Source organism: Nerophis lumbriciformis, linkage group LG17, assembly GCF_033978685.3.
Source record: "Nerophis lumbriciformis linkage group LG17, RoL_Nlum_v2.1, whole genome shotgun sequence".
Classification (NCBI taxonomy): Eukaryota; Metazoa; Chordata; class Actinopteri; order Syngnathiformes; family Syngnathidae; genus Nerophis; species Nerophis lumbriciformis.
The window spans coordinates 11,270,001-11,324,118 of record NC_084564.2 but is presented as its reverse complement, the minus strand read 5'-3'; the positions used below and the strand labels follow the sequence as shown (position 1 = coordinate 11,324,118).

At 39.3% G+C, this 54,118-nt stretch overlaps 4 protein-coding genes across 12 annotated transcripts in view; 2 read left to right on the top strand and 2 right to left on the bottom strand.

The window, feature by feature from the left end:
* Nucleotides 1–1,385: 1,385 nt before the first annotated feature.
* Nucleotides 1,386–10,796, bottom strand: clrn1 (clarin 1). Its single transcript, XM_061972465.1, has 3 exons — nt 10,391–10,796; nt 1,974–2,153; nt 1,386–1,801 (listed from the first exon to the last, which is right to left on the bottom strand). The coding sequence occupies exons 1-3, from the start codon at nt 10,779–10,781 to the stop codon at nt 1,536–1,538; spliced, it is 837 nt and encodes a 278-aa protein (XP_061828449.1). The 5' UTR covers nt 10,782–10,796; the 3' UTR covers nt 1,386–1,535.
* On the top strand, nt 10,638–25,105 carry masp1 (MBL associated serine protease 1). The gene is made up of 13 exons (XM_061972464.1): nt 10,638–10,850; nt 10,916–11,132; nt 14,271–14,448; nt 17,354–17,485; nt 17,915–18,111; nt 18,177–18,324; nt 18,406–18,530; nt 21,262–21,340; nt 21,428–21,562; nt 21,668–21,742; nt 21,808–22,055; nt 22,113–22,301; nt 24,169–25,105. Exons 1-13 carry the CDS (start codon nt 10,834–10,836, stop codon nt 24,583–24,585), a joined length of 2,157 nt encoding a protein of 718 aa, XP_061828448.1. The 5' UTR covers nt 10,638–10,833; the 3' UTR covers nt 24,586–25,105.
* Nucleotides 25,106–26,085: 980 nt separating this feature from the next.
* LOC133614189 (coagulation factor IX) lies at nt 26,086–42,997 on the bottom strand. Of its 4 annotated transcripts, none has more exons than XM_061972022.1 (11): nt 42,958–42,997; nt 42,721–42,786; nt 42,487–42,659; nt 33,932–33,956; nt 33,750–33,863; nt 33,548–33,682; nt 33,217–33,485; nt 33,039–33,153; nt 30,495–30,691; nt 26,550–26,675; nt 26,086–26,414 (listed from the first exon to the last, which is right to left on the bottom strand). In XM_061972022.1, the coding sequence occupies exons 2-11, from the start codon at nt 42,782–42,784 to the stop codon at nt 26,172–26,174; spliced, it is 1,461 nt and encodes a 486-aa protein (XP_061828006.1). In that variant the 5' UTR covers nt 42,785–42,786; nt 42,958–42,997; the 3' UTR covers nt 26,086–26,171. The 4 variants fall into 4 exon arrangements, 3 of the variants coding, with proteins under 3 accessions (XP_061828006.1, XP_061828007.1, XP_061828008.1); XR_009816541.2 differs by having other exon boundaries at nt 26,241–26,386; nt 26,449–26,675; XM_061972023.2 differs by having other exon boundaries at nt 26,278–26,414; nt 26,485–26,675.
* Nucleotides 42,998–48,209: 5,212 nt separating this feature from the next.
* wdr62 (WD repeat domain 62) overlaps nt 48,210–54,118 on the top strand; it is a 49,536-nt gene continuing 43,627 nt past the window's right edge. For 3 of the 6 annotated variants that reach the window (XM_072914988.1, XM_061972459.1, XM_061972458.1), the window contains exons 1-4: nt 48,211–48,448; nt 53,073–53,164; nt 53,231–53,293; nt 53,390–53,447. In XM_072914988.1, the coding sequence (XP_072771089.1) occupies nt 48,347–48,448; nt 53,073–53,164; nt 53,231–53,293; nt 53,390–53,447 (315 nt within the window). In that variant the 5' untranslated portion in view covers nt 48,211–48,346. Of the gene's footprint in view, nt 48,449–53,072; nt 53,165–53,230; nt 53,294–53,389; nt 53,448–54,118 lie in introns of all 6 variants that reach the window. The other 3 variants (XM_072914990.1, XM_061972457.1, XM_072914989.1) reach the window with 3 other exon arrangements.

Here is a 54,118-nt window from a genome sequence, read left to right as displayed (position 1 = left end):
TGTTGCAATATTGACACTAATAACTTTTTACTTTAAAACCGTCATCAAACAACAACTTACAATCAACTGATTGATTTAAGCGTTCAAAATAAAACTAATATTTATTTATTATTATTTTTAACACTATTTTTATAAATAGTTATTAGTGTCAAAAAAGTTATTAGTGTCAATATTGCAACATTTTATAGTTACATTGCACCTCTTTTATTCCGTTTTTTTAACACTATTTTTATAAATAGTATTAAAAAACGGAATAAAAGAGGTGCAATGTAACTATAAAATGTTGCAATATCGACACTAATAACTTTTTACTTTAAAACTGTAATCAAACAACAACTTACAATTAACGGATTGATTTAAGTGTTCAAAATAAAACTAATATTTATTTATTTATTATTATTTTTAACACTGTTATTAAAAATAGTATTAAAAAACGTAATAAAAGAGCTGCAATGTAACTTTAAAATGTTGCAATATTGACACTAATAACTTTTTACTTTAAAACTGTCATCAAACAGCAACTTACAATCAACGGATTGATTTAAGCTTTCAAAATAAAATTAATATTTATTTATTTATTATTATTTTTAACACTATTTTTAAAAATACTATTAAAAAACAGAATAAAAAAGATGCAATGTAACTATAAAATGTTGCAATATTGACACTAATAACTTTTTACCTTAAAACTGTCATCAAAAAACAACTTACAATCAACGGATTGATTTAAGTGTTCAAAATAAAACTAATATTTATTTATTATTATTTATAACACTATTTTTAAAAATACGGAATAAAAGAGGTGCAATGTAACTATAAAATGTTGCAATATTGACACTAATAACTTTTTACTTTAAAACTGTCATCAAAAAACAACAACTTACAATCAACGGAGTGATTTAAGCGTTCAAAATAAAACTACCGGTAATATTTATTTATTTATTATTATTTTTAACACTTATGAGTGGGGGGCTGTCAGTCTTTTTCTTTTAAACTCATTGCTCAAAAAACAACTTACAAATTCAAAATAAAAACAATTTTATATTTATTAATTATTATTTTTAACACTTGTATGAGTAGGGGCCTTAAGTCTTTTTTTCAACTAAAAAAATAATGAATCAAAATTAATGTTGTCATGAATTATTGACCTATTTAAGGCTCCAATTACATCACATCAAATATTCTACTTTGAACATTTTTTTGAGGAAAATATCGCATATTTTGTGTTTTTCCTATTTAAAAAAACAGGGGTTTTGCTGACAAAAAAAAGGAAAAAATTAAAACTATGTCAACGGATAGATCTCAATATTTTAGTTTTGACCCCGAACGGGACAAGCGGTAGCAAATGGATGGATGAAAGTAAAAAACAAAAAACTACATATGACTTGTTTTTAACACTTTAATGACCTAGACCATTTGGGTCCCCGGGACCTTTAACGTTCACCAAAATTGAGTGGGAGCACTAATGGTTACAATAAATATTGTATTGGTTCGGAAACGGTGAAAAATCAAAATGGCCCCCGTTTTCTGTTACATTAGTACATGAGGTCGGCCGCGCCCCCGTTCAGGTCCACGTCTTTGGTTCCCTGGAAGGGAAACTGCATGCCGGCCAGTCGGACCAGTGCCACGTTGACTCCTTGGAGGAGGAAGACCAGGAGGAAAAGCCAGAAGGAAACGTCGTAGCGCTCGCCGTACGTCTGGAAGACGAAGGCCACTTCGTTAAAGTTGGCGATGCGCTCGGACAGACGGTGGACTTTCACCTCGGACACAAACAGGATCAGGACCAGGAAGCTGCAAAGACCTGCGGGACATCAGAACTTGTTGACGTCACTGAGAAATGAAAAGTACAACAGAAAGGCGTGTGTCATTTGCATGCCAGGCCACTAGTTGGCGACTTCAAATGTGGCTTTTATGGGACAAAAAGTGGTGGATGTCAGATTAATCCCAAACTAGTGGCGGTGCGAGACGCTTACAGCACACGGACGTCCACAAGTAAAGTCCCGTAGGGCCGTGCAGCGTCTCGTAAGGACGTCCAAAGGCGTTGAAGAAGAAGAAGCCGCTGGACACGGATGAGAAGACCACCAGGGCGCCGCAGAAAAAGATGATGGTTACATGAAGACCTGCTGGGACGGCGTCCAATAGTTCTGAAAAGACTGCCACACAAAAGACGACACTTAACAACTAAAGTCAATCCTTTTAAATGATAATAAAGATGAATATTGAATTTTTTGGGCGAATGTGTACATTTATTATGTAGACTTTTGATGGGTCTGCTATCTGTGCTCTGAAAGTTTGTTATAATGGTAGCGGTTAGTATTCTTGCAAGATGGAGGCCTGTCTCAAAAGCCATTTATTTTACGTGTAAATGATCAAAATGAGTTAAAATGCTTGCATAAAACGCTAGCATATGAATGTTAGCATGATAACAGGAATAGGCAATATACTAAGATGGCACATTGTCAAAAGCCATGATATTTCGGTTCAAATTAACAAAAATTACAGTAAAATATACAGTGTACAACATATTACTGCCGTTTTTTTTTTTACCTTAATCTGCGGTTGTTTTTACGGTTTTACTGTAAATGTAAAAACGGTATTGCAGGTTTTTTTGTTTTTTTTATAATAATTTAATTTGCCAGTATTACGGAGCCCCTAAAGGGACATAGGGAAAATATTTTTTTAGGGGCTCCGTACAGAATAAAAGAAACAATGATACTGTTCTTCCATCTACAGTAATACTGTATGTTGTAAAAACCACCATCATTTTTTACAGTAAAATTCTGGTCCACTAAGCTGCCAATAATTTACTGTAAAAAATGTACTATATTGTAAAAAAAATAAAAAATAGGTAACTGAGTAAATTAGAGTACAAAATTACAGTAAAATTTACAGTGTTTTTTATAACATAATACTGCCCTTTTTTACCGTAAAATCTGCGATTGTTGTTTTTACGGTTTATTACTGTAAATGTAAAAACGGTATCGCAGTTTTTTTTAAATAGTAATCTCATTTGCCAGAATAAAAAAAAACAGTGATGCTGTTTTTCCATCTACAGTAATATGTTGTAAAAACCACCGTCAATTTTTACAGTAAAATTCTGGTCCACTAAGCCACCAGTAATGTATTGTAAAAAGAAACGTATTATATTGTAAAAAACAATTACAGTAAAATATAAAGTGTTTTTTACAACATAATACTGCCATGTTTTTTTCCTTAAAATCTGCAGTTGTTTTTATGTTTTTTTACTGTAAATGTAAAAACGGTATTGCAGGTTTGTTTGTTTTTTTATATTAATCTCATTTGCCAGTATTACGGAGCCCCTAAAGGGACATAGGGAAAATATTTTTTTAGGGGCTCCGTACAGAATAAAAGAAACAGTGATACTGTTCTTCCATCTACAGTAATATGTTGTAAAAACCACCGTCAATTTTTACGTACAATTCTGGTCCACTAAGCTGCCAATAATTTACTGTAAAAAATGTACTATATTGTAAAAAATAAAAAATAAAATAGGTAACTGAGTAAAATTGGACTACACAATTACAGTAAAATTTACAGTGTTTTTTATAACATATTACTGCCCTTTTTTACCGTAAAATCTGCGATTGTTGTTTTTACGGTTGATTACTGTAAATGTAAAAACGGTATCGCAGTTTTTTTTTAATAGTAATCTCATTTGCCAGAATAAAAAAAAACAGTGATGCTGTTTTTCCATCTACAGTAATATGTTGTAAAAACCACCGTCAATTTTTACAGTAAAATTCTGGTCCACTAAGCCACCAGTAATGTATTGTAAAAAGAAACGTATTATATTGTAAAAATAAATTTAAAAGAATTGGTAACAGAGTAAAATTACAGTAAAATGTACAGTGTTTTTTACAACATAATACTGCCAGGTTTTTTTACCTTAAAATCTGCGGTTGTTTTTATGGTTTATTACTGTAAATGTAAAAACGGTATTGCAGGTTTTTTGTTTTTTTATATTAATCTCATTTGCCCGTATTACGGAGCCCCTAAAGGGACATAAGGAAAATATTTTTTAGGGGCTCCGTACAGAATAAAAGAAACAGTTATACTGTTCTTCCATCTACAGTAATATGTTGTAAAAACCACCGTAATTTTTTACAGTAAAATTCTGGTCCACTAAGCCGCCAGTAAAAATTTTACTATATTGAAAAAAAAAAAAAAATAGGTAACTGAGTAAAATTAGAGTACAAAATTACAGTAAAATTTGCAGTGTTTTTTATAACATATTACTGCCCTTTTTTACCGTAAAATCTGTGATTGTTGTTTTTACAGTTTATTACTGTAAATGTAAAAACGGTATCGCAGTTTTAAAAAAAAAATAGTAATCTCATTTGCCAGAATAAAAAAAACAGTGATACTGTTTTTCCATCTACAGTAATATGTTGTAAAAACCACCGTCAATTTTTACAGTAAAATTCTGGTCCACTAAGCCGCCAGTAATTTATCGTTTAAATGTTTTATTATATTGTAAAAAAATTGGTAACTGAGTAAAATTGCAGTAAGAAATTACAGTAAAATGTACAGTGTTTTTTACAACATATTACTGCCGGTTTGTTTGTTTTTTTATACCATAAAATCTGCGGTTGTTGTTTTTAGGGTTTATCAACAATGATACTGGTTTTCCATCTACAGTAATATGTTGTAAAAAAAAAAACTGCCAATTTTTACAGTAAAATTCTGGTCCACTAAGCTGCCAGTAATTTACCGTATGTTTTTTAAATTATATTTTACAAAAAAAAAAAATTGGTAACTGAATAAAATTAGGGTAAAACATTACAGTAAAATTGACAGTGGTTTTTTTTTTACAACATATTACTGACGATTTTCTTTACTGTAAAATCTGCGGTTGTTGTTTTGACGGTTTATTACTGTAAATGTAAAAACGGTACAGCAGTTCTTTTTTATAGAAAGCTCATTTGCCAGAAAAAAATAAAACAGTGATGCTGTTTTTCCATCTACAGTAATATGTTGTAAAAAAATAAAAAGTCAATTTTTACAGTAAAATTCTGGTCCACTAAGCTGCCAGTAATTTACAGTAAAAAAAAGTATTATATTAAAAAAGAAAGGGTTAATAAGTAAAATTACAGTAAAAAATTATGGTAAAATTTACAATGTTTTCTACAACATATTACTGCCGTTTTTTAAAAGTTTTTTTTACCTTAAAATCTGCGGTTGTTTTTATGGTTTATTACTGTAAATGTAAAAACGGTATTGCAGGTTTTTTGTTTTTTTATATTAATCTCATTTGCCCGTATTACGGAGCCCCTAAAGGGACATAAGGAAAATATTTTTTAGGGGCTCCGTACAGAATAAAAGAAACAGTTATACTGTTCTTCCATCTACAGTAATATGTTGTAAAAACCACCGTAATTTTTTACAGTAAAATTCTGGTCCACTATGCCGCCAGTAAAAAATTTACTATATTGTAAAAAAAATAAAAATAAAATAGGTAACTGAGTAAAATTAGAGTACAAAATTACAGTAAAATTTGCAGTGTTTTTTATAACATATTACTGCCCTTTTTTACCGTAAAATCTGTGATTGTTGTTTTTACAGTTTATTACTGTAAATGTAAAAACGGTATCGCAGTTTTTAAAAAAAAATAGTAATCTCATTTGCCAGAATAAAAAAAACAGTGATACTGTTTTTCCATCTACAGTAATATGTTGTAAAAACCACCGTCAATTTTTACAGTAAAATTCTGGTCCACTAAGCCGCCAGTAATTTATCGTTTAAATGTTTTATTATATTGTAAAAAAATTGGTAACTGAGTAAAATTGCAGTAAGAAATTACAGTAAAATGTACAGTGTTTTTTACAACATATTACTGCCGGTTTGTTTGTTTTTTTATACCATAAAATCTGCGGTTGTTGTTTTTAGGGTTTATCAACAATGATACTGGTTTTCCATCTACAGTAATATGTTGTAAAAAAAAAAACTGCCAATTTTTACAGTAAAATTCTGGTCCACTAAGCTGCCAGTAATTTACCGTATGTTTTTTAAATTATATTTTACAAAAAAAAAAAATTGGTAACTGAATAAAATTAGGGTAAAACATTACAGTAAAATTGACAGTGTTTTTTTTTTTACAACATATTACTGACGATTTTCTTTACTGTAAAATCTGCGGTTGTTGTTTTGACGGTTTATTACTGTAAATGTAAAAACGGTACAGAAGTTCTTTTTTATAGAAAGCTCATTTGCCAGAAAAAAATAAAACAGTGATGCTGTTTTTCCATCTACAGTAATATGTTGTAAAAAAATAAAAAGTCAATTTTTACAGTAAAATTCTGGTCCACTAAGCTGCCAGTAATTTACAGTAAAAAAAAGTATTATATTAAAAAAGAAAGGGTTAATAAGTAAAATTACAGTAAAAAATTATGGTAAAATTTACAATGTTTTCTACAACATATTACTGCCGTTTTTTAAAAGTTTTTTTTACCTTAAAATCTGCGGTTGTTTTTATGGTTTATTACTGTAAATGTAAAAACGGTATTGCAGGTTTTTTGTTTTTTTATATTAATCTCATTTGCCCGTATTACGGAGCCCCTAAAGGGACATAAGGAAAATATTTTTTAGGGGCTCCGTACAGAATAAAAGAAACAGTTATACTGTTCTTCCATCTACAGTAATATGTTGTAAAAACCACTGTAATTTTTTACAGTAAAATTCTGGTCCACTAAGCCGCCAGTAAAAAATGTACTATATTGTAAAAAAAATAAAAATAAAATAGGTAACTGAGTAAAATTAGAGTACAAAATTACAGTAAAATTTGCAGTGTTTTTTATAACATATTACTGCCCTTTTTTACCGTAAAATCTGTGATTGTTGTTTTTACAGTTTATTACTGTAAATGTAAAAACGGTATCGCAGTTTTTAAAAAAAAAATAGTAATCTCATTTGCCAGAATAAAAAAAACAGTGATACTGTTTTTCCATCTACAGTAATATGTTGTAAAAACCACCGTCAATTTTTACAGTAAAATTCTGGTCCACTAAGCCGCCAGTAATTTATCGTTTAAATGTTTTATTTTATTGTAAAAAAATTGGTAACTGAGTAAAATTGCAGTAAGAAATTACAGTAAAATGTACAGTGTTTTTTACAACATATTACTGCCGGTTTTTTTTTTTTTTTTACCATAAAATCTGCGGTTGTTGTTTTTAGGGTTTATCAACAATGATACTGGTTTTCCATCTACAGTAATATGTTGTAAAAAAAAAAAAAAAGCCAATTTTTACAGTAAAATTCTGGTCCACTAAGCTGCCAGTAATTTACCGTATGTTTTTTAAATTATATTTTACAAAAAAAATAAATTGGTAACTGAATAAAATTAGGGTAAAAAATTACAGTAAAATTGACAGTGGTTTTTTTTTACAACATATTACTGACGATTTTCTTTACTGTAAAATCTGCGGTTGTTGTTTTGACGGTTTATTACTGTAAATGTAAAAACGGTACAGCAGTTCTTTTTTATAGAAAGCTCATTTGCCAGAAAAAAATAAAACAGTGATGCTGTTTTTCCATCTACAGTAATATGTTGTAAAAAAATAAAAAGTCAATTTTTACAGTAAAATTCTGGTCCACTAAGCCGCCAGTAATTTACAGTAAAAAAAAAGTATTATATTAAAAAAGAAAGGGTTAATAAGTAAAATTACAGTAAAAAATTATGGTAAAATTTACAATGTTTTCTACAACATATTACTGCCGTTTTTTTAAAGTTTTTTTTTACCGTAAAATCTGTGGTTGTTGTTTTTACGGTTTATTACTGTAAATGTAAAAACGGTACTGCAGTTATTGTTTTTTATAGTAAGCTCATTTGCCAGAATAAAACAAACAAACAGTGATACTGTTTTTCCATCTACAGCAGGAGTCCCCAAACTACGGCCCGCGGGCTGGATCCGGCCCCCCAGCATCAAAAATCCGGCCCACAGGAAGTCCCAAGTTAAAAAAAAAGTTTTATTTTTAATTTTTATTTTTTTAAATCTTTCCTTTCTAATCCATTTTCTACCGCTTGTTACTCTTGGTGTCTCCTCGCCGCTCAGGCAAATCATATTGTCTAAAAGTGAATTTTCCCATCGATAACGTGACAATGTTAAATGTTGATGAACATCAATGTCAATTGATGTTAAATGACAAAACAGATTATAAAGACAATGTATATACATATATATATATATATATATATATATATATATATATATATACACATGTTAATATATATATATACCGTATTTTTCGGACTATAAGTCGCAGTTTTTTTTCATAGTTTGGCCGGGGGTGCGACTTATACTCAGGAGCGACTTATGTGTGAAATGATGAACACATTAACGTAAAATATCAAATAATATTATTTAGCTCATTCACGTAAGAGACTAGACGTATAAGATTTCATGGGATTTAGCGATTAGGAGTGACAGATTGTTTGGTAAACGTATAGCATGTTCTATATGTTATAGTTATTTGAATGACTCTTACCATAATATGTTACGTTAACTTACCAGTTGGTTATTTATGCCTCATATAACGTACACTTATTCAGCCTGTTGTTCACTATTCTTTATTTATTTTAAATTGCCTTTCAAATGTCTATTCTTGGTGTTGGCTTTTATCAAATACATTTCCCCAAAAAATGCGACTTATACTCCAGTGCGACTCTTATATGTTTTTTTTTTCCTTCTTTATTATGCATTTTCGGCCGGTGCGACTTATACTCCGGAGCGACTTATACTCCGAAAAATACGGTATACATGGAGATGTTCGATTATCGGCCGATAAATGCGTTAAAATGTAATATCGGAAATTATCGGTATCGTTTTTTTATTATCGGTATCGTTTTTTTTTTTTTTTTTTTTTATTAAATCAACATAAAAAACACAAGATACACTTACAATTAGTGCACTAACCCTAAAAACCTTCCTCCCCCATTTACACTCATTCACACAAAAGGGTTGTTTCTTTCTGTTATTAATATTGTGGTTCCTACAATATATATCAATACAGTCTGCAAGGGATACAGTCCGTAAGCACACATGATTGTGCGTGCTGCTGGTCCACTAATAGTACTGACCATTAACACTTAATTTTACTCATTTTCATTAATTACTAGTTTCTATGTAACTGTTTTTATATTGTTTTACTTTCTTTTTTATTCAAGAAAATGTTTTTAATTTATTTATCTTATTTTATTTTATAATTATTTTTTTTTAAAGTACCTTATCTTCACCATACCTGGTTGTCCAAATTAGGCATAATAATGTGTTAATTCAATGACTGTATATATCGGTTGATATCGGTATCGGTAATTAAAGAGTTGGACAATTTCGGATATCGGCAAAAAGCCATTATCGGACATCCCGAGGTATATATATATATATATATACATATATATATATCCATCCATCCATTTTCTACCGCTTATTCCCTTCGGGGTCGCGGGGGGCGCTGGAGCCTATCTCAGCTACAATCGGGCGGAAGGCGGGGTACACCCTGGACAAGTCGCCAGCTCATCGCAGGGCCAACACAGATAGACAGACAACATTCACACTCACATTCACACACTAGGGCCAATTTAGTGTTGCCAATCAACCTATCCCCAGGTGCATGTCTTTTGCAAAAAGCCATTATCGGACATCCCGAGGTATATATATATATATATATATATATATATATATATATATATATATATATAGCCTGGCCCCCGGCTAAATTTTTTTAACCCAATGCGGCCCCCGAGTCAAAAAGTTTGGGGACCCCTGATCTCCAATAATATGACCGGCAATTTATACAGTAAAATTCTGGTCGACTAAGCCGCCAGTAATTTACCGTAAAAAAAACGTATTATATTGTAAAAAATAAAAAATAAAATTCGTAACTGAGTAAGATTGCAGTAAAAAAAAAATTACAGCAAAATTTAAAGTGTTTTTTACAACATATTTCTGCCGGTTTTTTTTTTTTTACCGTAATATCTGCGGTTGTTGTTTTTACGGTTTATTACTGTAAATAAAAACGGTACGGCAGATCACGTGGTGTAAATGATTACGTAAGTCATTTGTGTGAGGGACAAAGCATAATTAATCAGGCAGAAGGCTTGTTAGTGATGGGCCGCTGCTCTTTACTGCCCTAGAAGATCAGTAAACATTCTGCTTCTGCTTCTGCTTCTGGTCTGCAGACCACAAAAACAACAATCGTGTAACGTAGGTTTAAAAAAAAAAAAAAGAAAAAAAGTTACGTGTTGAGTGGTTGTGAATAATTAAACACTTGATTTATTATTCATGAGATGAAACTTTAGTCCCGTTCGTTATTCTCGCCTTAACTGTTGTTGTTTTTGACGATAAATGAGAAGTGAATTGACAATTTGGCTCACCTGAGAAGCGGGAGGTTCTCCCTCCCAGGCCGCACGTCTTCACCCTCTCCCCGTGGAAGAGTCCGTACGCCAGGCGGCCCACGAACTTGTCCAGCTCGGCCCCGGTAGCGTTGACCAGCTCGGCCCCGGTCCGGCAAAGCACGGTTCCGTCGACCCAGAGCGGTAGCCCGGTGGCCACGGCGGCCGCCAGGGCGCAGCAGAGGCCGAGCGAGCCTCCGCAGGCCAGCAGCAGCCGCTTGTGTCGCCTCGCCATCATGGCGGCGCGGAAAGCAGCCTGCGCGCGGAACGGTCTCCAGGGCAACGGGGTGTGGGCGTGGCGACCCCGTGACGTCACTGCGAGGCTTCGCCCGGTACCGCCCGGCACCGCCCGCTGGAGGCTGGACGTAAACATTCCAGCACGTGCCTGGTACGGAACGCATTAACGAGCAGAGACCGGAGCTGGCATGGCGGCCATCGTCGGGTGAGACATGTTCATTCCTGACCGGGCTTGGGGGTCAAAGTTCAGCAAGGTGTGCTTGTGCGCAGGTGCGTGTGTTTGTGCGCCTCCCTGGCGCTGATGGATGCTCAGCTGATGGAGACACAAACCTTTGGCACCTTTCGCTCTCCGAACTTCCCCGCGCCCTATCCTCCTGAGGCCAGCAGACACTGGAACATCAGCGTCCCTCAAGGCTTCAGGGTCCGACTCTACTTCAGCCATTTTGACCTGGAGCCCTCCTACCTGTGCGAGTACGACTACGTAAAGGTGAGGCCCCGCCCTCCCAACACACACACACACACACACACACACACAAACACATACATGTCTTGCCTACTTTGTGTGGACCCACGTTTGGTCAGTAGGTTGTGAGGGCCCCCCTTTCCACTATAGCTAGAATGATGAAAACAATATATATCTAGCACTAGATGGGAGTAGAGAGTTGCAACCTCACTTCAGAATACAAAACGCACAAAGTAAAAAAAAATATTTTACTTCTGTAGTTGTGAGGCCCTACCGCTGTTGCTAGGTAGATTTGACCATACACACACATAGTAATAAGTTCTGTGAGTTGGTCATTTTGAAGGACAGCAAAGTACTCAATGAAGGTAACACATCTAAATTGAAAATACATCATATCTTGCTCATTTCTCAACCTTGTGCGCGTATCGGCAGAGCAACTCACACAGGACAGTTGAGCTCGTCACACACACACACACACACACACACACACACACACACACATACACACACACACACACACACACACACACACACACACACACACACACACACACACACACACACACACGCACACATTCCTGTATTTCTTACCTTCTTGAGACCTGAGAAAAAAGCCTACCTCTTTAGGACCACCCTTTCTAGATACTGTATATAAAGATGTGTATTTACAACATTAATAATATATACATACTATGCAAATATGAAAAAGCTTGTTGTGAAAAATGAGTTGGAATTTCACAAGAAAAAGGTCACAATTTCACAAGAAAAACTCAGAATTTTGGCAGTATTATAATAAAAGTCGTCATTTTACTCAGAATTTGACAAGAAAAACTGAACATTTGTGCAATATTATGATAAAAGTTGGAATTTTACTCAATAATAGTCGCAATTTTGCAAGAAACGCTGAACATTTTGGCAATTGTTTGAAAAGAGTCGTAGTTTTAATCGACAAAAGTCACAATTTTATAAGAAAACTCTAAAATGTTGGCAATGTTACAATAATAATCTGAATTTTACTTGGCAAAATGGTGACAAAAGTCATCATTTTACTCAAAATATGTCACTGTTTTACAGGAACAACAACAAAAAATGGCAATATTGTGATAAAAGTCAGAATTTTATATGACAAATGTCACCATTTTGCATTGAAAAGTAATGATATTACATAAAAAAGTTATAATTTTACGAGAAAATATTGCATTATTACAGAACTGTGTAAACAGAGCGATGTCCCCATTAAGTAAGCATTGCCAGAAAACACACACGCGCACACACACGCACACATTCCTGTATTTCTTACCTTCTTGAGACCTGAGAAAAAAGCCTACCTCTTTAGGACCACCCTTTCTAGATATATAAAGATGTGTATTTACAACATTAATAATATATACATACTATGCAAATGTGAAAAAGCTTGTTGTGAAAAATGAGTTGGAATTTCACAAGAAAAAGGTCACAATTTCACAAGAAAAACTCAGAATTTTGGCAGTATTATAATAAAAGTCATCATTTTTCTCAAAATTTGACAAGAAAAACTGAACATTTGTGCAATATTATGATAAAAGTTGGAATTTTACTCAATAACAGTCGCAATTTTGCAAGAAACGCTGAACATTTTGGCAATTGTATGAAAAGAGTCGTAGTTTTACTCGACAAAAGTCACAATTTTATAAGAAAACTCTAAAATGTTGGCAATGTTATAACAACAATCAGAATTTTACTTGGCAAATGGTTACAAAAGTCATAATTTTACTCAAATTATGTCACTGTTTTACAAGAACAACAAAAAAAATTGGCAAAATTGTGATAAAAGTCAGAATTTTATATGACAAATGTCACCATTTTGCATTAAAAAGTAATGATATTACATAAAAAAGTTATAATTTTACGAGAAAATATTGCATTATTACAGAACTGTGTAAACATAGCGATGTCCCCATTAAGCAAGCATTGCCAGAACACACACACACACGCACACGCACACACACGCACCCGCACACATTCCTGTATTTCTCACCTTCTTGAGACCTGAGAAAAAAGCCTACCTCTTTAGCACCACCCTTTCTAGATATATAAAGATGTGTATTTACAACATTAATAATATATACATACTATGCAAATATAAAAAAGCTTGTTGTTAAAAAGGACTTGGAATTTCACAAGAAAAAGGTCACAATTTCACAAGAAAAACTCAGAATTTTGGCAGTATTATAATAAAAGTCGTCATTTTACTCAAAATTTGACAAGAAAAACTGAACATTTGTGCAATATTATGATAAAAGTTGGAATTTTACTCAATAACAGTCGCAATTTTGCAAGACACGCTGAACATTTTGGCAATTGTATGAAAAGAGTCGTAGTTTTACTCGACAAAAGTCACAATTTTATAAGCAAAACTCTAAAATGTTGGCAATGTTATAACAACAATCGGAATTTTACTTGGCAAAATGGTGACAAAAGTCATCATTTTACTCAAAATATGTCACTGTTTTACAAGAACAACAAAAAAAATTGGCAAAATTGTGATAAAAGTCAGAATTTTATATGACAAATGTCACCATTTTTCATTAAAAAGTAATAATATTACATAAAAAAAGTAATAATTTTACGAGAAAATATTGCATTATTACAGAAACAGAAGAATATTCCCAATTTTATAAGTTAAAAGTCAACACATTGTGAGAAAAAGACTGCTTTTAGTTAGTTTTTTTTATACTTTTGTTTTTGCTTGTAATTGGTTTTTAATCTTCATTATTTACTTCAAGTTATTACAGTATGTCTATATACATATTGATTACATTTTTCTTAATTAATTTTGGCCAAAGGGGACGCATTTCAATTCCTTACACACACTTATTATTACATATGTTGTCCAGAGGGGGAGCACTTCCAATTTTTACACACGCTTGTTATTTCATATGTTGGCCAGTCGATTTGAAAAATCCCTCCTTCTTGGGACCACCCTCATTTTGATAGATGTCACCAGCAGGGGTGCAAATGAGACATTCTCTATTAGATGCAATGTTATTGGGCACCATGATTTATGTCATCACTTGTTCACACCTCCTCATATGGAAGCTACTTTTCCTTGTTGGTGTCTCAAGAAGGGTAGAAATACAAGAACACACACACACACCAGGTGGTCTCAATGCATGCATGCAGGTGGAGGCGGAGGGGGAGATGCTGGCGCTGTTCTGTGGTCGGGAGGACTCGGACACGGAGGCGGTGCCGGGTCAAAAGGTCATCACCTCCCCAAAGAACACACTCAGCGTGGACTTCTCCTCGGACTTCTCCAATGAGGAAAACTTCTCAGGATTTAACGCTCACTACAGCGCTGTGGGTAAGACTCTGATTGGTCGACTTGTTTTGTTGTCTCTCTTGACTTGTTGTTTGGTAGGCTTGTGGTTTTGATGTTTTAATGACTTGTTGGCTTATTGTCTCGTTGACTTGTTAATTTGTCTTTTCTTGTTGACTTATCTTGTTTTGTTGTCTTGTTTTGTTGACTTGTTGTTAAATAGACTTGTGGTTTTGGTGTTTTATTGACTAGTTGGCTTATTGTCTCGTTGACTTGTTGATTTGTCGTTTCTGGTTGACTTATATTGTTTTGTTGAGTTGTTTTTGTTGACTTGTTATTTTGTTATCTTGTTAACTTGTTTTGTTGTCTCTCTTGACTTGTCCTATTTTGTTGACTTCTTTTCTTGTTTGGGCTCGTTGTTTTGTCGACTTGTTGTCTTGTTTTATTGCCTTGTTTTGTTGACTTTGTTTGGTAAACTTGTTGTTTTGGTGTTTTATTGACTTGTTGTCTTGTTGGCTTATTGTCTCGTTGACTTGTTGATTTGTCTTTTGTTGTTGACTTGTTTTGTTGTCTAGTTGAATTGTTGTTTTGTCGTCTTGTTTGGTTGACTAGTTTTGTAGACAAAATGTATTGTTTTCCTGTTGGCTTGATGTTCTGTTGAGTTGTTTTTTGTTGATTTGTTGTCCTGTAAACTTGTTTTGTAGAGTTGTTTTTTGTCAACTTGTTATTGTGTTGTCTTGGTAACTTGTTGTTTTGTTTAATTGTTGTTTTGTTGACAAGTTGTCTTGTTTACCTATTATTTTGTTGAGTTAATTTTTTGGTGATTTGTTGTCTTGTTAACTTGTCATTTTGTTCTGTTAACTACTTTTTTGTTGAGTTGTCTGATTGACTTGTTGTCTTGTCTTGTTGGCTTATTGTCTCGTTTACTTGTTGATTTGTCTTTTGTTGTTGACTTGTCTTGTTTTGTCTTATTTGGTTGACGGGTTTTGTAACTTGTTTTTTGTTGTCTTGTTAACTTGTTTTGTTGAATTTTTGTTTTGTTCACATGTTTACCGTTGTGTTGTTTTTGTTGATGTGTTGTGTTGTCTTGTTATCTTGTTTTGTTGTCTTGTTGATGTGTTTATTGTCCTGTTTACTTGCTGTTTTGTCGACTTGTTTTATTTTCTTTTAACTACTTTTCTGTTAAGTTTTTTGGTTGACTTCTTGTCTTTTATTGTTGGCTTAATTTCACATTCACTTGTTGATTTTTCTTTTGTTGTTGACTTGTCTTGTGTTTTCTTGTTATGTTGTTTTAAATTATTGTTTTGTTGTCTTGTTTGGTTGACTAGTTTTGTTGACTCGTAGTCGTGTCGTCTTGTTAATTTGTCGTTTTTGTCTTGTTACCTTGTTGTTTTGTTGAGTTGTCATTTTGTTTTCTTGTTTACCTGTTGTTTTTTTGAGTTGTTGTTTGGTTGCCTAGTTTTGTTGACTTGTTATTTTGTTGTCCTGTTATTTTGTAATGTTGTTGTTCTGTTAACTTGTTTTTTGTCTTGTTAATGTGTTGTTTTGTTGATTTTTTTTTTTTAACTTGTCTTGTCGACTTGGCAGATGTAGACGAGTGTTTAGACGGTGTTGTTAATTTGTTTTTTTGAATTGTTGTTTTGTTGACTTGTTCTCTTGTCTAGTAAACCTTTTCTTTGGTTGAGTTGTTGTTTGGTTGTATTGTTGTCTTGTCTTGTTGGCTTATTTTCACATTTACTTGTTGATTTTATTTTGTTGTTGTCTTGTTTTGTTGTCTTGTTATCTTGTTTTAAATTTTTGTTTTGTCGTCTTGTTTCGTTGACTAGTTTTGTTGACTCGTAGTTGTGTTGTTCTGTTAATTTGTTGTTTTTGTCTTGTTAACTTGTTTTGTTGAGTTGTCGTTTTATTGTCTTGTTTACCTGTTGTTTTGTTGAGTTGTTTTTTGTTGACTTGTTGTTTTGTTGTCCTGTTAACTTGTTTTATTTTAGTTGTTGTTTGGTTGACAAGTTTTGTTGACTTGTTATTTTGTTGTTCTTTTATTTAGTAATTTAGTTTTTCTGTTAACTTGTTTTGTTGAGTTGTCGTTTTGTTGAGACATTGTTTTGTCGTCTTGTTAACGTGTTGTTTTGTTGAATAATTTTTTTGACTTGTTTTGTTGACTTGGCAGACGTAGATGAGTGTTTGGACGTTGTTGTCCTGTTGACTTTTTTTTGTCCTGTTAACTTGTTGTTTTGTTGAATTGTTGTTGTGTTGACTTGTCCTCTTGTCTTGTTAACTACTTTTTAGTTTGATTGACTTGTTGTCTTATATCTTGTTTACTTGTTGATTTGTCTTTTGTTGTTGACTTGTCTTGTTTAGTTGTCTTGTAAAATTGTTGTTGTTTTGTCAACTTGTTTGGTTGACTGGTTTTGTAGAATTGTTTTTTTTGTTGTCCTGTTAACTTGTTTTGTTGAATTATTGTTGTGTTGACCTGTTCTCTTGTCTCGTTAACTTTTTTTGGGGTTGAGTTGTTGTTTGGTTGACTTGTTGTCTTGTCTTGTCTTGTTGGCTTATTTTCATGTTTACTTGTTGATTTGTCTTTTGTTGTCGACATATCTTGTTTTGTTGTCTCGTTTTGAAATATTGTTTTGTTTGGTTGACGAGTTTTGTTGACTTGAAGTTGTGTTGTCCTGTTAAGTTGTTGTTTTTTGTCTTGTTAAATTGTTGTTTTGTTGAGTTGTTTTTTTGTTGACTTGTTGTATTGTCAACTTGTTTTGTTGTCCTGTTGATTTGTTTTATTTCCTGTTAACTTGTTCTTTTGTCAAAACTTTGTTTTGTTAACTTGTTTTCTTGTCTTGTTAACAACGTTTTTTGTAGTTGTTGTTTGGTTGACTAGTTTTGTTGTTTTGTTGTCTTGTCAACGTGTTGTTTTGTTGAGTAACTTTTTGGACTTGTGTTGTTGGCTCGGCAGACGTGGACGAGTGTATGGACGGCGTGGACGAGGACATGCAGTGTGACCACCTGTGTCACAACTACTTGGGGGGGTTCTACTGCTCGTGTCGTCATGGTTACTTGCTGCACACGGACAAGCGCACATGTACAGGTGACATTACGTTGATGAACACGCACACACACACACACACACACACACACACACACACACACACACACACATACATACACACACACAGAGCAAATGTTATGTTGCTTCAAATGTGACTTTTTGGAATGTTGTATCGCCCTGAGAACTTTAAGACCTTTAAGACCCTTAAGTCCCTTTACCAGAACAGTGTGTGTGTGTGTGTGTGTGTGTGTGTGTGTGTGTGTGTGTGTGTGTGTGTGTGTGTGTGTAAGCTCTGATAGTGGTTGCTGATTGGTGGTAAATATTTACATGTACTGCAGACAGTGTTTGATTGATGAAGTGTGAGACTCACCACTGACATCTGCAATCTTTGTGTGTGTGTGTGTGTGTGTGTGTGTGTGTGTGTGTGTGTGTGTGTGTGTGTGTGTGTGTGTGTGTGTGTGTGGGCAGTGGAGTGCGGTGGCCACGTGTTTAGAAACCGTTCTGGGGTGGTGAGCAGCGTGGACTTCCCTGCTCCGTATCCAAAGAGTTCCGAGTGTTTGTACGTGATCGAGGTGGCGGCGGGCCTCAAGCTCCGCCTCCATTTTGAGCACACCTTCGACGTGGAGGACCACCCCGAGGTGGTGTGTCCGTACGACTACGTCAGGGTAGGACGCGCACACGTACACGCACACACACACAGAGCGGAGCGACTGCAGGCGTGTCGTTCCAGATCCGAGCGGGCGCCAGAGACTTGGGGACGTTCTGCGGCCGCCAGTCTCCCGGAGTCATCGAGACCGACAGTAACGTGGCGGCCATCCTGTTCCACAGCGACAACTCCGGGGAGAACCTCGGCTGGAGGCTGACGTACACGTCTGTAGGTCCGTGAGGTGCGCGCGCACAAACACACGCAAATGCATGACTTGATGAACCCGCTTTCCTTCGGTGCTTTTATTTTGTAGAGGCAGGAAGTCAGTGTCCGATTCCAGAGCGGCCTCCAAACAGCATACTGAGCCCGGTCCAGTCCGAGTACTCCATCGGAGATCATGTCGAGGTCACATGCGCTACTGGGTTCCGATTGGTCAAGGTGACCCGTGTGACTTTGACATCTTGTTTCCATCATACTTGCCAACCCTGCAGATTTTCCCGGAAAACTCCTGAATTTCTCCCGATTTCCACTCGGACAACAATATTGGGGGCGTGCCTTAAAGGCACTGCCTGTAGCGTCCTCTACAACCTGTCGTCACGTCCGCTTTTCCTCCATACAAACAGCGTGTCGGCCCAGTCACATAATATATGCGGCTTTTACAAACCCCGTTTCCATATGAGTTGGGAAATTGTTTTAGATGTAAATATAAACGGAATACAATGATTTGCAAATCATTTTCAACCCATATTCAGTTGAATATGCTACAAAGACAACATATTTGATGTTCAAACTCATACACATTTTTTTTTTTTTTGCAAATAATCATTAACTTTAGAATTTGATGCCAGCAACACGTGACAAAGAAGTTGGGAAAGGTGGCAATAAATACTGATAAAGTTGAGGAATGCTCATCAAACACTTATTTGGAACATCCCACAGGTGAGCAGGCAAATTGGGAACAGGTGGGTGCCATGATTGGGTATAAAAGTAGATTCCATGAAATGCTCAGTCATTCACAAACAAGGATGGGGCGAGGGTCACCACTTTGTCAACAAATGCGTGAGCAAATTGTTGAACAGTTTAAGAAAAACCTTTCTCAACCAGCTATTGCAAGGAATTTAGGGATTTCACCATCTAAGGTCCGTAATATCATCAAAGGGTTCAGAGAATCTGGAGAAATCACTGCACGTAAGCAGCTAAGCCCGTGACCTTCGATCCCTCAGGCTGTACTGCATCAACAAGCGACATCAGTGTGTAAAGGATATCACCACATGGGCTCAGGAACACTTCAGAAACCCACTGTCAGTAACTACAGTTGGTCGCTACATCTGTAAGTGCAAGTTAAAACTCTCCTATGCAAGGCGAAAACCGTTTATCAACAACACCCAGAAACGCCGTCGGCTTCGCTGGGCCTGAGCTCATCTAAGATGGACTGATACAAAGTGGAAAAGTGTTCTGTGGTCTGACGAGTCCCCATTTCAAGTTGTTTTTGGAAACTCTGGACGTTGTGTCCTCCGGACCAAAGAGAAAAAGAACCACCCGGATTGTTTTCGGCGCAAAGTGTAAAAGCCAGCATCTGTGATGGTATGGGGGTGTATTAGTGCCCAAGACATGGGTAACTTACACATCTGTGAAGGCACCATTATTGCTGAAAGGTACATACAGGTTTTGGAGCAACATATGTTGCCATCCAAGCAACGTTACCATGGACGCCCTTGCTTATTTCAGCAAGACAATGCCAAGCCACGTGTTACATCAACGTGGCTTCATAGAAAAAGAGTGCAGGTACTAGACTGGCCTGCCTGTAGTCCAGACCTGTCTCCCATTGAAAATGTGTGGCGCATTATGAAGCCTAGAATAGCACAACGGAGACCCCCGGACTGTTGAACAACTTACGCTGTACATCAAGCAAGAATGGGAAAGAATTCCACCTGAGAAGCTTCAAAAATGTGTCTCCTCAGTTCCCAAACGTTTACTGAGTGTTGTTAAAAGGAAAGGCCATGTAACACAGTGGTGAACATGCCCTTTCCCAACTACTTTGTCATGTGTTGCAGCCATGAAATTCTAAGTTAATTATTATTTGCAAAAAAAAATAGTTTATGAGTTTGAACATCAAATATGTTGTCTTTGTAGCATATTCAACTGAATATGGGTTGAAAAGGATTTGCAAATCATTGTATTCCGTTTATATTTACATCTAACACAATTTCCCAACTCATATGGAAACGGGGTTTGTACACACACATAAGTGAATGCAATGCATACTTGGTCAACAGCCATACAGGTCACGCTGAGGGTGGCCGTATCTCTTATGTGTGACTGCCATCATATTGCAGTCTACATGTATCTCTTATGTTTGACTGCCATCTACTCGTCACACTTATCATTACACCATGTACCAAATAAAATAGCTTCAAGGTCGGTAAGCACAACCAAAAATGATTCCGTACATTAGGCGCACCGGGTTATAAGGCGCACTGTCGAGTTTTGAGAAAATGAAAGGATTTTAAGTAGAGATGTCCGATAATATCGGACTGCCGATATTATCGGCCGATAAATGCTTTAAAATGTAATATCGGTTTCAAAAAGTAAAATGTATGACTTTTTAAAACGCCGCTGTACAGAGTGGTACACGGACGTAGGGAGACGTACAGAGCGCCAATAAACCTTAAAGGCACTTCCTTTGCGTGCCGGCCCAATCACATAATATCTACGGCTTTTCACACACACAAGTGATTGCAATGTATACTTGGTCAACAGCCATACAGGTCACACTGAGGGTGGCCGTATAAACAACTTTAACACTGTTACAAATACGTGCCACACTGTGAACCCACACCAAACAAGAATGACAAACACATTTTGGGAGAACATCCGCACCGTAACACAACAGAACAAATACCCAGAACCCCTTGCAGCACTAACTCTTCCGGGACGCTACAATATACACCCCCGCTACCACCAAACCCCGCCCTCCCAACCCCTCCCACCTCAAACCCCGAATTCAGAGGTCTCAAGGTTGGCAAATATGGTTGCCATGACAACCCCACATCGTTTTACTTTACCGCTGCACAACATTAGCGTTGATGCGACTCATTTCATATTTATTTATGAAGTAAAACAGGAAGTGGCGGATGTCACCGTAACTTTTTCACCGCTTCTGGCGCAGGACGGTCAGCGCGTGGACGAGTACAACGTGGAGTGTGGGGCTGACAGGAAGTGGAACGGCAGCCTTCCTGTGTGTCAAAGTAAGAGGTCTTCTCTTTTACGTCTTGAAAGTGGGGAGGAAGGCGGAGCTACTCGTCACGCCTATGTTGCATCGCTCTGTGTCACAGCGGTGGACTGTGGCGTTCCCGAGGGTGTGGACCGGGCTGACGTGGTGTTTGGTAACCGTGGCAACAGCACACTGTTTGGAGCCACCGTCCGCTACCGGTGCGGAGACGACGCCTTTGAGATCCACCCTAACGACAGTAACTCACCAATTGATCTGTAACGTACTCGACTTTGGACTCACTGACGTGTGTGTGTGTGTGTGTGTGTGTGTGTGTGTGTGTGTGTGTGTGTGTGTGTGTCAGGTCAGTATCACTGCGGGCCAAACGGGCTTTGGGTCCACGCTGATTTAGGGGTGGAGCTTCCTTCCTGTGTGCCAGGTGAGTGTCGCAAAGCTGGCGTGCGTTTTTCACGTGCGTGGAGACGTCATGTGATCTCCCGACAGCGTGTGGCCGTCCCGCCAGGTCCTTCCCCCGGCAGGTGAAGCGCATAGTGGGCGGGCACGGCGCCGAGCCCGGCCTCTTCCCCTGGCAGGTCCTGCTGAGCGTGGAGGATCCGTCCCGCGTCCCAGAGGACCGCTGGTTCGGCTCCGGCGCCTTGCTGTCCGACACGTGGGTCCTGACCGCGGCCCACGTGCTCCGGACCCGGCGGCGGGACGCCCGCGTGGTCCCCGTGGACCCCGAGCACATCAAGGTGAGTCTCTGGCGAAGGAAACCAATCCCAAGATGATAGAGTTGTGTCGCGTGCCAGGTCTTCGTGGGACTCGTGGACAAGCGGGACCAGCACTCGGCGCCCGGTCACTCGGTGGACGAGGTCGTCCTCCATCCGGACTTCCGGCCGAGTGACTACAGCGACGACATCGCCATGGTGAGGCTGAGCACCCGGGTGGAGCTGAACGCCGCCGCCCGTCCCGTCTGCCTACCCCCGCCGCAGCTCCAGGTGCGTCACCTTGTCTTGTTTAGTTGTCTTGTAAAATTGTTGTTGTTTTGTCAACTTGTTTGGTTGACTGGTTTTGTAGACTTGTTTTTTGGTTGTCCTGTTAACTTGTTGTTTTGTTGACTTGTTGTTGTGTTGTCTTGTTAACTTGTTTTGTTGTCTTGTTGACTTGCTTATTGTCCTGTTAACTTGTTGTTGTTTTTTTTACTTGTTTTCTTGTCTTGTAACTACTTTTTTGTTTAGTTGTTTGGTTGACTTGTTGTCCTGTCTTGTTGGCTTATTTTCACGTTCACTTGTTCATTTGTCTTTTGTTGCGGACTTGTCTTGTTTTGTTTTCTTGTTATCTTGTTTTAAATTATTGTTTTGTTTGGTTGACCCGTTTTGGTGACTTGTAGTTGTGTCGTCCTGTTAATTTGTAGATTTTTTTTCTTGTTAACTTGTTGTTTTGTTGACTTGGTTTTTGTTGACTTGTTGTTTTGTTGTCCTGTTAACTTGTTTTTTTGAGTTGTTGTTTGGTTGACTCGTTTTGTTGACTTGTTATTTTGTTGTCCTTTTGTTTTGTAATTTTGTTGTTCTGTTAACTTGTTTTTTTGTCTTGTTAACGTGTTGTTTTGTTGAATAATTTTTTTTAACTTGTCTTGTCGACTTGGCAGATGTAGACGAGTGTTTGGACGGTGTTGTCCTGTTGGCTTGTTTTTTGTCCTGTTAACCTGTTTTGTTGAATTATTGTTGTGTTGACCTGTTCTCTTGTCTCGTTAACTTTTTTGGGGGGTTGAGTTGTTGTTTGGTTGACTTTTGTTGTCTTGTCTTGTTGGCTTATTTTCATGTTTACTTGTTGATTTGTCTTTTGTTGTTGACATGTCTTGTTTTGTTGTCTGGTTCTGAAATATTTGTTTGTCGTTTTGTTGACTTGAAGTTGTGTTGTCCTGTTAAGTTTTTTTTTTTTGTCTTGTTAACTTGTTGTTTTGTTGACTTGTTGTTTTGTTGTATTGTCAACTTGTTTTGTTGTCCTGTTGATTTGTTTTGTTGAATTGTTGTTGTGTTGACCTGTTCTCTTGTCTCGTCAACTTTTTTGGGGGGTTGAGTTGTTGTTTGGTTGACTTTTGTTGTCTTGTCTTGTTGGCTTATTTTCATGTTTACTTGTTGATTTGTCTTTTGTTGTTGACATGTCTTGTTTTGTTGTCTGGTTTTGAAATATTTTTTTGTCGTTTTGTTGACTTGAAGTTGTGTTGTCCTGTTAAGTTGTTGTTTTTTGTCTTGTTAACTTGTTGTTTTGTTGACTTGTTGTTTTGTTGTATTGTCAACTTGTTTTGTTGTCCTGTTGATTTGTTTTGTTGAATTGTTGTTGTGTTGACCTGTTCTCTTGTCTCGTCAACTTTTTTTGGGGGATGAGTTGTTGTTTGGTTGACTTTTGTTGTCTTGTCTTGTTGGCTTATTTTCATGTTTACTTGTTGATTTGTCTTTTGTTGTTGACATGTCTTGTTTTGTTGTCTGGTTTTGAAATATTTTTTTGTCGTTTTGTTGACTTGAAGTTGTGTTGTCCTGTTAAGTTGTTGTTTTTTGTCTTGTTAACTTGTTGTTTTGTTGACTTGTTGTTTTGTAGTATTGTCAACTTGTTTTGTTGTCCTGTTGATTTGTTTTATTTCCTGTTAACTTGTTCTTTTGTTAAAACTTTGTTTTGTTAACTTGTTTTCTTGTCTTGTTAACTAAACTTTTTTTAGTTGTTGTTTGGTTGACTAGTTTTGTTGTTTTGTTGTCTTGTCAACGTGTTGTTTTGTTGAATAACTTTTTGGACTTGTGTTGTTGGCTCACCTGCGCGTCACGTGACCCCTCCTCTCCCTCTGTCACCTTTGACAACTATGTCTCGCAGGACTCCGACCCGGCCCCCCTAACCAACTCCGTGGGCGTCGTCGCCGGCTGGGGCGTCTCGGACCCTTCCTCTGACGCCACGGGAGCGACCTCGGACCTCCTGCAGTACGTCAAGCTGCCGGTGGTGTCCGAGGACGAGTGTCGCGCCAGCTACGCCTCGCGCGGCTACAACGTCAGCGACGGCATGTTCTGCGCCGGCTTCTACGAGGGGGGGCGGGACACCTGCCTGGGGGACAGCGGGGGCGCCTTCGTCATGGAAGAGCCGCTCGGCCGCAGGTGGGCGGTCTTTGGGCTGGTGTCGTGGGGTGGCCCCGAGGCGTGCGGCACTCGCCGGGTGTACGGCGTCTACACGCGCGTGATCAAATATGTGGAGTGGATACAGAACCGCACTAGCAGCGCCCCCTGGTGGAAGCACTAAGGAGGTGCAAGTTTTCACTCATTCTTTATTGTCCGTCCTCGGGTCAACGGTCACACGGTCACATAGCAACTGGCGCTGTGGCATACTTGCCAACCCTCCCGAATTTTCCGGGAGTCTCCCGAATTTCAGTGCCTCTCCCGAAAATCTCCCGGGACAACCATTCTCCCGAATTTCTTCCGATATCCAGCCGGACTTAAGGCACGCCCCCTCACGTCCGCTTGGCCAACCAAAAAATAACCACAGAACACTATACCGTATAGTGTTCTGTGGCTACTTTTTGGTTGGCCAACAGTTTACGTTGTATTGCGCACCCTGACGGCAAGTGTGGGAGTCGGTTCTGAATTATGAAGTAAAGAGACGTAACTTCGTCACCTCGCCTGGTTATTGACTCCAACCCAAAATATTACACTGCCCATACCTATGCTCCTTCAAAGGCTGTGCTACTGGCTGCAAAGCGTTGCACTTTCAAATACAACAATGAGTAGAGAGGAGTGTTATGTGTAAATAAATGAACACTGAAATTCAAGTATTTATTTTATTTATGTGTGTATATATATATATATATATATATATATATATATATATATATATATATATATATATATATATATATATATATATATATATATATATATATATATATATAATAAAATACACACACATATATATATATATAGCTAGAATTAACTGAAAGTCAAGTATTTCTTATATATATATAGCTAGAATTAACTGAAAGTCAAGTATTTCTTATATATATATATATATATATATATATATAATCAAGTATTTCTTATATATATATATATATATATATATAAGAAATACTTGAATATTATATATATATATATATATATATACAAGAAATACTTGACTTTCAGTTAATTCTAGCTATATATATATATATATATATATAACTAGAATTAACTGAAAGTCAAGTATTTCTTATATATATATATATATATATATATATATATATATATATAATCAAGTATTTCTTATATATATATATATATATATAAGAAATACTTGAATATTATATATATATATATATATATATATAATATTCAAGTATTTCTTATATATATATATATATATATATATATATAATATTCAAGTATTTCTTATATATATATATATATATATATAAGAAATACTTGATTATATATATATATATATATATAAGAAATACTTGACTTTCAGTTAATTCTAGCTATATATATATATATATAAGAAATACTTGAATTTCAGTGAATTCTAGCTATAAATATACTCTTCCCCCTTAATCCCCCCATCCCCCGCCCACCTCAAGCCCCCTCCCCCAATCTCCCGAATTTGGAGGTCTCAAGGTTGGCAAGTATGCGATGTGGTCAAAGTTGGACTCGCCACAAAACGCATTAAGATATTCAACACCCCAAATCTGTCACGTTTCACGTGTCAGGTAAACCGCGTCGAATGGGGCCTTCCTCTTGTACTCTTGTTTTGTACAATAAATTGTTAAACTTCCTCATCATCCTTTTTATTTGAACTTTCATTCTTAGGACACGCCCACTTCGTTAATCGCCATGAAAAACAAAACAAAATGTATTTTAGCTCTGCGTGGCGTTCAAGTCCACCCTGGCCATGGTGGTTGTGATCCAGGGCAGGAAGTTCCCCAAGCGGGTGTAGACGCCATATTTGCCGGTGGCGGCGCACTCTTCGCCCCAGCTGATGATGCCGGTCAGGAACCACGTGCCCCTGTAGTGGACCACGAAGGGGCCGCCGCTGTCGCCGCTGCAGGCGTCGATGCTGGCCTTCAGGTATCCTGCACAGAACATGTTGTCTGTGATCACCTGCAGGGGGGCACGCAACATGGATGCTCTTCACCTTTTTTGAAAACACCCTTCTTCTGCTTTTGCTCACCAGCAAACTGACAACACTCTGCTAGCGCCGTGCTAGCGTGACGCTAACACAGTGGCTGCTATCACCTGCTCGCTAGACAGGCTGCAGGACCGGTGACTGACCACCGGGAGCGCCACCTTCCTGAGGAATCGCGAGGGCCTGCCCAGGTACTTTGTGGTCCCCCATCCTGTCACCACACCCCTGTTGTCCTCCTGAACACACACACACACACACACACACACACACACACGTCCGTATAAAACGTTTACCCTTAAGGGCCACACTGAAAAATCCAAACATGCGGGGGCCATTTTGAAATGTTTCATTTTCAAAACCAATATAAATACATAGATTTTTTTTTTAACCTTTAGTGCTCCCCTCAAGTTTGGTCGGGTCTCAGTCATAACAATGTTAAAAATAAGTCTTAATTTTATTGTATTTTTATACAAGGCTTTTAAATCCCTGGATAAACTTCAGGTCTGCCTGTCGATATAAAGTTGTTGTTCTTTTAATGTTTTATGCCCTTTTTGTCAAAAGCCTGTTTTCTGTTGCAAAAATAAAATTCACCCAAAAATGTTTTTAAAGTGGACTATTTGATGTGAAGTAATTGGAACTTTAAATAGGTAAATAATTCATAACGACATTGGTTTTAATTGAGGCCCGAGCAGTGGAGCAAACACAGCAGGCCTATTGATATTGCTCTGTTTATTATTATTATTATTATTATTATTATTATTATTATTATTATTATTATGATGGTTTGGACACCTTTTTGAGACCTTAACATGCACAAAAAGTGCCCTTTTTGTCAAAACCCTGTTTTTTATTTATTTATTGCAAAAACACAAAATATGAAAACATTTCCCCCAAGAAATGTATATTTATATATATATGTATCCATCCATCCATCCATCTTCTTCCGCTTATCCGAGGTCGGGTCGCGGGGGCAGCAGCCTAAGCAGGGAAGCCCAGACTTCCCTCTCCCCAGCCACTTCGTCCAGCTCCTCCCGGTGGATCCCGAGGCGTTCCCAGGCCAGCCGGGAGACATAGTCTTCCCAACGTGTCCTGGGTCTTCCCCGTGGCCTCCTACCGGTCGGACGTGCCCGAAACACCTCCCGAGGGAGGCGTTCGGGTGGCATCCTGACCAGATGCCCGAACCACCTCATCTGGCTCCTCTCGATATGGAGGAGCAGCGGCTTTACTTTGAGCTCCCCCCGGATGGCAGAGCTTCTCACCCTATCTCTAAGGGAGAGCCCCGCCACCCGGCGGAGGAAACTCATTTCGGCTGCTTGTACCCGTGATCTTGTCCTTTCGGTCATGACCCAAAGCTCATGACCATAGGTGAGGATGGGAACGTAGATCGACCGGTAAATCGAGAGCTTTGCCTTCTGGCTCAGCTCCTTCTTTACCACAACGGATCGATACAGCGTCCGCATTACTGAAGATGCCGCACCGATCCGCCTGTCGATCTCACGATCCACTCTTCCCTCACTCGTGAACAAGACTCCGAGGTACTTGAACTCCTCCACTTGGGGCAAGATCTCCTCCCCAACCCGGAGATGGCACTCCACCCTTTTCCGGGCGAGAACCATGGACTCGGATTTGGAGGTGCTGATTCTCATCCCAGTCGCTTCACACTCGGCTGCGAACCGATCCAGTGAGAGCTGAAGATCTTGGCCAGATGAAGCCATCAGGACCACATCATCTGCAAAAAGCAGAGACCTAATCCTGCAGCCACCAAACCAGATACCCTCAACGCCCTGACTGCGCCTAGAAATTCTGTCCATAAAGGTTATGAACAGAATCGGTGACAAAGGGCAGCCCTGGCGGAGTCCAACCCTCACTGGAAACGTGTCCGACTTACTGCCGGCAATGCGGACCAAGCTCTGACACCGATTATACAGGGAGCGAACCGCCACAATAAGACAGTCCGTTACCCCATACTCTCTGAGCACTCCCCACAGGACTTCCCGGGGTACACGGTCGAATGCCTTCTCCAAGTCCACAAAGCACATGTAGACTGGTTGGGCAAACTCCCATGCACCCTCAAGGACCCTGCCGAGAGTATAGAGCTGGTCCACAGTTCCACGACCAGGACGAAAACCACACTGTTCCTCCTGAATCCGAGGTTCGACTATCCGGCGTAGCCTCCTCTCCAGTACACCTGAATAGACCTTACCGGGAAGGCTGAGGAGTGTGATCCCACGATAGTTGGAACACACCCTCCGGTTCCCCTTCTTAAAGAGAGGAACCACCACCCCGGTCTGCCAATCCAGAGGTACCGCCCCCGATGTCCACGCGATGTTGCAGAGTCTTGTCAACCAAGACAGCCCCACAACATCCAGAGCCTTAAGGAACTCCGGGCGGATCTCATCCACCCCCGGGGCCTTGCCACCGAGGAGCTTTTTAACTACCTCGGCAACCTCAGCCCCAGAAATAGGAGAGCCCACCACAGATTCCCCAGGCCCTGCTTCCTCATAGGAAGACGTGCTGGTAGGATTGAGGAGGTCTTCGAAGTATTCTCTCCACCGATCCACAACATCCGCAGTCGAGGTCAACAGAGCACCATCCCCACCATACACGGTGTTGACACTGCACTGCTTCCCCTTCCTGAGGCGGCGGATGGTGGTCCAGAATTGCTTCGAAGCCGTCCGGAAGTCTTTTTCCATGGCCTCACCGAACTCCTCCCATGTCCGAGTTTTTGCGTATAATTATGTATATTTGATGTGAAGTAATTGGATTCCTAAATAGGTCAACAATTCATAAAAACATTGATTGTTATTTTATGAGAAATGACAGTAAAAAAAAAAAAACACTAAAATTATTGGGGACCCAAAAGGGCCCCACTCATAAAAGTGTTAAAAATAAGTCAGATACTATTTTTTTTAATTTAACGCTTAAATCTCTCACTCGATAAACTTCATGTCTTTCTGTTGTTATAGTTTGTTTTTTAAAGGTTTTATGCCCTTTTTGTCTAAAACTCAGTTTTTATGTCAAAAACAAAAAATATGCAATATTTTCCACCAAAATAGATCAAAGTGGAATATTTGATGTGAAATAATTGAAACCCTAAATAGGTCAATAATTTATACTATTGATTTTAATTCATTGTTATTTTTTGAGCAATGACAGTTAAACAAAAACATTTCCATTAACATTCTTGGGGACCCAAAAGGGCCCCACTCATAAAAGTGTTAAAAAATATGTCATATTTTGATTAGATTTTTGTAGACTGAAATCTCTGGATCAACTTCAGGTCTATCTGTCGATATAAAGGTTTTTTTTAATGTTTTTATGCCCTTTTTGTCAAAAGCCTGTTTTCTATTGCAAAAACACAAAAATATGCAAAATATTCCCCCCAAAAAATGTTTAAAGTGTTATATTTGATGTAAAGTTATTGGAACTTTAAATAGGTCAATCAATAACAACATTGATTTTAATTGGGGCCTAAGCAGCGGAGAAAACACTGCACCCTATTGAAATTTGCTCTGTTTATTATTATTATTATTATTCTGCTGGGTTGGACACCTTTTTGAGGCCCTAAAATGCACAAAAAGTCCCCAAATTTTGCAAGCATTTCAGGTATGGCACATTTGTATTTTGGGGGTCTCGAAAACAAAAGTTCAAAATTGGCCCTTTATGATGTGAAGTAATTGGTTAACAAAATAACAACATTGATTTTGAACCATTATTATTTTTTGAGCAATGACAGTTTAAAAAAAAAAGCCTCCATTGCAGCTTTGTGTTATTAGAGTCAACCGCGCAACTTTTTTTCTCGTTACATTTCACCTGTTTGCTTTTTTTATTACATGTATTTATATATATATATATATACCGTATATATATATATATATATCGTATATATATATATATATATATATATATATATATATATATATATATATATATATATATATATATATATATATATATATATATATATATGATAAGCGGTAGAAAATGGATGGATATATATGTATGTATTTATTTAATTTTTAAATAGTGGATTTAGTGATGTGACGTCCTCTCACCTTGAGCAGGTACTTGGACAGGTGGGGGTCGGGCAGGCAGGCGGGGATGGCGGTGGGCCCTCTTATGATAGGCTGGGCCAGGTAGAGCAGAGCGATGTCGCTGTCCAGAGTGAACGCGTGGAAGTGAGGATGGATCAGCACCTGCTGCACCTTGATTGTCTGCTCACCTGGATCGCGACGCTGCTTGTCATAATCACCTGCACGCACAACAAAACCGTCACACCTGGAAGACGTGCACTATGTAGGCTCTAAGAACGTTTCCATTTTTTAAAATTGTAGTACCAGGAAAGGTCATACTGCGAGAATGCAGTCCAAATAAGCTAATGTGTGGCTAATGTAGCCATCACAAAGCTAACCTGTGGCTAACGCAGACAAAATTAACTAACGTAGACTAAATAACGCTAACTTGTGGCTAATGTAAACAAAATTAAACAAACTTGGTTAACGTAGACGAATAAAGCTAACCGGCAAAATGTAGCCATTATAAAACTAACCTGGGCTATCGGCTACCTCCGAGGACAAAGCTACGAACAATGTGAGACCGGGCTTCCTGCTCCGCCGCTCCAAGTCTGTGGAACGCTCTCCCTGACCACCTGAGGGCACCACAGACCGTGGATGCTTTTAAAAAAGGCTAAAAAACCCTTCTTTTTAAAGAAGCCTTTTTCTAAAATATATGCATACTAGTTTTAGCTATTTGGCTGTTCTAGTTTTTATTTATTTTATTTTTTTTATTATCTTTTTATTTTAATACACTGTAGCACTTTGAGGTTGTTTACTCAATAGTGGCAATAGTCAACCACAATATTGCTAGCCTGTGACTAACTTGGACAAAATAAAGTACCCTTGGGCTAACATAGACAAAATACAAACCCCGTTTCCATATGAGTTGGGAAATTGTGTTAGATGTAAATATAAACGGAATACAATGATCTGCAAATCCTTTTCAACCCATATTCAATTGAATGCACTACAAAGACAACATATTTGATGTTCAAACTCATAAACTTTATTTTTTTTTTGCAAATAATAATTAACTTAGAATTTCATGGCTGCAACACGTGCCAAAGTAGTTGGGAAAGGGCATGTTCACCACTGTGTTACATGGCCTTTCCTTTTAACAACACTCAGTAAACGTTTGGGAACTGAGGAGACACATTTTTTAAGCTTCTCGGGTGGAATTCTTTCCAATTCTTGCTTGATGTACAGCTTAAGTTGTTCAACAGTCCGGGGGTCTCCGTTGTGGTATTTTAGGCTTCGTAATGCGCCACACATTTTCGATGGGAGACAGGTCTGGACTACAGGCAGGCCAGTCTAGTACCCGCAATCTTTTACTATGAAGCCACATTGACGTAACACGTGGCTTGGCATTGTCTTGCTGAAATAAGCAGGGGCGTCCATGGTAACATTGCTTGGATGGCAACATATGTTGCTCCAAAACCTGTATGTACCATTCAGCATTAGTAGCGCCTTCACAGATGTGTAAGTTACCCATGTCTTGGGCACTAATACACCCCATACCATCACAGATGCTGGCTTTTCAACTTTGCGCCTATAACAATCCGGATGGTTCTTTTCCTCTTTGGTCCGGAGGACACGACATCCACAGTTTCCAAAAACAATTTGAAATGTGGACTCGTCAGACCACAGAACACTTTTCCACTTTGTATCAGTCCATCTTAGATGAGCTCAGGCCCAGCGAAGCCAACGGCGTTTCTGGGTGTTGTTGATAAACGGTTTTCGCCTTGCATAGGAGAGTTTTAACTTGCACTTACAGATGTAGCGACCAACTGTAGTTACTGACAGTGGGTTTCTGAAGTGTTCCTGAGCCCATGTGGTGATATCCTTTACACACTGATGTCGCTTGTTGATGCAGTACAGCCTGAGGGATCGAAGGTCACGGGCTTAGCTGCTTACGTGCAGTGATTTCCCCAGATTCTCTGAACCCTTTGATGATATTACGGACCGTAGATGGTGAAATCCCTAAATTCCTTGCAATAGCTGGTTGAGAAAGGTTTTTCTTAAACTGTTCAACAATTTGCTCACGCATTTGTTGACAAAGTGGTGACCCTCGCCCCGTCCTTGTTTGTGAATGACTGAGCATTTCATGGAATCTACTTTTATACCCAATCATGGCACCCACCTGTTCCCAATTAGCCTGTTCACCTGTGGGATGTTCCAAAAAAGTGTTTGATGAGCATTCCTCAACTTTATCAGTATTTATTGCCACCTTTCCCAACTTCTTTGTCACGTGTTGTTGGCATCAAATTCTAAAGTTAATGATTAGTTGCAAAAAAAACAAAAGTTTATCAGTTTGAACATCAAATATGTTGTCTTTGTAGCATATTCAACTGAATATGGGTTGAAAATGATTTGCAAATCATTGTATTCCGTTTATATTTACATCTAAGACAGTTTCCCAACTCATATGGAAATGGGGTTTGTAGATTGTGGCTAGCACACAACTAGTAGTGCGCTATCACTAGACTTCAATGCTAACATTAGCTGGCTAGCGTATGGAGAAGACAGGTGAAAGTGTCATGTGACCTATGGTAACATGGTGCGCCTTCTGCTGGAAGCAATGAGCGGCAGAGAGCACCCAGCGGTCAGACACCAGCGTTCCTCCGCAGAAGCCGTAACCATCGGACCTTCGGATCAGAACCTGAACACATCACAAGGGTCAAGTCGGTAGCCGTCCGACAAGGCGGTCCGGGTGTCTCCACACCTGCCAAGGACTCCCGCCGGGCTTCTCCAAAGCTCCTCCCACAATGCGAGGACTCAGCATTTCATCCAGCCCACTGGCTCCGCCCACTTCCTGCAGCTGAGACGCGTTGACCGGCGCCTGGTCGCCATGGCGCGTCCAGTTGAACCGACCGTTGTCGTTGTCCTCCCATGTGACGTTGCCGTCCGCGGTGACGTTGACCCGGTCGACCAGATCCCACAGGGAGCGACCTCGCAGCAGCAACACCTGCTGGCTGCCGCAGGGAAACGGCACTGCGGGAATGGAATCGCACACGTCACGGTGGGAAGTGGTACAGTCCGCCGGTTTGATGTACCTGTCTTGGAGCAGCTGCGTCCGTCCGAGTCCAGCTTGAAGCCGTCAGCGCAGCCGCACTGGACACCGGCGTCCTCCGGCTGGTCCGTGCAGTACTGCCGGCAGCCTCCGTTCCTATAGCGACACAGCGACACCTCTACGCGCACGCGCAGGTGTTAGCGGGCGGAGGCGGGCGGCTGACGGCGGCAGGTTGCCGTGGTTACCTGAGTGACAGGTCTGGCCGTGGAAGCGAGGAGGACAGAGGCACAGGAAGTGTCCTCGCTCCAGAGTGCATATGCCTCCATTGAGACAAGGGTTGGTCCTACATGGATTCAGGTCTAGGGCACACGCACAGCACGTCTGTCATGTGACATGTCAGCAGGGGGAGGGTGGGTCTGTCACTCACTTGTGTATCGGAACCAGAACTCCAGCTGTGGAACATGAGTCAGTATTATTATCATCAGTACTTCACCCGCAGGTTACGGAAATCAGCAAAGGTTGAACAAGGAACCTGGACTCGGATTTTCTTAACCATGTCGACATTTTTGGCCTCATTTTGGGTTTGTTAGCACATTTGGATTGATTGATTGATTGAGACTTTTATTAGTAGATTGCGCAGTACAGTACATATTCCGTACAATTGACCACTAAATGGTAACACCTGTCGGAGGCAGATATTTACATATATCCGAATTTAAGTGTTACTTCTTTTATTTCATAATCATATTACAAAACAGCTAGTGTTTTTCTTCCAATTGTGGTCTTTTGGTTGTCTGCTTAACCTTGAGTGAGGAATGTTAGAAAGAGAGATAATGGGCATGTGTTTTGGCTGGAGAGACATGACTGCCAGGGTGGGAAGAAGAGAGACTTAATAATAATAATAACAATAACTGGGATTTATATAGCGCTTTTCTAAGTACCCAAAGTCGCTTTACATGTAGAACCCATCATTCACACCTGGTGGTGGTAAGCTACTTTCATAGCCACAGCTGCCCTGGGGTAGACTGACGGAAGCGTGGCTGCAATTTGCGCCAACGGCCCCTCCGACCACCACCTATCATTCATCATTCATCATTCAATTCACCGGTGTGAGTGGCACCAGGGGCAAAGGGTGAAGTGTCCTGCCCAAGGACACAACGGCAGCGATTTTTGGATGGTAAGAGGCGGGGAGCGAACCTGCAACCCTCAGGTTTCTGGCACGGTTGCTCTACCCACTACGCCATGCCGCCCCTTAAGAGGGGAGAGGGTTTGTCGGGGGGGGGCAGACCATCTTGGCGGTTCTATGCTAAACTGGTCTCAATGTATATATGCAAAGCTTTGCAAATATATTACAAAATACCTATTCTGTCTCTGGTGGTTCTTCTACTCAGCTTTAAGTGTCGTAAAGAGCTTGGGAGCGAGCGACCAGAAAGTAGGATTCCCTGGGAGGAACAACTGGTCAAACGCAACACACCCCAATAAGTTTTTCAACTTGTTTAAGTCGGGGTCCACTTAAATTGATTCATGGTACAAATATATACTATCAGCATATTACAGTCATCACACAAGTTAATCATCAGAGTATATACATTGAATTATTTACATTATTTACAATCCGGGGGGGTGGGAGGAGGAGGGTTTGGTTGATATCAACACTTCAGTCATCAACAATTGCATCATCAGAGAAATGGACATTGAAACAGTGTAGGACTGATTTGGTAGGATATGTACAGCGATCAGAGAACATAGTGAGATCAGAAAGCATAAGAATAAGTATATACATTTGATTATTTACATTTGGTTATTTACAATCCAAGGAGGTGGGATGTGGTAGGGGGAGGGTGTTAGTTTAGAGTTGAAGTTGTCTGGAGGTGTTTTAATGCGGTTTTGAAGGAGGATAGAGATGCACTTTCTTTTACACCTGTTGGGAGTGCATTCCATATTGATGTGGCATAGAAGGAGAATGAGTTAAGACCTTTGTTACAAATAGAGATAAATGCTTTAAAATGTAATATCGGAAAATATCGGTTTTGGTTTTTTATTATCGGTATCGGTTTTTTTATTTATTGTTTTTTTATTAAATCAACATAAAAAACACAAGATACACTTACAATTAGTGCACCAACCCAAAAAACCTCCCTCCCCCATTTACACTCATTCACACAAAAGGGTTGTTTCTTTCTGTTATTAATATTCTGGTTCTTACATTATATATCAATATATATCAATACAGTCTGCAAGGGATACAGTCCGTAAGCACACATGATTGTGCATGCTGCTGGTCCACTAATAGTACTAACCTTTAACACTTAATTTGACTCATTTTCATTAATTACTAGTTTCTATGTACCGTAACTGTTTTTATATTGTTTTACTTTCTTTTTTATTCAAGAATATGTTTTTAATTTATTTATCTTATCTTATTTTATTTTATAATAATTTTTTTAAAAGTACCTTATCTTCACCATACCTGGTTGTCCAAATTAGGCATAATAATGTGTTAATTCCACGACTGTATGTATCGGTATCGGTTGATATCAGTATCGGTAATTAAAGAGTTGGACAATATCAGAATATCGGCAAAAAGCCATTATCGGACATCCCGAGGTATATATATATATATATATATATATATATATATATATATATATATATATATATATATATATATATATATACAGGTAAAAGCCAGTAAATTAGAATATTTTGAAAAACTTGATTTATTTCAGTAATTGCATTCAAAAGGTGTAACTTGTACATTATATTTATTAATTGCACACAGACTGATGCATTCAAATGTTTATTTCATTTAATTTTGATGATTTGAAGTGGCAACAAATGAAAATCCAAAATTCCGTGTGTCACAAAATTAGAATATTACTTAAGGCTAATACAAAAAAGGGATTTTTAGAAATGTTGGCCAACTGAAAAGTATGAAAATGAAAAATATGAGCATGTACAATACTCAATACTTGGTTGGAGCTCCTTTTGCCTCAATTACTGCGTTAATGCGGCGTGGCATGGAGTCGATGAGTTTCTGGCACTGCTCAGGTGTTATGAGAGCCCAGGTTGCTCTGATAGTGGCCTTCAACTCTTCTGCGTTTTTGGGTCTGGCATTCTGCATCTTCCTTTTCACAATACCCCACAGATTTTCTATGGGGCTAAGGTCAGGGGAGTTGGCGGGCCAATTTAGAACAGAAATACCATGGTCCGTAAACCAGGCACGGGTAGATTTTGCGCTGTGTGCAGGCGCCAAGTCCTGTTGGAACTTGAAATCTCCATCTCCATAGAGCAGGTCAGCAGCAGGAAGCATGAAGTGCTCTAAAACTGACGATGACATGGCACCCCAAACCATCACTGATGGTGGAAACTTTACACTAGACTTCAGGCAACGTGGATCCTGTGCCTCTCCTGTCTTCCTCCAGACTCTGGGACCTCGATTTCCAAAGGAAATGCAAAATTTGCATGGTTGGGTGATGGTTTGGGGTGCCATGTCATCTGCTGGTGTCGGTCCACTCTGTTTCCTGAGATCCAGGGTCAACGCAGCCGTCTACCAGCAAGTTTTAGAGCACTTCATGCTTCCTGCTGCTGACCTGCTCTATGGAGATGGAGATTTCAAGTTCCAACAGGACTTGGCGCCTGCACACAGCGCAAAATCTACCCGTGCCTGGTTTACGGACCATGGTATTTCTGTTCTAAATTGGCCCGCCAACTCCCCTGACCTTAGCCCCATAGAAAATCTGTGGGGTATTGTGAAAAGGAAGATGCAGAATGCCAGACCCAAAAACGCAGAAGAGTTGAAGGCCACTATCAGAGCAACCTGGGCTCTCATAACACCTGAGCAGTGCCAGAAACTCATCGACTCCATGCCACGCCGCATTAACGCAGTAATTGAGGCAAAAGGAGCTCCAACCAAGTATTGAGTATTGGACATGCTCATATTTTTCATTTTCATACTTTTCAGTTGGCCAACATTTCTAAAAATCCCTTTTTTGTATTAGCCTTAAGTAATATTCTAATTTTGTGACACACGGAATTTTGGATTTTCATTTGTTGCCACTTCAAATCATCAAAATTAAATGAAATAAACATTTGAATGCATCAGTCTGTGTGCAATGAATAAATATAATGTACAAGTTACACCTTTTGAATGCAATTACTGAAATAAATCCAGTTTTTCAAAATATTCTAATTTACTGCCTTTTACCTGTGTATATATATATATATATATATATATATATATATATATATATATATATATATATATATAAACCGATACATATATATATATATATATATATATATATATATATATATATATATATATACAGCCTGGCCCCCGGCCAATTTTTTTTTAACCCAATGCGGCCCCCGAGTCAAAAAGTTTGGGGACCCCTGATCTACAGTAATATGACCGGCAATTTATACAGTAACATTCTGGTCGACTAAGCCGCCAGTAATTTACCGTAAAAAAAATGTGTTATATTGTAAAAAATATCGGTTGATATCGGTATCGGTTGATATCGGTATCGGTAATTAAAGAGTTGGACAATATCAGAATATCGGATATCGGCACAAAGTCATTATCGGACATCCCTAGTTAGAACGGAATCTGGGTTTAACGTGGTTTGTGGAGCTCCCCCTGGTGTTGTGGTTATGGCGGTCATTTGGAGGTGTTGAAATCGCCATGTAAAACTGCTAATGCTAATCTTTAGCATGTGTTTGGGAAATCCAATGTAAATTAGCATCAAGCTAGCACAGTTTGAAAAAGGGGAGCCTCACCAGGGCTGTGGATCTTTGGGCACCACACGACTCGATTGGATTCGATTCTCGGGGGTAAAGATTCGATTCAGAATCGATTCTTGATTCAAAATCTATACTTTTTAACAACAGCGGGTGTTGTTAATCGATTCAGAATCGATTCTTGATTCAAAATGTATACTTTTTAACAACATTGGGTGTTGTTAATCGACTAAGATTCGTTACTAATAAAAATCGAAATTCATTTGAAAATAAAAAAATGTTGACAGCCCTGAGCCTTAATGTACTTTTTGGCATGGAAAAGTGTAACATTACATAAAGCAGGGGTGTCCAAACCTTTTCCACCAAAGGCCGCGTAACAAAAAGTCAAAGTACTTCTTTATTTTGTACAAAAAAATGCTAAAAGATATATATTACATATAGACAGATTACATAAATTTTTAAGATAAAACTTAGCATCGGCTTTGTTATAGGTGACAAAGTGTACAGTCATTAGTTATTACAGGGGTGTCCAAAGTGGGGTTAGGGGGCCATTTGCGGACCAAAGCTGAAGTTTTGTTGGCCTGCAACATATTATCCGAAAGTAAACATGTAATAAAAAAAGAGCGAAACGATAGATAGAAGATGAAATTTTAATACTAATACCTAATAATAAAACAATTTGTCACGTATAACACACAGCTGACACCAAGTTGTGATATATAATGACTGTTTGTAGCATTTCTTTTACATATAAAATATACACATACCTTTTGTATTACCCTATTTTTCGGAGTATAAGTCGCTCCGGAGTATAAGTCGCACCTGCCGAAAATGCATAATAAAGAAGGAAAAAAACATATATAAGTCGCACTAGAGCCCGACCAAACTATGGAAAAAACTGTGACTTATAGTCCGAAAAATACAGTAATTTTGCAAAAAAATAAAATTGTACTAAAGTTTCATTACATTATGTCTTTTAACTCTTGATACATTTTTTTTACTATTGGTATTTTGCCCCGACAGTGTGTTACGAGTCAACAAAACTCGAGCTGAGAGCCGCAAATGGCCCCTGGGTCGCACTTTGGACCTAGAGGCAGCAATTCCGCTGCTTGTTTCCCGGCCAAGTCCTTGAGCCGACGCCGAGTTCCCGACCGGACTTGACGTCACGTGCAACGAAAGGTATCGAAATATGGCACAGTTTGATTTTACGTGAAGCGGTAGCCGGTAATACCGACAGACTTCGGGTGGTAGCGTTAACACGGGGGTGTCCAAAGTGCTTCACGGGGCCCCTTTTTGGAATCGGTAATCAAGAGTTGGACAATATCGGAATATCGGCAAAAAAGCCATTATCGGACATCTCTAATTTTGACTTAGTAAATATTGACCTACTAAGACAAAATCATGACTAAGTCAAATTAATGACTTACTGCATGTAAATAAGCGTTTGAAAAAAAGGCATACTTGCCAACCTTGAGAGCTCCGATTTCAGGAGGTGGGGGGGGGGGGGGGCGTGGTCGGGGTGGGTTGGGGCGTGGTTGGGGGCGTGGTTAAGAGGGGGGGAGTATATTGACTGCTAGAATTCACCAAGTCAAGTATTTCATACATATATATATATTAGAGATGCGCGGATAGGCAATTATTTCATCCGCAACCGCATCAGAAAGTCGTCAACCATCCGCAATCCACCCGATCTAACATTTGATCAGAACCGCATCCGCCCGCACCCGCCCGTTGTTATATATCTAATATAGACGATGCAAGGCATTAGTGAGGTTATAAAGCTTTTGCCTGTTAAAGAAAGGAGACTGATCCAATGCAGCACAGACATTCGCGTGCCACGCTGTCACGACCCAGACGCACACCAGTGCGCAATCATATGGGAGCCGCGCTGAGCGCACCTCCAAGCGCGTCTCGCTGCCGGCGACGGCCGGGTATATGGGCCCGACGCTCCAGCGCCATCCATTTTCAGGGCTAGTTGATTCGGCAGGTGGGTTGTTACACACTCCTTAGCGGGTTCCAACTTCCATGGCCACCGTCCTAGCTGCTGTCTATATCAACCAGGGTGAGCCCCACCCCTTTCGTGAGCGCACTGCGCGCGGAGTGACCCCTGTTACGCGCCCCCGGCAACAGGGGTGGCGGGCAGGTAAGCTGCGCGGGCGGAGCGCGCGAAGTGACCCCTGTTACGAGCCCCCGGCCACGGGGGTGGCGGGCAGGTAAGCTGCTTACCTGCTGCGCGTGACGCCGGCCGCGGCGAAGGCGGACGAGGCGGGGTGTCGGTGCAGTGGGCGCGGTGGTGACCCTGGACGTGCGTTGGGCCCTTCTCGCGGATCGCCTCAGCTACGGCTCCCGGTGGGGCCCTCTCGGGGGAAGGGGCCTCGGTCCCGGACCCCGGCGAGGCGTCCCTTCTCCGCTCCGTAAAAGTGTCCATCTCTTTTTTTTTTTTTCTTCTGTTGTGGCATATGCAGCAGGTGCCTGCTCGTTTTTCGTATGTGGGTAACAACATTTAACTATGTATATATATTTCCGAATTGGTTTAACTGCCACCCGCCTGAATCTATTTAAAATCTAATTTTTTTTTATTTCAACAATAAAAAAAAATTGAAATAAAAAAAAATTAGATTTTAAATAGATTCAGGCGGGTGGCAGTTAAACCAATTCGGAAATATATATACATAGTTAAATGTTGTTACCCACATACAAAAAACGAGCAGGCACCTGCGTCACGCGCAGCAGGTAAGCAGCTTACCTGCCCGCCATCCCCGTGGCCGGGGGCTCGTAACAGGGGTCACTCCGCGCGCTCCGCCCGCGCAGCTTACCTGCCCGCCACCCCTGTTGCCGGGGGAGCGTAACAGGGGTCACTCCGCGCGCAGTGCGCTCACGAAAGGGGTGGGGCTCACCCTGGTTGATATAGACAGCAGCTAGGACAGTGGCCATGGAAGTTGGAACCCGCTAAGGAGTGTGTAACAACCCACCTGCCGAATCAACTAGCCCTGAAAATGGATGGCGCTGGAGCGTCGGGCCCATATACCCGGCCGTCGCCGGCAGCGAGACGCGCTTGGAGGTGCGCTCAGCGCGGCTCCCATATGATTGCGCACTGGTGTGCGTCTGGGTCGTGACAGCGTGGCACGCGAATGTCTATGCTGCATTGGATCATTCTCCTTTCTTTAACAGGCAAAAGCTTTATAACCTCACTAATGCCTTGCATCGTCTATATTAGATATATAACAACGGGCGGGTGCAGGCGGATGCGGTTCTGATCAAATGTTAGATCGGGTGGATTGCGGATGGTTGACGACTTTCTGATGCGGTTGCGGATGAAATAATTGCCTATCCGCGCATCTCTAATATACATACATATATCTACATCCTGAAAATATGCAAACAAAACTGTGTTTGGATAATTGATACTTCAAACTTGCATAAATAAATATTAAGGAATATAACATAACTTGGCTTCGGAGAGCTTCAAAATGTAATGAATAAAATGCTAAAGTTGTTGATAAACAAGCAATTGTTTTAATAATTAAATATGGTCATTTTAAATGAATTATTATGATAATATAAAATTAATTATTTCAAATATGTTTATTTTAATTCTATGGCTGGATGTAATAAGGAGTCAGAAAAAATACAAAAAAAATACAATTAATTTTTATGTTTTTAGCAAAATATAGTAAAAATGTATTTTTTTTTAAAAAAAATTTTAATTAATAAATATATTTATTTTTAGGTAAGATAAACATAATATTACAATTTGTCTCTAGTCTGGATGATTTAGTTCTTGTCACCTTGTTGTCCTCCCTTCGTGAAAAAAGGCTGTCCTCACTAAGGTCCGCATTGAGCTGGAGGGGGCGTGGCCTCCAGCTCCGGTTGAAAATCGGGAGATTTTCAGGAGAATGTTTGTCCCGGGAGGTTTTCAGGAGAGGCGCTGAATTTCGGGAGTCTCCCGGAAAATTCGGGAGGGTTGGCAAGTATGAAAAAAGAGTTAAAAGTGGGGCCACGTGCTGACATATGCTCAGCTCATCATGCTTGATTTATTACAGCATTTGGGAAGCCTTGTAGTTTTTATCAACATGTGATAGCAGGGACCCTGCCATTCAAAACTAGGCTGCTGCATTACTAATGATTAATGTAGCATCAAGGGTTGGAATTGGGGGTTAAATCACCAAAAATGATTCTGTTTGCGGCCCTCAGTGGGAAAAAAAATGGTAAACAGGAAACTCAGACATTTCATCTCACCGTCTTTTCCTGAGACTGGAAGATTTCGGCCGCTTCCTCCTGTGAGCAGTTCTCCTCGTAGCATTCCCTCTCCAAGTCGCCAGGAAAGATCTCCTCCAGCGTGTTGGAGTTGCCCCGTCGCCTCCTGGTGGACGTGTGCAGGATCTGCCCGGCTGCGCTGCGCTGCAGGAAGACTGTGAGCAGCGAGCGTTAGTGTTAGCGGCCTGCTGGGGCGCCCACCGGAGGGGGCCTCACCTGTGCTCTCTGCTACGGTGGCGCACAGGATCAGCGTGGTCACAATGGCGAGGGACGGCAACATGTCTGAAGGCAAAGAGACTTTAACCGATGAGAGCGTTGTGGTGACGAGTTCGGCTAAAAACGTGACACTAAGCTAGCCTGATCGCGTCAGATTGTAACAGAACAATCATCTCAAGGCTAATCGATGAAAGCGGACTTGAGCAAACGTCCTCAACGGCACGAGGACGGTCCTACCTGATGCGTCTCCGACGGCGACGGCTGACGTTTGTCCGGAGTTAAAATGGCGCATGAGTTGATGGTTAACAAGAGTTCAAACATTGTTACGACACCGCCGTGTTCGTCAATAACAGTCGCTCTCAGTTCAATGACGGGGCATTGAATAAATCAATATCAGTAATATACAACGCCTGGCAAATCACGGCACAATAAAACCAAATTACAGGCACAGGTGTCAAACTCAAGGCCCGGGGGCCGGACCTGGCCCGCCACATCATTTTATATGCCTATAGATCAATAAAGTACCTCTACATTTCTTACTAAATGTATTCCATACTTGCCAACCCTCCCGAATTTTCCGGGAGACTCCCGAAATTCAGCGCTTCTCCCGAAAAACTCCCGGGACAAATATTCTCCCGAAAATCTCCCGATTTTCAGCCGGAGCTGGAAGCCACACCCCCTCCAGCTCCATGCGGACCTGAGTGAGGACAGCCTTTTTTCATGACGGGAGGACAACAGGGTGACAAGAAATAAATCATCCAGACTAGACATAAATTGTATTATTATGTTTATTTTACCTAAAAATAAATATATTTATTAATAAAAAATAAATAAAAAATAAATAAATTTTTACTATATTTTGCTAAAAACATCAAAATTAATTGTATTTTTATTTGTATTTTTTCGTGACTCCTTACATCCAGCCATAGAATTATACATTAAAATAAACATATTTGAAACAATTGATTTTAAATTATCATAATAATTCATTTAAAATGAGCATATTTAATTATTAAAATAATTGCTTGTTTATCAACAACTTTAGCATTTTATTCATTACATTTTGAAACTCTCAGAAGCCAAATTATGTTATATTCCTTAATATTTATTTATGCAAGTTTGAAGTATCAATTATCTAAACACAGTTTTGTTTGCATATTTTCAGGATGTATATATATATATATATATATATATATATATATATATATATATATATATATATATATATATATATATATATATATATATAATATGTATGAAATACTTGACTTGGTGAATTCTAGCTGTCAATATACTCCTCCCCTCTTAGCCACGCCCCCAACCACACCCCGCCCCACCCTGACCACGCCCCCACCCCCCACCTCCTGAAATCGGAGGTCTCAAGGCTGGCAAGTATGATGTATTCTTTCCATTTTGACAGAAAAAACATATATGTACCGTATTTTTCGGACTAAAAGGCGCACTTAAAATTAGCGATGTCCAATAATGGCTTTTTTGCCGATATCTGATATTCCGGTATTGTCCAACTCTTAACTACCGATTCCGATATCAACCGATACCGATATATACAGTCGTGGAATTAACACATCCTTATGCCTAATTTTCAGTTGAGGCACGTCACTGCGTTGTGCCTCACCATGGATTGCTGACTCGGCTAACTGCTGGCCTGCTGTGCAGTGAGACCGTATTGCTATATGAATTATATTATACATTTCCATAGTTTAGTTAGCTGAGGTATATAATGTACAGTGTATTTTGTCAACAACTGTATGTGTGTAACGTATTTCTTGTGCTGAGCGATCATAAAACGGCTGCAAAAGACGCACTGGCTGAGGCTCCAGTAATCCCGCCTCCTGCACCCCCGCCGTAGAATGCACCCCCTGACGGGAGTGTTATATCAACTAAAGCCCACACTTAAACTTTCCACGTGCAAGATTGAATCTATTTAAAAAAGTTATTTCATAAGAAGCCAAAAAGTGCAAAAACAATAATGTTCGTGTTGGAGGAGTTGTGAATGACTGCAGGGCCACAACATTAGGTACACCTGCAGACTGCAGGTGTACCTAATTCACAACTCCTCCAACACGAACATTATTGTTTTTGCACTTTTTGGCTTCTTATTAAATAACTTTTGTAACCTATTTTTATGGGCTTTCCTCTTTGTGATGTTAAGTTCCTGTTATGCGCTGTTATACAGTATATGCCTTGAGCTCTTATTTTGAAGGCGCTAAGGCGGAAGTGATGACACGTTGGAGTGGAGCGGAGGTTTTTGAAAGAAAGTAAATAAAGTGGTCCTCGTGTAAACTGGAGCCTCCGTGTTTGTTATTTTGTAGTTTCATACAGTATAGGCGACATTTATAAACCCTCGGTTACACTTTTTTAAATAGATTCAATCTTGCACGTGGAAAGTTTAAGTGAGGGCTTTAGTTGATATAACACTCCCGTCAGGGGGTGCATTAATCCAGCACAACAGCGGCGAATGGACTTCATTTATAAGTAAAGGTAAGACCATAATAACGTTTTTTTTTATTAAATGTGTTTTTCTGTGTGCTACAGTTTGTATGTGTAAAGTTAAAGTTAAGTTAAAGTACCAATGATTGTCACACACACACTAGGTGTAATGAAATTTGTCCTCTGCATTTGACCCATCCTTTGATCACCCCCTGGGAGGTGAGGGGAGCAGTGGGCAGCAGCTGCGCCGCGCCCGGGAATAATTTTTGGTGATTTAACCCCCAATTCCAACCCTTGATGCTGAGTGCCAAGCAGGGAAGAATGCTGGTATGAGCTTTTAAACATAACCCGTTAACTGCTGCCAATCAAATGGTGAATAAGATACTCTTTAGGGTTCATATGTTTTTAAATCTGACTGTGATGAAGTCAGTGCCTCACCAGCCATCAACCTCACCGCACGTCACTGCAACTTGCACTGAGCCTAGTCTATAAAATCCGCTACACCTCCCTGATACCGAAGTACATGTCAAACTACTTCCTTAACGTAAATGACCGCCATAACCACAACACCAGGGGGAGCTCCACTAACCACGTTAAACCCAGATTCCGATCTAACAAAGGTCTTAACTCATTCTCTTTCTATGCCACATCAATATGGAATGCACTCCCAACAGGTGTAAAAGAAAGGGCATCTCTATCCTCCTTCAAAACCGCAATAAAAGTACACCTCCAGGCAACTACAACCCTAAACTAACACCCTCCCCGGATTGTAAATAATCAAATGTAAATAATCAAATGTAGATACTTTTTCTTATGCTTTCTGATCTCTCTCTCTCTCTCTTTATGTCCAATAATTGCTGTACATATCCTACCAAGTCAGACCTACACTGTTTCAATGTCCATTTCTCTGTACTCAATTGTTGATGACTGAAGTGATGATATCACATACTTGCCAACCCTCCTGGATTTTCCGGGAGACTCCCGAAATTCAGCGCCTCTCCCGAAAACCTCCCGGGACAAATTTTCTCCCGAAAATCTCCCGAAATTCAGGCGGAGCTGGAGGCCACGCCCCCTCCAGCTCCATGCGGACCTGAGTGACGTGTTGACAGCCTGTTCACACGTCCGCTTTCCCACAATGTGAACAGCTAATAATCGAGGGCGAGTTCTTGGTTTCTTATGTGGGTTTATTGTAGGCAGTTTCATTAACGTCCTCCCAGCGCGGTAACAACACACAACAACAGCAGTCAAGTTTTTGTCTACCGTAAAGCAGTTCGTCTGCCGTAAACAGCAATGTTGTGACACTTTTAAACAGGACAATACTGCCATCTACTGTACATGCATATGTGACCCACCCATAATGTGTCACATTTTTGTGTTGATTTATTTATTTTATTTTGTGGTTTGAATTCGTCCCCCCGCGACCCCGAAGGGAATAAGCGGTAGAAAATGGATGGATGGATGGATGGTTTGAATTCGTTTTTGGAGCTGTCATTACACATTTATCAGTATTCACATTGGTCAGTAGGGGGCAGTAGGGCATTTCTTCCCAATTGAATGCTATCACCTGCAGACCGGAAGTGTCTTGTCACTCTGATGAGCGCGACCAGTCTGTGAACAATTGAAACGTCCTGTGTGCTTTTTCCTCCTGTATAACAGGTTAGTTTTGGTGAATCAACTCACTGAATAATATCCATGTGATCTTTATAAGTTTAAGTACACATTCTGATGGTGGAGTCTAACTCTAAAGTGTTTGTGAGTTGTAGTTTGTATTTGTGAATGAATCCAGTGCACAGCTGCAGTAATCAATACAAAAAGGCGACGTGAGTGCGCAATGTTTATATAGGAACTTCTGATCCTAATTCAAACTCCCAAATTACAGCTCCCGTTTTCTTATTGATTTTATAATGTATATTTGTATAATGTGTGTGTTCTGAAATAGTGACAGAGAATAGAACAAGGATGGACAATTCAACCCTTAACTCAACAATGAGTAGATGAGTGTTATGTGTGTCTATATGTGTAAATAAATGAACACTTAAATTCAAGTATTTCTTTTATTTATGTATATATATGTATATATATATATATATATATATATATATATATATATATATATATATATATATATATATATATATATATACATAGCTAGAATTCACTGAAAGTCAAATATTTCTTATATATATATATATATTTTAACCACGCCCCCAACCACGCCCCCCACCCCCCACCCCCACCTCCCGAAATCGGAGGTCTCAAGGTTGGCAAGTATGTGATATCAACAAAACCTAACCCCTCCCCACATCCCACACCCCGGATCGTAAATAATGTAAATAATTCAATGTATATACTCTGATGATTATCTTGTGTGATGACTATATTATGATGATAGTATATATCTGGTAGTATATATAGTATATATCTGTATCATGAATACGACTTTTTATTCTGACAACTTTTGGCTTATTTTTTCATTACGACTTTTTTCTTGACATTTTTTCTCACGATTACATTTTCTTGTTTGCAAAATTGCAATTTTTTTCTCATACGATTACTTTTTTCCCCCCGACAAATATAACTTTGACGGAGCATTACGACGTTTTGTCACATTACGACGTTTTGTCACAAATTCCTAAACAAGTTGAAAAACTTATTGGGGTGTTACCATTTAGTTGTCAATTGTACGGAATATGTACTTCACTGTGCAATCTACTAATAAAAGTTTCAATCAATCAATCATGGCTACAGGCCACAAATGGCCCGGGGGCCGCACTTTGGACACACCTGTTTGTTGTATTTTAAAAAAGAAAAAGAAAAAAAAAAAGGAATTGTATATCTGTTCAAAAAGCTTTGAAATTCTGAGTGATACAATTCAGATTTTGAAGTGATTTAGTTTTAGTAACAAGGGCGGGCTGTTGTGTGATCTCCCTCATTTCATTGGCCACTCGGATCATTGTTGGCTCGCCATTGGTTAGTTGCGTGGCTCGGGATTGGCCTGTGTTTCAGAAAGTGGGCGTGGCTCGGTTTGAACGAGATTCCCGCCATCTCCGCCGAATTACTCAAGTGTCGGATTTCCGTTTTCCAACAAGCTCTCAGCTGTGAGTCAACCCCGCCCCGTTTACCCACTTTAATGGAGTTCTCCGTCACTTTACAAACGTCCGTGTGAAGACCTGTCATGGCTGAGTGCGGCAGCAGCGGTTCGCTCAACCCCGCAAAGAGGAAACAAGCGGCGCGGAGGAAGAGCCGACAGAGTCGACACAAGACCACCGGAAGCCGGGTGGGTTAGCGCTATGCTAAGGCTGCTAGCGGCTAGCCCTTTTACAGTTAGCACTTTGTAGCCGCTAGCCTCAGACTAACGCAACAATTCAAACACACGTGTATATATTTGTGGCTCGTTTGTCCCCGCCGCTTGTTTTTGGACAACTAGTGAACAACACTTGATACAACTTTTGAGTTCGAAGTTACGAACACTAGCTAACCTGAAAATAAACACACATGACGTCACAACTCCTGTTGATCACGTGATAACAACGAGCACCCGGATCACATCAATTTATCGATATATTGTTATTCCAAAAGTGTATCTACTTCTTTACTTACCTATTAATGTATCTACATATCGGCCCATATGTTTATCTGTCTATTTTGATTGATTGATTGAAACTTTATTAGTAGATTGCACAGTACAGTAACTATTCCGTACAATTGACCACTAAATGGCAGAGGTGGGACCAAGTCATTGTTTTGCAAGTCACAAGTAAGTCTCAAGTCTTTGCCCTCAAGTCCGAGTCAAGTCCCGAGTCAAGACAGGCAAGCCCCGAGTCAAGTCCAAAGTCAAGACTGGAAAGTCTCAAGTCAAGTCCTAAGTCCTGCATTTTGAGTTTCGAGTCCTTTCAAGTCCTTTTAACCACAGACTAATATATTAACACAGATTGTGTATGCTTTTCAAATGCTGTATTTATTTATTAAAACAAGTGCATTTTAAATTGCAGGAAAGAAAATTGTGCTGACATTGCACTTTATAATAGGACTATTAACCAGTCATTTTAAACATTAACTCATTCCTTTACATAACAAACACATTGAAAAATAAAGTGCAAATGTATTTATTTGTACAAAAGTGTTAACATTGAAAAAACATGACATATACGTGAACATAACAAAAAAGTTGTACTTTTTATATGTCAGGGCCCTATGCTGCATTGCATTTGCAAAAGACCAAATTAGCCAAGAGTCTGTCAGTCATTTGTGCACGATGGGGGCGTAGTATGATGCCACCATGGCTGAAAACTCGCTCCACTGGAGCACTGGAGGCAGGCACTGCCAAGACTCTCATGGCCACTCGGAACAGTGAAGGAAGAGTCTTCATGTTCAATGCCCAGAACAAAAGGGGGGAGAGAGTTGTTTTGGGTTGGTGCACTACTTGTAAGTGTATCTTGTGTTTTTTATGTTGATTTAATTTAAAAAAAAATAAAAAATATTTCTTGTGCGGCCCGATACCAATCGATCCACGGACCAGTACCGGGCCGCGGCCCGGTGGTTGGGGACCACTGAGGTAAACAACCAACAGTATGTCAGAAAGCTAGCTAAAACGGTACACATATTCATAATATAGTATACATTTTAACTGACCTTTATATTACTATTTTTGTCTTTTTTTTAGGTGGCTAAAATACGCGGTGCTGCTGACCGCCGTCTAACGTTACGTGTGATATATTGACTAACGTAACCCTGCTTAAAAAAATCACTGAACAAAAAGTATGAATAAGGTAGTGAACTGCAACAGATTCCCGTGTTTGCAATAACGTTATAACGTTAGCAGTGAGTTTACAGTCTCACTGATTTAACTACACAGCAAATAAAAGTCACGTTACTTAGCCAATAAACGTTATCTTACATTCAAAACTTACCCTTCTTTGTGCAACTTCAAATGCCGGACGAAGTTGGAAGTTGTTGCCTCTCCATCAGTAATTTTCGAACCGAATGTGTTGCATGCTGCAAACCGTTTTGTGTTGACCACCTCGTAATTTTTATACCCAAACAAAATTGTTTTAGGTATCATTTTTTGTTCACTGGCGTGTGGTTTGGACATGTCTTCTTCGTTGGTTGTCCTGCAATTTGATTGGATGAATGCTGTGTGATGAAAACAAAGTAGATCTAATTTGATTGGCTGTTGTACTGACAGCACACCAGCTGACACACGCAACGCTGATAGACAAGTACACAATGAAAAATACGGAGCGCTCCCGAATAACTTTTTCATCTTTGGGTTTTGGGGAAAGTAGCAAGTCATGTCAAGTCATGTCAATTCAAAAGGCTCAAGTCCAAGTGAAGCCACAAGTCATTGATGTTAAAGTCTAAGTCGAGTTGCAAGTCTTTTTACATTTTGTCAAGTCAAGTCTAAAGTCATCAAATTCATGACTCGAGTCTGACTCGAGTCCAAGTCATGTGACTCGAGTCCACACCTCTGCTAAATGGTAACACCCCAATAAGTTTATCAACTTGTTTAAGTTGGAGTCCACGTAATCAATGCATGGTACAAATATATACTATCATCATAATACAGTCATCACACAAGTTAATCATCAGAGTATATACATTGAATTATTTACTAGTGATGGGTTGATGAGGCGTCATGAAGCGTTTCGACACATTGCAAAACTGTATTGATACTGTGTCGATACTGTGTCACTAAATACTGACATCTGCTGGACATTAAAAATCCCTACAGGCAATCTATGGACTGACTCAACTGACACTGATTTTATGACCTAGTACAGGGGTCGGCAACCCAAAATGTTGAAAGAGCCATATTGGATCAAAAATACAAAAACAAATCTGTCTGGAGCCGCAACAAATTAAAAGCCATATTACATACAGATAGTGTGTCATGAGATATACGTTAAATTGAGATGACTTGAATGAAACTAAATTACCTCAAATATACCTAAAGATGAGGCATAATGATGCAATATGTACAAATAGCATGTTAGCATCGATTAGCTTGCAGTCATGCAGTGACCAAATATGTCTGATTAGCACTCCACAGAAGTCAACATCAACAAAACTCACCTTTGTGCATTCATGCACAACGTTAAAAGTTTGGTGGACAAAATGAGACAGAAAAAGAAGTGGCATAAAACACGTCCTAGAAAGTCGGAGAAAGTTATACATGTAAACAAACTACGGTGAGTTCAAGGACCGCCAAAATTAGTAGGACAAAACGGCGCTCGCCAAATACTCGAATCAGTGAACCATGTTTAATATAAACAGTGTGCTTTATAACAATTAGGGATGTTTGTGTCATGTTTGTCCTCCTACAGAAACCACATTAAAACAAAAAAAATTTTTTTTTCCCCTCATCTTTTTCCATTTTTCATACATTTTTGAAAAAGCTCCAGAGAGCCACTAGGGCGGCGCTAAAGAGCCGCATGCGGCTCTATAGCCGCGGGTTGCCGACCCCTGACCTAGTATATACAATAATATAAACCAAGTCATTGTATTTCATTTAGGATTATTTCATATCTTCATTTAAATAAAAATATATTTTTATCTTTTTTAGATACAGTCAATCAATAATGTGAACATGTATCATAACATGGAAATCTAAGAGAACGTGTTGTGAATGAGGATGCTTGTGGACTGGGATTTTTTTTTTTTTTTTTTACGCATTTTTATTTAAAAAAAACAGTTTTTCCAAAAAACCCTACAACTGTTTTACTGTTAAATTCCGTTGACTGAGCTGCTGTTTTTTTTTTACCGTAAAATATACGATTGTTGTTTTTGTAGTGTGTTACTGTAAATGTAAAAACAGTACTGCAGTTTTTTACGGTAAAAGAATGGCAGCTCAGTTGCCAGATTAAAAAACAAAAACAGTGTTACTGTTACGGAATGGTATGCTCTTTATTGTCATTGCACGAGTACAACAAAAAGGCATTTTCACCATAAACCCGTTCAAGATTAGACAAACATTGTACAGGATTACAGAACACCCGTAAAAGGTGGGAAAAAGGTAGACACTGGGGGAGAATGAATTAAAAAAAAAAGTCGATCTCAGAGTGGGCTCCTGTTTGGGCAGTCTGGAGTGAGTGTTTTTCCTTTTACAGTAATATGTTGTAAAAAAAAAACAATTTACAGTAACATTCTGGTGACTAAGCTGCCAGTATTTTCCCGTTAAAAAGCAGTAGTGTTTGTTAAAAAATAAATAAAAATCTGCAAATTTTGCATCAAAAAATGGAAACTCGGTTACACTGTATTCCTGGTAATGATATACGTTATCTCAAATCAAGTATCAAAGGTATCGATATTTTGATTTGAGAGTCGATATTGGAGCATAAAGATCTGGTATCGACCGTGTCTATCTCAGTATTGGTCCACGCACATCCCTACTAGCTATATATCCACCCATCTATATATCTGTCTACACTACAGGGGGTCCTCGGTTTACAAACAGTTCAGTTCCTATGACCCTAAGTCGATTTTTAATGTACGTCCTAAATTAACACTTCAGTCAGTCACTCTGTACGCAGAACGCATGAAGGATATACCATATTTTTCGGAGTATAAGTCGCACCTGCCGAAAATGCATAATAAAGAAGGAAAAAACATATATAAATCGCACTGGAGCCCGGCCAAACTATGAAAAAAACTGCGACTTATAGTCCAAAAAATACGGTATATATAAAATACAGTCATTAAATGATTAAATGTAAGCAAAAAACATGTTCAAGAGACCACCTTTATCCCTGATCAAGCAGCTTGGACCCGGACATCCTTCCTCAGAGTAGATATGCGCGACTATGTACTGTATTCTTCCGTCATGTCCTGAGATCGGGATAGGTTTATGTACCTATATAGGACAAGGCGGCAACTCAAGACTTGATGTTTGTTGTGTTTTTCAGGTGCGCCTTGAGAAAGTGCTTGGGATCAGCACAGTCAGCAGCAGTGGACTGACCTCGGACCCCAACTCTGGGCTCGTTGCATACCCTGCAGGGTAAGCTCTGCTCCCGATCACATTTGAAGGCCCCAAAAAGACTTAATCGTGTCCATTGTGCGTCAGGTGCGTGGTCGTGTTGCTCCACCCGCAGACCAACAAGCAACGACACATCATCAACACGTCCAGGTTTGTCTTTGCTTTGCTGTTTGTCTTGAACACTGGCTACTTGCTTGTTTCTTGAGTGCGTGAAGGATTTCTTTAATGATGTTTTTTTTTTCCCAGAAAGCCCTTCAGTGCGCTGGCCTTCTCTCATGATGGCAAACACCTGGTCACTGGCGAGGTACCACCATGATGCTAACCCAAGGGTGTCCAAAGTGTGGCACGCAGCTATTTGTCTTAAAATACTATTAAAAAACCCATAAGTGGAATACAAGAGCACACAGGAGTGATGTAAAGAGAAATAATGTTGACACTTATAACATAAAGCTGCAATGCAGGCTATTTTTTTTCTTTCTTTTAAACAGTCATTACTCAAATAATAATAATAAAAACAATGTTGACCAATACAAGGCACCAATTAAATCACATATATTCCACTCTGAAATATTTTTTGGGGAAAATATTGCATATTTTGTGTATTTCCCTAATAAAAAAACAAGGTTTTCTTTGATAAAAAGGGTTTAAAACATAAACATGATAACTTAGAATCTGAAAGTTGATCTAAAGATTCCTGCATTGAAAGTAAAAACAATAAATTAATATTACAAATCATTAAATAAAATATGACTTATTTTTTACACTTTTTTGAGTGAGCCCTTTTTGGGTCACCAAGAACTGTTTGTGTTATGTTTTATTTGCTTTTATAAAAAAGTATAATATAAAAACAACTACCGGTACAATAAAAAGTAAGACATAATACAAAATTGTACTACCATACCTGGTGTACGTACGCTTAAAATACTACCCTTTTAGAATAACGAACTCAAAGTAAATTCAAATAAAATTAAAAAA

Coding starts and splice junctions, on each gene's coding strand:
- clrn1 (XM_061972465.1), bottom strand. CDS start 10,781: ATGTTTACGTCCAGCCTCCAGCGGGCGGTGCCGGGCGGTACCGGGCGA. Junction 2,154..10,390: donor GAGAACCTCCCGCTTCTCAG/GTGAGCCAAATT, acceptor TTTGTGTGGCAG/TCTTTTCAGAACTATTGGAC. Junction 1,802..1,973: donor CTTGTGGACGTCCGTGTGCT/GTAAGCGTCTCG, acceptor GATGTCCCGCAG/GTCTTTGCAGCTTCCTGGTC.
- masp1 (XM_061972464.1), top strand. Junction 18,112..18,176: donor GTCCGTACGACTACGTCAGG/GTAGGACGCGCA, acceptor GTGTCGTTCCAG/ATCCGAGCGGGCGCCAGAGA. Junction 22,302..24,168: donor TACCCCCGCCGCAGCTCCAG/GTGCGTCACCTT, acceptor TATGTCTCGCAG/GACTCCGACCCGGCCCCCCT.
- LOC133614189 (XM_061972022.1), bottom strand. CDS start 42,784: ATGTTGCCGTCCCTCGCCATTGTGACCACGCTGATCCTGTGCGCCACC. Junction 42,660..42,720: donor CACCGTAGCAGAGAGCACAG/GTGAGGCCCCCT, acceptor CGCTGCTCACAG/TCTTCCTGCAGCGCAGCGCA. Junction 30,692..33,038: donor GGCGCACCATGTTACCATAG/GTCACATGACAC, acceptor TTGTGCGTGCAG/GTGATTATGACAAGCAGCGT.